Source organism: Pseudophryne corroboree, chromosome 9 (assembly GCF_028390025.1).
Source record: "Pseudophryne corroboree isolate aPseCor3 chromosome 9, aPseCor3.hap2, whole genome shotgun sequence".
NCBI lineage: Eukaryota > Metazoa > Chordata > Amphibia > Anura > Myobatrachidae > Pseudophryne > Pseudophryne corroboree.
Genome location: NC_086452.1, coordinates 91,536,125 through 91,608,213, shown reverse-complemented (window position 1 = coordinate 91,608,213; position 72,089 = coordinate 91,536,125). Strand labels below are relative to the sequence as shown.

General features: G+C 45.5%; 1 protein-coding gene across 1 annotated transcript; it reads right to left on the bottom strand.

Annotated features, from left to right (window-relative positions):
* Positions 1 to 36,823: 36,823 nt before the first annotated feature.
* LOC134957597 (protein kinase C delta type-like) lies at positions 36,824 to 56,178 on the bottom strand. Its single transcript, XM_063939610.1, has 10 exons — positions 55,652 to 56,178; positions 52,714 to 52,814; positions 51,376 to 51,546; positions 47,295 to 47,386; positions 46,028 to 46,090; positions 42,972 to 43,110; positions 40,894 to 41,016; positions 40,492 to 40,620; positions 39,724 to 39,938; positions 36,824 to 36,974 (listed from the first exon to the last, which is right to left on the bottom strand). The coding sequence occupies exons 1-9, from the start codon at positions 56,130 to 56,132 to the stop codon at positions 39,765 to 39,767; spliced, it is 1,473 nt and encodes a 490-aa protein (XP_063795680.1). The 5' UTR covers positions 56,133 to 56,178; the 3' UTR covers positions 36,824 to 36,974; positions 39,724 to 39,764.
* Between the last annotated feature and the right edge of the window lie 15,911 nt (positions 56,179 to 72,089).

The following is a 72,089-nucleotide window of genomic DNA, read 5'->3' as shown; positions in this document are numbered from 1 at the left end:
GAAGTAGTACAAGTGGGCTTACGACTTCCCCTCTGGGATGACCATCGACTCCCAGCAGCAACAACAGCAGCGCCAGCAGCAGTAGGCGTTACACGCAAGGATGCATCGGAGGAATCCCAGGCAGGAGAGGAATCGTCAGAATTGCCAGTGACATGGCCTGCAGGACTATTGGCATTCCTGGGGAAGGAGGAAATTGACACTGAGGGAGTTGGTGGGGTGGTTTGCGTGAGCTTGGTTACAAGAGGAAGGGATTTACTGGTCAGTGGACTGCTTCCGCTGTCACCCAAAGTTTTTGAACTTGTCACTGACTTATTATGAATGCGCTGCAGGTGACGTATAAGGGAGGATGTTCCGAGGTGGTTAACGTCCTTACCCCTACTTATTACAGCTTGACAAAGGCAACACACGGCTTGACACCTGTTGTCCGCATTTCTGTTGAAATACTTCCACACCGAAGAGCTGATTTTTTTGGTATTTTCACCAGGCATGTCAACGGCCATATTCCTCCCACGGACAACAGGTGTCTCCCCGGGTGCCTGACTTAAACAAACCACCTCACCATCAGAATCCTCCTGGTCAATTTCCTCCCCAGCGCCAGCAACACCCATATCCTCCTCATCCTGGTGTACTTCAACACTGACATCTTCAATCTGACTATCAGGAACTGGACTGCGGGTGCTCCTTCCAGCACTTGCAGGGGGCGTGCAAATGGTGGAAGGCGCATGCTCTTCACGTCCAGTGTTGGGAAGGTCAGGCATCGCAACCGACACAATTGGACTCTCCTTGTGGATTTGGGATTTCGCAGAACGCACAGTTCTTTGCGGTGCTACTGCTTTTGCCAGCTTGAGTCTTTCCATTTTTCTAGCGAGAGGCTGAGTGCTTCCATCCTCATGTGAAGCTGAACAACTAGCCATGAACATAGGCCAGGGCCTCAGCCGTTCCTTGCCACTCCGTGTGGTAAATGGCATATTGGCAAGTTTACGCTTCTCCTCCGACAATTTTATTTTAGATTTTGGAGTCCTTTTTTTACTGATATTTGGTGTTTTGGATTTTACATGCTCTGTACTATGACATTGGGCATCGGCCTTGGCAGACGACGTTGCTGGCATTTCATCGTCTCGGCCATGACTAGTGGCAGCAGCTTCAGCACGAGGTGGAAGTGGATCTTGATCTTTCCCTAATTTTGGAACCTCAACATTTTTGTTCTCCATATTTTAATAGGCACAACTAAAAGGCACCTCAGGTAAACAATGGAGATGGATGGATACTAGTATACTTATGGATGGACGAGCGACTGCCGACACAGAGGTAGCTACAGCCGTGGACTACCGTACTGTGTCTGCTGCTAATATAGACTGGATGATAATGAGATGAAATCAATATATATATATATAATATCACTAGTACTGCAGCCGGACAGGTATATATATTTATTATGTAATGACTGATGACGGACCTGCTGGACACTGTCAGCTCAGCAGCACCGCAGACTGCTACAGTAAGCTACTATAGTAGTATGTATAAAGAAGAAAGGAAAAAAAAAAACCACGGGTAGGTGGTATACAATTATGGATGGAGGAGCGACTGCCGACACAGAGGTAGCTACAGCCGTGGACTACCGTACTGTGTCTGCTGCTAATATAGACTGGATGATAATGAGATGAAATCAATATATATATTTATAATATCACTAGTACTGCAGCCGGACAGGTATATATATTTATTATGTAATGACTGATGACGGACCTGCTGGACACTGTCAGCTCAGCAGCACCGCAGACTGCTACAGTAAGCTACTATAGTAGTATGTATAAAGAAGAAAGGAAAAAAAAAAAACCACGGGTAGGTGGTATACAATTATGGATGGACGAGCGACTGCCGACACAGAGGTAGCTACAGCCGTGGACTACCGTACTGTGTCTGCTGCTAATATAGACTGGATGATAATGAGATGAAATCAATATATATATATTTAATATCACTAGTACTGCAGCCGGACAGGTATATATATTTATTATGTAATGACTGATGACGGACCTGCTGGACACTGTCAGCTCAGCAGCACCGCAGACTGCTACAGTAAGCTACTATAGTAGTATGTATAAAGAAGAAAGGAAAAAAAAAAAACACGGGTAGGTGGTATACAATTATGGATGGACGAGCGACTGCCGACACAGAGGTAGCTACAGCCATGGACTACCGTACTGTGTCTGCTGCTAATATAGACTGGATGATAATGAGATGAAATCAATATATATATATATATAATATCACTAGTACTGCAGCCGGACAGGTATATATATTTATTATGTAATGACTGATGACGGACCTGCTGGACACTGTCAGCTCAGCAGCACCGCAGACTGCTACAGTAAGCTACTATAGTAGTATGTATAAAGAAGAAAGGAAAAAAAAAACCACGGGTAGGTGGTATACAATTATGGATGGACGAGCGACTGCCGACACAGAGGTAGCTACAGCTGTGGACTACCGTACTGTGTCTGCTGCTAATATAGACTGGATGATAATGAGATGAAATCAATATATATATATATAATATCACTAGTACTGCAGCCGGACAGGTATATATATTTATTATGTAATGACTGATGACGGACCTGCTGGACACTGTCAGCTCAGCAGCACCGCAGACTGCTACAGTAAGCTACTATAGTAGTATGTATAAAGAAGAAAGGAAAAAAAAAAAAACACGGGTAGGTGGTATACAATTATGGATGGACGAGCGACTGCCGACACAGAGGTAGCTACAGCCGTGGACTACCGTACTGTGTCTGCTGCTAATATAGACTGGATGATAATGAGATGAAATCAATATATATATATATAATATCACTAGTACTGCAGCCGGACAGGTATATATATTTATTATGTAATGACTGATGACGGACCTGCTGGACACTGTCAGCTCAGCAGCACCGCAGACTGCTACAGTAAGCTACTATAGTAGTATGTATAAAGAAGAAAGGAAAAAAAAAAACCACGGGTAGGTGGTATACAATTATGGATGGACGAGCGACTGCCGACACAGAGGTAGCTACAGCCGTGGACTACCGTACTGTGTCTGCTGCTAATATAGACTGGATGATAATGAGATGAAATCAATATATATATATATATATATAATATCACTAGTACTGCAGCCGGACAGGTATATATATTTATTATGTAATGACTGATGATGGACCTGCTGGACACTGTCAGCTCAGCAGCACCGCAGACTGCTACAGTAAGCTACTATAGTAGTATGTATAAAGAAGAAAGGAAAAAAAAAAAACCACGGGCAGGTGGTATACAATTATGGATGGACGAGCGACTGCCGACACAGAGGTAGCTACAGCCGTGGACTACCGTACTGTGTCTGCTGCTAATATAGACTGGATGATAATGAGATGAAATCAATATATATATATATAATATCACTAGTACTGCAGCCGGACAGGTATATAAATTTATTATGTAATGACTGATGACGGACCTGCTGGACACTGTCAGCTCAGCAGCACCGCAGACTGCTACAGTAAGCTACTATAGTAGTATGTATAAAGAAGAAAGGAAAAAAAAAAAAAACACGGGTAGGTGGTATACAATTATGGATGGACGAGCGACTGCCGACACAGAGGTAGCTACAGCCGTGGACTACCGTACTGTGTCTGCTGCTAATATAGACTGGATGATAATGAGATGAAATCAATATATATATATATATATATATATAATATCACTAGTACTGCAGCCGGATAGGTATATATATTTATTATGTAATGACTGATGACGGACCTGCTGGACACTGTCAGCTCAGCAGCACCGCAGACTGCTACAGTAAGCTACTAAAGTAGTATGTATAAAGAAGAAAGGAAAAAAAAAAACCACGGGTAGGTGGTATACAATTATGGATGGACGAGCGACTGCCGACACAGAGGTAGCTACAGCCGTGGACTACCGTACTGTGTCTGCTGCTAATATAGACTGGATGATAATGAGATGAAATCAATATATATATATATAATATCACTAGTACTGCAGCCGGACAGGTATATATATTTATTATGTAATGACTGATGACGGACCTGCTGGACACTGTCAGCTCAGCAGAACCGCAGACTGCTACAGTAAGCTACTATAGTAGTATGTATAAAGAAGAATGAAAAAAAAAAAACCACGAGTAGGTGGTATACAATTATGGATGGACGAGCGACTGCCGACACAGAGGTAGCTACAGCCGTGGACTACCGTACTGTGTCTGCTGCTAATATAGACTGGATGATAATGAGATGAAATCAATATATATATTTATAATATCACTAGTACTGCAGCCGGACAGGTATATATATTTATTATGTAATGACTGATGACGGACCTGCTGGACACTGTCAGCTCAGCAGCACCGCAGACTGCTACAGTAAGCTACTATAGTAGTATGTATAAAGAAGAAAGAAAAGAAAAAAACCACGGGTAGGTGGTATACAATTATGGATGGACGAGCGACTGCCGACACAGAGGTAGCTACAGCCGTGGACTACCGTACTGTGTCTGCTGCTAATATAGACTGGATGATAATGAGATGAAATCAATATATATATATATAATATCACTAGTACTGCAGCCGGACAGGTATATATATTTATTATGTAATGACTGATGACGGACCTGCTGGACACTGTCAGCTCAGCAGCACCGCAGACTGCTACAGTAAGCTACTATAGTAGTATGTATAAAGAAGAAGAAAGAAAAAAAAAAAACGGGTAGGTGGTATACAATATTATATATATATTATATACAATTATATATATATATTATATATATATTAAACTGGTGGTGATTATTAAACTGGTGGTCAGGTCACTGGTCACACTATCAGCAACTTGCAAGTAGTACTCCTAAGCAGACAATCACAATATATATTATACTGGTGGTCAGTGTGGTCACAATGGCAGTGTGGCACTCTGGCAGCAAAAGTGTGCACTGTACGTTATATGTACTCCTGAGTCCTGCTCTCAGACTCTAACTGCTCCCCACTGTCAGTGTCTCCCCCACAAGTCAGATATACATTATACAGTCACACTATCTATCTATCACTTCAGCAAGTAGTAGTACTCCTCCTAATGCTCCCCAAAATTACTACTGTGTCTCTCTCTCTACTCTAGTCTCACTCTCTTCTCTATAAACGGAGAGGACGCCAGCCACGTCCTCTCACTATGAATCTCAATGCACGTGTGAAAATGGCGGCGACGCGCGGCTCCTTATATAGAATCCGAGTCTCGCGATAGAATCCGAGCCTCGCGAGAATCCGACAGCGGGATGATGACGTTCGGGCGCGCTCGGGTTAACCGAGCAAGGCGGGAAGATCCGAGTCGCTCGGACCCGTGTAAAAAAACATGAAGTTCGGGCGGGTTCGGATTCCGAGGAACCGAACCCGCTCATCTCTAATATTTATACTATCTCTGTATCTTAAAGTAGTTATTGTTCTATTCTTTGGAAAACGTCCACTCAACAGTTCAGTTTCTCATTTCCCCCAGCACAGATTTCTGTATATATGATTTATAACCTATTTTATTATGTTTTGGACTTTCTATTTTATGTGAGAACATTAAAACTGGACATATTGTAAATGACTTGGTTTTCATACCATACTGTATTTATTGCTCAGTTGCGTCTTCTTCTTTTATGGTGTTTCGTCATCATTTCAGTTTTACATACATTGCTGCTCTCCAAATAAGCACAGCAAGGTCAATAGCTACCGGAGGACAGAACTCCGTAAATGTAAGAACTGTCGATATTGGGGGAAGCAGTATCAGCACACGTTATGTGCGCTATACCTCTTCCCCCTCATGTATGATAGCCGCGCTATGCGCCTCTGTCCATATTGGCGCTGCTCTCTATAAGATAGCAGGCCAATATGCTTAGGCGTACGATTTCGACAGCTGCATAGTGTTGATGCCCATACACCACAGCAGGAACAGAGCTGTCCCTGGCTGTGGCTGGTGCTGGTTTCAGACTGTGATGGGAATCTTGTGTGAGTAGCGGTTTCCCGCACATGCGCTGCGGATCCGACCGGGCAGTGAGACACAGCGCATCAGCACTAAGTGCTGTGCGCTCAGGGGAGCATCGCCGGAGGGGGGAACTCCTGCTTCGGCAGGAAGTGTTATAGTGGCACAATGCGTGCTGCTATAATACATCTACCCCTTTATTCTTACACTATAGAATCACTAGATACCTGGCACATACGGTATGGGACAATCCTGTCACTTGGTTTGAGCTCTGCAACACATATTCATGTCCGTGTATAATTGCATAAATAAGCATGTAGCGCCATCTACTGGCAGGCCTGAAAATATGTGGGCCTGATTCAGAGATGGATAGAAAAGCAATGCTGCATGCAAGTAGCATTGTATTTCCATCAGATCTGAAGGCGGGACATGCAGGAGACATCTCAGTAGAAGAGACTCCTCCTGCATGCTGCTGCGATCCCAGCACTGCAACCAACGCCGCAAGCTGGGATCCTCCACGCAGATGACCAGCTGAGAAAGCTCCAGGTTACTCAGCTGGCCCATGGAAGCGGGGGCTGAGAGGTCAGGGAGTCTGCGTGGTAACATGCAGACAACTGTCTCTCCCCTCCCAAAAAACGGGGACAACATGCCCCATTTCTGGGAATACAGGCTTGTCCCTACCCCCTCAATGCCGCTGCCTGTCAATCAGTGCGGGCGAGATTGCAAGGCACATTCCGCACATACACAGTTAATTGGGAATCTGCGTGCGACAAATACCTGTGGTCAGGTCTGAATCAGGCCCTAAATTCATTGAAGCGGTGTGTGTGTGTGTGTGTGTGTGTGTGTGTGTGTGTGTGTGTGTGTGTGTGTGTGTGTGTGTGTAGAAATAGACATTTTGTATACAGCATACTAAGATAAGTGCTGATGAGAACATTCATATACCATCAAATTGTATGTTTCTATTGATGTTACCAAAAGGTTAAAAAAAAAAAAAAGGGGGGGGGGGAGACTACATGAGCCAAGAGCTTCTTATCTGCCATTAAATTCTATGTTTCTAACATAGAGGGTAAATGTACAACATTATGAACATCTTTAGGGATTAATTAAGTGCAGTGTAGTCTGCTATGGAGCATCTCCGTGATGCTAGGCTGCACACATACCAGCCATTTATGGTAGGCTGTCCATCGCAGGTTTTTATTAGAGATGAGCGGGTTCGGTTTCTCTGAAACCGAACCCGCACGAACTTCATGTTTTTTTCACGGGTCCGAGCAGACTCGGATCCTCCCGCCTTGCTCGGTTAACCCGAGCGCGCCCGAACGTCATCATGACGCTGTCGGATTCTCGCGAGACTCGGATTCTATATAAGGAGCCGCGCGTCGCCGCCATTTTCACACGTGCATTGAGATTGATAGGGAGAGGACGTGGCTGGCGTCCTCTCCATTAGAAATTAGATTAGAAGAGAGAGAGAGATTGTGCAGAGTCAGACAGAGTTTACCACAGTGACCAGTGCAGTTGTTGTTAGTTAACTTTTATTTATTTTAATTAATATAATATATCCGTTCTCTGCTATATCCGTTCTCTGCCTGAAAAAAAACGATACACAGCAGCAGCCAGTCACACAGTGTGACTCAGTCTGTGTGCACTCAGCTCAGCCCAGTGTGCTGCACATCAATGTATAAAAGGCAAAGCTTATAATAATTGTGGGGGAGACTGGGGAGCACTGCAGGTTGTTATAGCAGGAGCCCCCAGGAGTACATAATATTATATTAATTTAAAATTAAACAGTGCACACTTTTGCTGCAGGAGTGCCACTGCCAGTGTAACTAGTGGTGACCAGTGCCTGACCACCAGTATAGTAGTATATTGTTGTATGTATTGTATACTATCTCTTTATCAACCAGTCTATATTAGCAGCAGACACAGTACAGTGCGGTAGTTCACGGCTGTGGCTACCTCTGTGTCGGCAGTCGGAACTCGGCAGGCAGTCCGTCCATCCATAATTGTATTACAATATATACCACCTAACCGTGGTATTTTTTTTTCTTTCTTTATACCGTCGTCATAGTGTCATACTAGTTGTTACGAGTATACTACTATCTCTTTATCAACCAGTGTACAGTGCGGTAGTTCACGGCTGTGGCTACCTCTGTGTCGGCAGTCGGCAGGCAGTCCGTCCATCCATAATTGTATTATTATTATAATATATACCACCTAACCGTGTTTTTTTTTTCATTCTTTATACCGTCATAGTGTCATACTAGTTGTTACGAGTATACTACTATCTCTTTATCAACCAGTGTACAGTGCGGTAGTTCACGGCTGTGGCTACCTCTGTGTCGGCAGTCGGCAGGCAGTCCGTCCATCCATAATTGTATTATTATTATAATATATACCACCTAACTGTGGTATTTTTTTTTCTTTCTTTATACCGTCGTCATAGTGTCATACTAGTTGTTACGAGTATACTACTATCTCTTTATCAACCAGTGTACAGTGCGGTAGTTCACGGCTGTTGCTACCTCTGTGTCGGCAGTCGGCAGGCAGTCCGTCCATCCATAATTGTATTATTATTATAATATATACCACCTAACCGTGGTTTTTTTTTCATTCTTTATACCGTCGTCATAGTGTCATACTAGTTGTTACGAGTATACTACTATCTCTTTATCAACCAGTGTACAGTGCGGTAGTTCACGGCTGTGGCTACCTCTGTGTCGGCAGTCGGCAGGCAGTCCGTCCATCCATAATTGTATTATTATTATAATATATACCACCTAACCGTGGTTTTTTTTTCATTCTTTATACCGTCGTCATAGTGTCATACTAGTTGTTACGAGTATACTACTATCTCTTTATCAACCAGTGTACAGTGCGGTAGTTCACGGCTGTGGCTACCTCTGTGTCGGCAGTCGGCAGGCAGTCCGTCCATCCATAATTGTATTATTATTATAATATATACCACCTAACCGTGGTTTTTTTTTCATTCTTTATACCGTCGTCATAGTGTCATACTAGTTGTTACGAGTATACTACTATGTCTTTATCAACCAGTGTACAGTGCGGTAGTTCACGGCTGTGGCTACCTCTGTGTCGGCAGTCGGCAGGCAGTCCGTCCATCCATAATTGTATTATTATTATAATATATACCACCTAACCGTGGTTTTTTTTTCATTCTTTATACCGTCGTCATAGTGTCATACTAGTTGTTACGAGTATACTACTATCTCTTTATCAACCAGTGTACAGTGCGGTAGTTCACGGCTGTGGCTACCTCTGTGTCGGCAGTCGGCAGGCAGTCCGTCCATCCATAATTGTATTATTATTATAATATATACCACCTAACCGTGGTTTTTTTTTCATTCTTTATACCGTCGTCATAGTGTCATACTAGTTGTTACGAGTATACTACTATCTCTTTATCAACCAGTGTACAGTGCGGTAGTTCACGGCTGTGGCTACCTCTGTGTCAGCAGTCGGCAGGCAGTCCGTCCATCCATAATTGTATTATTATTATAATATATACCACCTAACCGTGGTTTTTTTTTCATTCTTTATACCGTCGTCATAGTGTCATACTAGTTGTTACGAGTATACTACTATCTCTTTATCAACCAGTGTACAGTGCGGTAGTTCACGGCTGTGGCTACCTCTGTGTCGGAACTCGGCAGGCAGTCCGTCCATCCATAATTGTATTATATACCACCTAACCGTGGTTTTTTTATACCACCTAACCGTGGCAGTCCGTCCATAATTGTATACTAGTATCCAATCCATCCATCTCCATTGTTTACCTGAGGTGCCTTTTAGTTCTGCCTATAAAATATGGAGAACAAAAAAGTTGAGGTTCCAAAATTAGGGAAAGATCAAGATCCACTTCCACCTCGTGCTGAAGCTGCTGCCACTAGTCATGGCCGAGACGATGAAATGCCAGCAACGTCGTCTGCCAAGGCCGATGCCCAATGTCATAGTACAGAGCATGTCAAATCCAAAACACCAAATATCAGAAAAAAAAGGACTCCAAAACCTAAAATAAAATTGTCGGAGGAGAAGCGTAAACTTGCCAATATGCCATTTACCACACGGAGTGGCAAGGAACGGCTGAGGCCCTGGCCTATGTTCATGGCTAGTGGTTCAGCTTCACATGAGGATGGAAGCACTCAGCCTCTCGCTAGAAAAATGAAAAGACTCAAGCTGGCAAAAGCAGCACAGCAAAGAACTGTGCATTCTTCGAAATCCCAAATCCGAATTCCGAGCCCACCCGCTGGCGGTGATGCAGGGCAGTCTGGAGCGACTGCTGATGCTGACATCTGGTCCGGACTGAAGGACCTGACAACCATTACGGACATGTCGTCTACTGTCACTGCATATGATTCTCTCACCATTGATAGAATGGTGGAGGATTATATGAGTGACCGCGTCCAAGTAGGCACGTCACACAGTCCGTACTTATACTGGCAGGAAAAAGAGGCAATTTGGAGGCCCTTGCACAAACTGGCTTTATTCTACCTAAGTTGCCCTCCCACAAGTGTGTACTCCGAAAGAGTGTTTAGTGCCGCCGCTCACCTTGTCAGCAATCGGCGTACGAGGTTACATCCAGAAAATGTGGAGAAGATGATGTTCATTAAAATGAATTATAATCAATTCCTCCGCGGAGACATTGACCAGCAGCAATTGCCTCCACAAAGTACACAGGGAGCTGACATGGTGGATTCCAGTGGGGACGAATTGATAACCTGTGAGGAGGGGGATGTACACGGTGATATATCGGAGGATGATGATGAGGTGGACATCTTGCCTCTGTAGAGCCAGTTTGTGCAAGGAGAGATTAATTGCTTCTTTTTTGGTGGGGGTCCAAACCAACCCGTCATTTCAGTCACAGTCGTGTGGCAGACCCTGTCACTGAAATGATGGGTTGGTTAAAGTGTGCATGTCCTGTTTTGTTTATACAACATAAGGGTGGGTGGGAAGGGCCCAAGGACAATTCCATCTTGCACCTCTTTTTTCTTTTATTTTTCTTTGCGTCATGTGCTGTTTGGGGAGGGTTTTTTGGAAGGGACATCCTGCGTGACACTGCAGTGCCACTCCTAGATGGGCCCGGTGTTTGTGTCGGCCACTAGGGTCGCTTATCTTTCTCACACAGTCAGCTACCTCATTGCGCCTCTTTTTTTCTTTGCGTCATGTGCTGTTTGGGGAGGGTTTTTTGGAAGGGACATCCTGCGTGACACTGCAGTGCCACTCCTAGATGGGCCCGGTGTTTGTGTCGGCCACTAGGGTCGCTTATCTTTCTCACACAGTCAGCTACCTCATTGCGCCTCTTTTTTTCTTTGCGTCATGTGCTGTTTGGGGAGGGTTTTTTGGAAGGGACATCCTGCGTGACACTGCAGTGCCACTCCTAGATGGGCCAGGTGTTTGTGTCGGCCACTAGGGTCGCTAATCTTACTCACACAGCTACCTCATTGCGCCTCTTTTTTTCTTTGCGTCATGTGCTGTTTGGGGAGGGTTTTTTGGAAGGGACATCCTGCGTGACACTGCAGTGCCACTCCTAGATGGGCCCGGTGTTTGTGTCGGCCACTAGGGTCGCTTATCTTTCTCACACAGTCAGCTACCTCATTGCGCCTCTTTTTTTCTTTGCGTCATGTGCTGTTTGGGGAGGGTTTTTTGGAAGGGACATCCTGCGTGACACTGCAGTGCCACTCCTAGATGGGCCCGGTGTTTGTGTCGGCCACTAGGGTCGCTAATCTTACTCACACAGCTACCTCATTGCACCTCTTTTTTTCTTTGCGTCATGTGCTGTTTGGGGAGGGTTTTTTGGAAGGGACATCCTGCGTGACACTGCAGTGCCACTCCTAGATGGGCCCGGTGTTTGTGTCGGCCACTAGGGTCGCTAATCTTACTCACACAGCTACCTCATTGCGCCTCTTTTTTTCTTTGCGTCATGTGCTGTTTGGGGAGGGTTTTTTGGAAGGGACATCCTGCGTGACACTGCAGTGCCACTCCTAGATGGGCCCGGTGTTTGTGTCGGCCACTAGGGTCGCTGAGCTTAGTCATCCAGCGACCTCGGTGCAAATTTTAGGACTAAAAATAATATTGTGAGGTGTAAGGTGTTCAGAATAGACTGAAAATGAGTGTTAATTATGGTTATTGAGGTTAATAATACTATGGGATCAAAATGACCCCCAAATTCAATGTTTTAAGATGTTTTTTAGGGTTTTTTGAAAAAACCACCCGAATCCAAAACACACCCGAATCCGACAAAAAAAATTCGGTGAGGTTTTGCCAAAACGCGGTCGAACCCAAAACACGGCCGCGGAACCGAACCCAAAACCAAAACACAAAACCCGAAAAATTTCAGGCGCTCATCTCTAGTTTTTATTAGAGATGAGCGGGTTCGGTTTCTCTGAATCCGAACCCGCCAGAACTTCATGTTTTTTTTCACGAGTCCGAGCGACTCGGATCTTCCCGCCTTGCTCGGTTAACCCGAGCGCGCCCGAACGTCATCATGACGCTGTCGGATTCTCGCGAGGCTCGGATTCTATCGCGAGACTCGGATTCTATATAAGGAGCCGCGCGTCGCCGCCATTTTCACACGTGCATTGAGATTGATAGGGAGAGGACGTGGCTGGCGTCCTCTCCGTTTAGACACTTGATTTACTAATTTTGGGGAGCATTAGGAGTACTCAGTAGTGTACAGTGCAGAGTTTTGCTGATAGTGACCAGTGACCACCACTTTTATTTATAATCCGTTCTCTGCCTGAAAAAAGCGATACACAGCACACAGTGACTCAGTCACATACATACCATATCTGTGTGCACTGCTCAGGCTCAGGCCAGTGTGCTGCATCTGCATCATCTATATATATTATATATCTGTCTGACTGCTCAGCTCACACAGCTTATAATTGTGGGGGAGACTGGGGAGCACTACTGCAGTGCCAGTTATAGGTTATAGCAGGAGCCAGGAGTACATAATATTATATTAAAATTAAACAGTGCACACTTTTGCTGCAGGAGTGCCACTGCCAGTGTGACTAGTGACCAGTGACCTGACCACCAGTATATAATATTAGTAGTATACTATCTCTTTATCAACCAGTCTATATTAGCAGCAGACACAGTACAGTGCGGTAGTTCACGGCTGTGGCTACCTCTGTGTCGGCACTCGGCAGCCCGTCCATAATTGTATATACCAGTGACCTAACCGTGGTTTTTTTTTCTTTCTTTATACATACATACTAGTTACGAGTATACTATCTCTTTATCAACCAGTCTATATATTAGCAGCAGACACAGTACAGTGCGGTAGTTCACGGCTGTGGCTACCTCTGTGTCGGCACTCGGCAGCCCGTCCATAATTGTATATACCAGTGACCTAACCGTGGTTTTTTTTTCTTTCTTTATACATACATACTAGTTACGAGTATACTATCTCTTTATCAACCAGTCTATATATTAGCAGCAGACACAGTACAGTGCGGTAGTTCACGGCTGTGGCTACCTCTGTGTCGGCACTCGGCAGCCCGTCCATAATTGTATATACCACCTAACCGTGGTTTTTTTTTCTTTCTTTATACATACATACTAGTTACGAGTATACTATCTCTTTATCAACCAGTCTATATATTAGCAGCAGACACAGTACAGTGCGGTAGTTCACGGCTGTGGCTACCTCTGTGTCGGCACTCGGCAGCCCGTCCATAATTGTATATACCAGTGACCTAACCGTGGTTTTTTTTTCTTTCTTTATACATACATACTAGTTACGAGTATACTATCTCTTTATCAACCAGTCTATATATTAGCAGCAGACACAGTACAGTGCGGTAGTTCACGGCTGTGGCTACCTCTGTGTCGGCACTCGGCAGCCCGTCCATAATTGTATATACCACCTAACCGTGGTTTTTTTTCCTTTCTTTATACATACATACTAGTTACGAGTATACTATCTCTTTATCAACCAGTCTATATATTAGCAGCAGACACAGTACAGTGCGGTAGTTCACGGCTGTGGCTACCTCTGTGTCGGCACTCGGCAGCCCGTCCATAATTGTATATACCAGTGACCTAACCGTGGTTTTTTTTTCTTTCTTTATACATACATACTAGTTACGAGTATACTATCTCTTTATCAACCAGTCTATATATTAGCAGCAGACACAGTACAGTGCGGTAGTTCACGGCTGTGGCTACCTCTGTGTCGGCACTCGGCAGCCCGTCCATAATTGTATATACCAGTGACCTAACCGTGGTTTTTTTTTCTTTCTTTATACATACATACTAGTTACGAGTATACTATCTCTTTATCAACCAGTCTATATATTAGCAGCAGACACAGTACAGTGCGGTAGTTCACGGCTGTGGCTACCTCTGTGTCGGCACTCGGCAGCCCGTCCATAATTGTATATACCAGTGACCTAACCGTGGTTTTTTTTTCTTTCTTTATACATACATACTAGTTACGAGTATACTATCTCTTTATCAACCAGTCTATATATTAGCAGCAGACACAGTACAGTGCGGTAGTTCACGGCTGTGGCTACCTCTGTGTCGGCACTCGGCAGCCCGTCCATAATTGTATATACCACCTAACCGTGGGTTTTTTTTCTTTCTTTATACATACATACTAGTTACGAGTATACTCTCTCTTTATCAACCAGTCTATATATTAGCAGCAGACACAGTACAGTGCGGTAGTTCACGGCTGTGGCTACCTCTGTGTCGGCACTCCGCAGCCCGTCCATAATTGTATATACCAGTGACCTAACCGTGGTTTTTTTTTCTTTCTTTATACATACATACTAGTTACGAGTATACTATCTCTTTATCAACCAGTCTATATATTAGCAGCAGACACAGTACAGTGCGGTAGTTCACGGCTGTGGCTACCTCTGTGTCGGCACTCGGCAGCCCGTCCATAATTGTATATACCACCTAACCGTGGTTTTTTTTTCTTTCTTTATACATACATACTAGTTACGAGTATACTATCTCTTTATCAACCAGTCTATATATTAGCAGCAGACACAGTACAGTGCGGTAGTTCACGGCTGTGGCTACCTCTGTGTCGGCACTCGGCAGCCCGTCCATAATTGTATACTAGTATCCAATCCATCCATCTCCTTTGTTTACCTGAGGTGCCTTTTAGTTGTGCCTATTAAAATATGGAGAACAAAAATGTTGAGGTTCCAAAATTAGGGAAAGATCAAGATCCACTTCCACCTCGTGCTGAAGCTGCTGCCACTAGTCATGGCCGAGACGATGAAATGCCAGCAACGTCGTCTGCCAAGGCCGATGCCCAATGGCATAGTACAGAGCATGTCAAAACCAAAACACCAAATATCAGTAAAAAAAGGACTCCAAAACCTAAAATAAAATTGTCGAAGGAGAAGCGTAAACTTGCCAATATGCCATTTACCACACGGAGTGGCAAGGAACGGCTGAGGCCCTGGCCTATGTTCATGGCTAGTGGTTCAGCTTCACATGAGGATGGAAGCACTCAGCCTCTCGCTAGAAAACTGAAAAGACTCAAGCTGGCAAAAGCACCGCAAAGAACTGTGCGTTCTTTGAAATCCCAAATCCACAAGGAGAGTCCAATTGTGTCGGTTGCGATGCCTGACCTTCCCAACACTGGACGTGAAGAGCATGCGCCTTCCACCATTTGCACGCCCCCTGCAAGTGCTGGAAGGAGCACCCGCAGTCCAGTTCCTGATAGTCAGATTGAAGATGTCAGTGTTGAAGTACACCAGGATGAGGAGGATATGGGTGTTGCTGGCGCTGGGGAGGAAATTGACCAGGAGGATTCTGATGGTGAGGTGGTTTGTTTAAGTCAGGCACCCGGGGAGACACCTGTTGTCCGTGGGAGGAATATGGCCGTTGACATGCCAGGTGAAAATACCAAAAAAATCAGCTCTTCGGTGTGGAGGTATTTCACCAGAAATGCGGACAACAGGTGTCAAGCCGTGTGTTCCCTTTGTCAAGCTGTAATAAGTAGGGGTAAGGACGTTAACCACCTCGGAACATCCTCCCTTATACGTCACCTGCAGCGCATTCATAATAAGTCAGTGACAAGTTCAAAAACTTTGGGTGACAGCGGAAGCAGTCCACTGACCAGTAAATCCCTTCCTCTTGTAACCAAGCTCACGCAAACCACCCCACCAACTCCCTCAGTGTCAATTTCCTCCTTCCCCAGGAATGCCAATAGTCCTGCAGGCCATGTCACTGGCATGTCTGACGAGTCCTCTCCTGCCTGGGATTCCTCCGATGCATCCTTGCGTGTAACGCCTACTGCTGCTGGCGCTGCTGTTGTTGCCGCTGGGAGTCGATGGTCATCCCAGAGGGGAAGTCGTAAGCCCACTTGTACTACTTCCAGTAAGCAATTGACTGTTCAACAGTCCTTTGCGAGGAAGATGAAATATCACAGCAGTCATCCTACTGCAAAGCGGATAACTGAGTCCTTGACAACTATGTTGGTGTTAGACGTGCGTCCGGTATCCGCCGTTAGTTCACAGGGAACTAGACAATTTATTGAGGCAGTGTGCCCCCGTTACCAAATACCATCTAGGTTCCACTTCTCTAGGCAGGCGATACCGAGAATGTACACGGACGTCAGAAAAAGACTCACCAGTCTCCTAAAAAATGCAGTTGTACCCAATGTCCACTTAACCACGGACATGTGGACAAGTGGAGCAGGGCAGGGTCAGGACTATATGACTGTGACAGCCCACTGGGTAGATGTATGGACTCCCGCCGCAAGAACAGCAGCGGCGGCACCAGTAGCAGCATCTCGCAAACGCCAACTCTTTCCTAGGCAGGCTACGCTTTGTATCACCGGTTTCCAGAATACGCACACAGCTGAAAACCTCTTACGGCAACTGAGGAAGATCATCGCGGAATGGCTTACCCCAATTGGACTCTCCTGTGGATTTGTGGCATCGGACAACGCCAGCAATATTGTGTGTGCATTAAATATGGGCAAATTCCAGCACGTCCCATGTTTTGCACATACCTTGAATTTGGTGGTGCAGAATTTTTTTAAAAACGACAGGGGCGTGCAAGAGATGCTGTCGGTGGCCAGAAAAATTGCGGGACACTTTCGGCGTACAGGCACCACGTACAGAAGACTGGAGCACCACCAAAAACTACTGAACCTGCCCTGCCATCATCTGAAGCAAGAAGTGGTAACGAGGTGGAATTCAACCCTCTATATGCTTCAGAGGTTGGAGGAGCAGCAAAAGGCCATTCAAGCCTATACAATTGAGCACGATATAGGAGATGGAATGCACCTGTCTCAAGTGCAGTGGAGAATGATTTCAACGTTGTGCAAGGTTCTGATGCCCTTTGAACTTGCCACACGTGAAGTCAGTTCAGACACTGCCAGCCTGAGTCAGGTCATTCCCCTCATCAGGCTTTTGCAGAAGAAGCTGGAGGCATTGAAGAAGGAGCTAAAAGGGAGCGATTCCGCTAGGCATGTGGGACTTGTGGATGCAGCCCTTAATTCGCTTAACAAGGATTCACGGGTGGTCAATCTGTTGAAATCAGAGCACTACATTTTGGCCACCGTGCTCGATCCTAGATTTAAAGCCTACCTTGGATCTCTCTTTCCGGCAGACACAGGTCTGCTGGGGTTGAAAGACCTGCTGGTGACAAAATTGTCAAGTCAAGCGGAACGCGACCTGTCAACATCTCCTCCTTCACATTCTCCCGCAACTGGGGGTGCGAGGAAAAGGCTCAGAATTCCGAGCCCACCCGCTGGCGGTGATGCAGGGCAGTCTGGAGCGACTGCTGATGCTGACATCTGGTCCGGACTGAAGGACCTGACAACGATTACGGACATGTCGTCTACTGTCACTGCATATGATTCTCTCAACATTGATAGAATGGTGGAGGATTATATGAGTGACCGCATCCAAGTAGGCACGTCACACAGTCCGTACTTATACTGGCAGGAAAAAGAGGCAATTTGGAGGCCCTTGCACAAACTGGCTTTATTCTACCTAAGTTGCCCTCCCACAAGTGTGTACTCCGAAAGAGTGTTTAGTGCCGCCGCTCACCTTGTCAGCAATCGGCGTACGAGGTTACATCCAGAAAATGTGGAGAAGATGATGTTCATTAAAATGAATTATAATCAATTCCTCCGCGGAGACATTGACCAGCAGCAATTGCCTCCACAAAGTACACAGGGAGCTGAGATGGTGGATTCCAGTGGGGACGAATTGATAATCTGTGAGGAGGGGGATGTACACGGTGATATATCGGAGGGTGAAGATGAGGTGGACATCTTGCCTCTGTAGAGCCAGTTTGTGCAAGGAGAGATTAATTGCTTCTTTTTTGGGGGGGGTCCAAACCAACCCGTCATATCAGTCACAGTCGTGTGGCAGACCCTGTCACTGAAATGATGGGTTGGTTAAAGTGTGCATGTCCTGTTTTGTTTATACAACATAAGGGTGGGTGGGAGGGCCCAAGGATAATTCCATCTTGCACCTCTTTTTTCTTTTCTTTTTCTTTGCATCATGTGCTGATTGGGGAGGGTTTTTTGGAAGGGACATCCTGCGTGACACTGCAGTGCCACTCCTAGATGGGCCCGGTGTTTGTGTCGGCCACTAGGGTCGCTAATCTTACTCACACAGCTACCTCATTGCGCCTCTTTTTTTCTTTGCGTCATGTGCTGTTTGGGGAGGGTTTTTTGGAAGGGACATCCTGCGTGACACTGCAGTGCCACTCCTAGATGTGCCCGGTGTTTGTGTCGGCCACTAGGGTCGCTAATCTTACTCACACAGCTACCTCATTGCGCCTCTTTTTTTCTTTGCGTCATGTGCTGTTTGGGGAGGGTTTTTTGGAAGGGACATCCTGCGTGACACTGCAGTGCCACTCCTAGATGGGCCCGGTGTTTGTGTCGGCCACTAGGGTCGCTAATCTTACTCACACAGTCAGCTACCTCATTGCGCCTCTTTTTTTCTTTGCGTCATGTGCTGTTTGGGGAGGGTTTTTTGGAAGGGCCATCCTGCGTGACACTGCAGTGCCACTCCTAGATGGGCCCGGTGTTTGTGTCGGCCACTAGGGTCGCTAATCTTACTCACACAGCTACCTCATTGCGCCTCTTTTTTTCTTTGCGTCATGTGCTGTTTGGGGAGGGTTTTTTGGAAGGGCCATCCTGCGTGACACTGCAGTGCCACTCCTAGATGGGCCCGGTGTTTGTGTCGGCCACTAGGGTCGCTAATCTTACTCACACAGCTACCTCATTGCGCCTCTTTTTTTCTTTGCGTCATGTGCTGTTTGGGGAGGGTTTTTTGGAAGAGACATCCTGCGTGACACTGCAGTGCCACTCCTAGATGGGCCCGGTGTTTGTGTCGGCCACTAGGGTCGCTTATCTTACTCACACAGCGACCTCGGTGCAAATTTTAGGACTAAAAATAATATTGTGAGGTGTGAGGTATTCAGAATAGACTGAAAATGAGTGTAAATTATGGTTTTTGAGGTTAATAATACTTTGGGATCAAAATGACCCCCAAATTCTATGATTTAAGCTGTTTTTTAGTGTTTTTGGAAAAAAACACCCGAATCCAAAACACACCCGAATCCGACAAAAATAATTCGGTGAGGTTTTGCCAAAACGCGTTCGAACCCAAAACACGGCCGCGGAACCGAACCCAAAACCAAAACACAAAACCCGAAAAATTTCAGGCGCTCATCTCTAGTTTTTATGCGCACATCGTGTTCATTCTGGCACCTGTCGCAATCCGTGCAGTTCCTCTTTCCTGCCTGGGGTGTTGCTCTCTGCTCTGGTGCTTCTAGCACACTCTGGTCTATCTCAACACCATAGCAGAGAGCGACACCCCAGGCAGGAAAGAGGAAGTGCATGGTTTATGACAGGTGCAGAGTGCTAGAATGAACACTACATACCTCTATGGAGTGTGATGGGAAATGTGCAATGTTCATGGCTGCTATGCACTATTCTGAATGACATATCACCGCCATCAGGCTGAACTGTCTTGTTCCCTTAAGGGTAGATTTAGTAAGATGCTGGTTCTCAAAACTGCTGATCAGCGGCAGCTTTGACTGACAGTTTTAAAACGGCAATATAAATATAAGCTAAGCAAGCCTGCTCTACCATTTATTTCTACCAGTCACATCTAATAACTCTACCCTATAGTCAGGGACGTTCGGTGAGCTAAATAGCTCAGGAGGCATTGCCTGGCATCAGAGACAGATTTACACGCAATGTATGACCCAAAGGTTACATCTGGTCATTATACACAGGTGCAGTAGTAAAAACTCCTGGAAATTTGGTGAGATTTGATCAGAGATGTACGGAAAAGTTAGCCAGGGGAGGCACTACCTCACCTGCCATAGACTTTTTACTCCAAAGTTTTGGCTATAAAAATGATTAGAATAATGAAAAGAAGATATTTCAAACATATTCTTTGTATTTTTCATATACTTTATACAGTCAAACCTTTGGCACAAACATTAGTATGACAGGAAAGGCTCTGCCTCCCCTGCCTCACCCCACCGTACGTCACTGCCTATAGTGTCTGAAAGATACGTCATTATTGGGTTGCTGCCATAGGTGTGCGCAGGGGGGGTGCCTGGTGCGCACAGGCACCCCCTAATGTCTGGCACCCCAATCTCACATGCCTGATGCAGGGATCACCGAGCAGGCTGATTACTGTCCCCTCTACACTGCACCCTGCAGGACTGCATTACTGACCGGATGCCTGAGTTAATCAAAGGTGCCACTGCCACCGACTTTCAAACTCCCGACTCCACCTCCATGTACAAAAACAGCATTACGTCATGCTGCTCACACACCCACCCATCACACCCGCCACATGCCCACCTCTCTCCTTCTATGCTATGCCAACGCCAGCCACTGATGAGGATCAGCATGCAGCCAGCGTTCCTCTTAGGAAGACAAATTCAATACTGGCAGGTGGTCGGCAGCAACACTGACACGTCACTCGTTTTTCCAGCAGCAGCAGTACTAGTCTGCGACTGTCAATGTCAGTGAGTGACTGACTTGTAAGTAAACTGCTGCAGTTTGCAGGGGAAAGAGAGGGGGAGCCAGACCAGGCTGAGGAGGAGCAGTGTAATTGCAGTGAGTGCCATCTGGGGTGTTTGTTTGGTGCACACCACAACATCTGACAATGTATCTGCTTTAATAGGATTGGTACAAGGGTGGATATTTTATATGCGTTGACCATCAGTAGGTGCTAGACATGCCCAAAAGGCGGTGCTAGACACACCCCAGGCTCCGACGGTGCACCCCCTAATAAAATGTGCTGCGCACGCCAGTGGTTGCTGCAGAGTTTCCCAAACCCGCAATTCCGGTCCAGATTTTAAGGATATCCGTGCTTGAGTCCAGTTGTTTAAATCAAATTGACTGCGCTACTAATTAAGTCACCTGTGCTCAAGCATGGATATCCTTAAAACCTGAAGTGTAATGGCAGAGTTTGGGAAACCGAGTTGCTGCATTAGTGCTCTTTATAAACATTCTGCAATCTTCCAAAATTGCCACTAGGGGGTAATGTTCTATCAATGGCAGTTGATAGGTTTACCACACTATCTATTTAAATTGGGACACTTATGAATTGCACAGGTTTTGTGGCTGGCTGACTTCAAGCTTGCATTTTACAGTGTAATTCAAGAATGTCCCGGTCTAAAGGGATAGTACGGTAAGCCTATTGATAGAACTTATTTTAACGTTGCACCCAAATTATAAGCAGGGGTTAAAGTGGGTCTGAACTGGGCGGAACTGCTTTCCATTAGTTGTGTTTGGAGGGGAAAACGAGTTTCACCTCCGCTGCGGCTCTGCACACAGTTCCTGGTGACCAGTACCTGCCAATCAAGTGATTCCTCCCCTAAGAGGAGTCGCAGAGTGCTCACTCAGCTTATTCGCCGCATAGTTCAATTAATGTTGCCGGCGGTGGCGGTGCTACAGTCAGTTGGCAGGCCCATCTCCCCCTCCTATGGCATGCCAGGAATGAGATGTGACTACATCATGTGGCGATGTCTGTCATTTCCACAGCAGCACAAAGAGCAACAGAGGAGGACTGACCGGTACGGATGCAATAGCCGACTGACTGTGAGTTATGTGATGCTGCTTTTTTATTCCTTTGTATAAATACATTACAAGCACTTAAGGGAAAGATATAGATTCTATTTTCACTACATTAAATTAATCATCCTCTCTGCTTCCAAACTATATATATATATATATATATATATATATATATATATTTGTTTTTTCTTAAAGCCACCCGCTACTATAAAAGGTGGTAGTCAGTGGGGATTGTGTTGTTGTCCCTAACCCAGCCCTTAAACTAACCCTAAATTGTAGACTGGATGGACCATGTAATTCGTATCTGCTGTAGAATTTTATGTTTCTATGTATATGGTGTATAGCAAGAAAATATCTGTGAATTCAACGGTACGGTAACTGTGACATATACTTGTACTTGTGGGGCAATAACATCTCCTCTAATTGAATTCAGCCCTATGAATAGAGGTTATGTCAGGCATGTCCAAACTGCGGCCCTCCAGCTGTTGAGAAACAACATATCCCAGCATGCCCTGACACAGCTTTAACATTCTCTGACAGCAAAACTGTGCCAGGGCATGCTGGGATATGTAGTTTCACAACAGCTGGAGGGCAGGGCCGGTGGAAAGTTTCTCTGCACCCTAGGCAAAAGTTAAGCCTACCCCCCACCCCCTCTCCTTATTGACGTTACGTTACAGTAGTGCCTCTTATTCACGTTACACCACTGTTGAGCCCATTTACATTAAACCACACAGTAGAGTCCTTTCACGTCCTGCCACACAGTAGTACTCCTTATACAAATTATGCCACTCAGTAATAGTGCCCCTTATAACACTATATGCCATAAAGTAATGCCCCCTATACATTATGCCACACAGTAATGCCCCCTATACATTATGCCACACAGTAATGCCACTTACACATTATGACACACACAGTAACGGCCCTTACACATTATGCCACATTATGATTGGTTTGCGGTCCATGAGCTCCAATTGGCTTGTGGATGGCTCCAGATTCAAAATGATGGTGTCGTTGTCTCTCACATGGTTGTGTGCACTGGCCAGTGCACCACCTATAAACAGTTGGTGCGTAAAACAAAAATGTGTGCTTGTACTGGAGCAATAATGCTAACATTATATATATATATATATATATATATATATATACACACACACACACAACCTTTTTATAATAGTGTATACATTTCATGAAAAGTGAGTGCATATTATGTTTCTTTCTTTACTTATAGTTGTACATGCTTGTTACACGTGTGTGTGTGTGTGTGTGTGTGTGTGTGTGTATATATATATATATATATATATATATATTCTTTTTTTCAGTGTCCCGTATTCCCTTTCCTGTTTGTAAAAAAAAAAAAAATTATATGTATGTATATATATATATATATATTATATATATGTATAATAGTGGTCGAAGTGGAAATTTTGAAGTGGGGGTATGGAAAAGTGATGATTGCAATTATGCGCGCACCTCTGGAAAAGGGTGTGTGGCCACTGAAAAGGGGGCGTGTCCTTCAGTGTAGTTTACAACACCATATACCCCTTATACACATTATGCACCACGCCACAATAGTAGGACCCCTTATACTATCTAGTACTCGTGCCCCTTTCATATTATACTACACAGTATGAGCCGAAATTCACATTATATTACAGTATCAGCTGAAATTCACATTATACCACATGGTATGAGCTGAAATTCACATTATAGCACACAGAATGAGCCGAAATTCACATTATAGCACACAGAATGAGCTGAAATTCATATTATAGTAGTACACGGTATGAGCCGAAATTCACATTATAGCACACGGTATGAGCTGAAATTCACATTATAGCACACAGAATGAGCTGAAATTCACATTATAGCACACAGAATGAGCCGAAATTCACATTATAGCACACAGAATGAGCTGAAATTCACATTATGGCACAATGAATGAGCCAAAATTCACATTAAAGCACACAGTATGAGCCGTAATTTACGTTATAGCACCCAGAATGATCCAAAATTCACATTATGCCACATGGAATGAAACAAAATTCAGGGAGAGTGACAGCTGGGACATAAGGAGAGTGACAGAGAAAGTGACAGAGGAATAGGGAAAGTGACAGCAGGGACATAGAGACAGGGAGAGTGACAGAGGAAAAGGGAAAGTGACAGCAGGGACATAGGGACAGTGAGAGTGACAGGGAAAGTGACAGCAGGGACATAGGGACAGGAAGAGTGACATGGAAAGTGACAGCAGGGACGTAGGGGCAGGGAGAGTGACAGGGAAAGTGACAGCTGGGACACAGGGACAGGGAGAGTGACAAAGAGAAGGAAAGCATTGGCATACAGTAGGGAATAGGGAGAGAGAAAGGCAGCAGGGTAAGCAGTGGCGTAACTTCAGCTCAATTGCCCAGAGGCCAGAAAAATGTTGTCCTCCCCCCCTTGCAAAAAATTATTTGTATTTTACTGCTGACTCCTTGCCCTGTGTGAGTGATAACCCCCCTTCCCCTGTGTGAGCCATGCACCCCCTCCCCCCCCCCAACACACACACTCTTCCTCCTTTTCTGAGCCATGTCCCCCTTCCTACTGTGTGAGAGAGGGAGACAGGGAGAGGGAGAGCGCGAGAGAGACTGGGAAAGAGAGAAAGATGAGAGAGACATGGAGAGAGAGACAGAGATAAGGAGAGAGAGAAGAGAGGGAGAGAGATGGAGAGGGGAAGAGAGACGAGGGGGAGAGAGAGAGGCGAGGGAGGGAGAGAGAGGTGAGGGAGAGAGGCGAGGGAGAGAGAGAGAGAGATATGAGGGGGAGAGAGAGGCGAGGGAGAGTGAGTGGCGAGGGAGAGAGAGAGGCGAGGAAGAGACTAGAGAGACAAGAGGCGAGGAAGAGAGAGAGGCGAGGGGGAGAGAGAGGCGAGGGAGAGAGAGACGAGAGAGACGAGGAGAGATGGACGAGGGGGAGAGAGAGAGAGAAGAGGGAGAGAGAGAGACAAGGGAGAGAGAGAGGCAAGGGAGAGAGATGACGGAGACGAGAGAGAGATGGATGCGGAAGAGAGAGAAAGACGAGGGAGAGTGAGAAGAGAAAGATGAGAGAGAGACAAGGGAGAGACAGAAATCGGGAGAGAGGGATATGGGAGGGGAGAGAGACAGAGATAGATGCAGAGACAGGGAGAGGGAGATAGGGACACAGGGAGGGGGTGAGAGACAGGAGAGAGAGACAGCGAGAGACATGCAGAGACAGGGAGAGAGAGAAGCGAGGGAGAGGCGCAAAGACGGAGAGATACAGGGAGAAGGCGAGAGACAGGGACACAGACAGGGAAAGGGAGAAAGAGACAGGGAGAGAGAGACGAGGGAGAGAGACAGATGGAGAGAAAGAGAGGGGGAAAGAGACGTGGGAGAGAGACAGGGAGACAGATGGGGAAAGGAAAAGAGAGACAGGGAGAGAGAGACGGGGAAAGAGACGCAGGAGAGAGACGGAGAGGGAGACAGAGATGGGGAGAGAGAGAAGCGAGGGAGAGAGACAGGGACACAGACAGGGAAAGGGAAATAGAGACAGGGAGAGAGGGAGATGAGGGAGACAGACAGGGAGAGAGAGGGGAGGGAGACAGAGAGAGAGAGAGAGATGCGGGAGGGAGACAGGGAGAGGGAGAGACAGATGGGGAGAGAGAGAAGCGAGGGAAAGGGGGAGAGACAGTGAGAGGGAAAGAGACGCAGAGAGACAGGGAGAGAGACGCAGAGACAAGGAGACAGAGCTGGGGAGAAAGAGAGAGACAGGGAAAAAGAGGGAACAGCACAGGGTGAGGTGCATGGAACCTTTGCCGCTCTGCGGGATGCTGGGTGATGAAGAAGGGCACCAAGGGTGCCACACACTGACGCTCCTCCTTATGTGGCCGGGCGGCTGTGGTCTCACCTCTAGAGTTTCCTGCACAAGAGCCGCAAACTTTCTGCAGAGTCCACACTTACCCTCCCTCCTTGTCCGTTATGGCGCTCGCTGGTAGCTGCGGTGCGGCGCTTCTTCCGGCCTCGCTGTCCGGACCGTGTAGCCCTCTCTGTCAGGACGGCTGGTTGTGGGGGCAGCTCCTCCTCGTGTCCCCAGTCTCCACTCTGCTCCTTGGCCTCCTCCCACTAATGTTCCCTGCCTCCCCGTGTCTCGCTTATTCTGCAGCCACTGAATGGCAGTGAGTGGGTCCTTTTATGTGTCCCTGCCATAGAGGGGTTCTTTTAGTGACCCCTTCGCCCTACTGTGGTCGGTGGCACAGCGGCTCCTAAGAATGCGGCGCTACTATTTCAAATCTGCCGCGGACCGGCAGCCAATCAGGAGCGGTCCACGGCAGATTTGAAATAGTAGCGCTGCGGACAGGAGCGAGAGCTCAATGCAGTGGCGGCGGGGGGTCTTCAGAGCACTGTATATATATAGGCAGGAAGGCGGCCAACAGCTGGTTGGAAACTGCGATGGCTAAAGGAGCATGGAAGGCTTGGGACAGCGATCGGACCTCCCTGCCTACAACTGCAGGGGGAGGAGGGAGTGGTGGATGATGCTGCTGCCTGCCAGGAATTAGGACACAGTAGCATTGCGCTACTGCTCCTGCTTGTTGCCGGGGTCCGTCAGCAGAGGGGGCGCGGCAGGGCAGACGCAGTTCACCCTGGCCGCGGGTGACTGATAGTGGTGGCTGCGGCTGGCTAGACCGGTGCTGCGGCCACCGCTAACCAGCCCTGCACAACATGATTTTTAGGTAAAACTAATTCAGGAGGGGCGTGCCGCCCTCCAGCGCCCGGCGCTCATAGGCAGCTGCCTAAAGCTGCCTAATGGTAGCGCCGGCCCTGCTGGAGGGCCACAGTTTGGACTTGCCTGGGGTATGTGATCCCTGTACAACAGTCACAGAAAAGGTTAATCTCTGCAGCTTGTCACTCAAATTACATTGTTGCTCTTTTATTTTTAGAGAGCTGGGAGCTGTAACTCACAGAGCAGCTGCAAAAATGAGTCTTATACATAACACAGCCAACACTTCTGTATTTCTGGGGTGTGGTATGTTAGATAGACTAGACTTAGGTCGACAGTATCTAGGTCGACCACTGTTGGTTGACAGCAAGTAGGTCGACATGTACTAGGTTGACATGAAAAAAGGTTGACATAACTTAAAAAAAAAATTGGTGTCGTTTTCTTTGTAGCATGACCAGGAACCCCAATAAGTGCACCGTGTCCCCTGATATGGCTTGTCATACTTTGGGCAAGGTGGTTGCTCCACTACCGCTGCGCTCGGCACAGGTTACCGTTCCCAATTGTAGTCCACGTGGATCGTAAAATATGAAAAAGTAAAAAAAATGAAAAAAAGTGAAAAATTCATATTGACCTTTTCTCCTGTCGAATTAGTACATGTCCAGCTATAGTCCCTGTCGACCTAGAAACCATGTTGACCTACTTACTGTCGACCAATAGTGGTTGACCTAGACATTGTCGACCTAAGTCTTGTCGACCTAGAGACCGGATCCCATATTCCTGTATAGTGGATTTAATTCTCAGTATATGTCACTGACAGCTGCGCCACACCAATTATTTATTACTGTATAGTGGATTTAAGTCTCAGTATTTGTAACTGACAGCTGCACAGTACCACTTGTCATAGGCGAATCCAGGGGGGTGGGCACTCGGGCCCGTGCCCCCCTGTCGTTTCTCACTTCTTCTTCTTTTCAAAAGGAGAACAGCAGCAGCAGCACTACTGCACTAGGACCCGCCGCTGCCCTAACAGCAAGTCCGTGTGGTAACCAATGGGGATGAAACCTACCTCCCCCACTGCCAGCCAGCCAGAGTCCAGCCCAGGCACGGGGTTCAAATGACAGCATCGAGTAAGGCTGTTACATGTGATGGTGCAGAAGGCTTCATTAGCCCTCACTGCACCGCACAGTTTCCTCCTCCACTTCCTTTACCACCATGCTAGGTGCAGTCAAACTCAGCTCAGCGTTGAGAAGGCGGCCCGTGTGATTGTAACAGGGCTGTCCTACAGACGTCTTGTGCTGCTTGTTGGAGATCCAGCTGGCTGCTTCTGCTAATTAAAGATGGCCAGTTCGTGTCCTGCAGTCTGTCTCACAGCAGTACCCAAAACAAGGTATGCTGCACCTGCCACCACCAACTAAAAACTATAATAATGATATTGTGCTGGGGTGCCATCCAGGCTCCTATAACTAATGGAACAGGTGACCAACATTTCAAGGCCCAATCAGCCTTTTCATCAGGGTGAGACATTGGCAATAAACCAGGATGCGCTCCTGTAGCCAATCATTACCGGATGGCGTATTCTGTGAGGCCATGCCCCCTGTGATACCACTCCGTTATCTGGGAGCATGTGTGCCTTAGATGCATGTAAACTTAACATGTCTAAGACCGAGCTGATCATCTTCCCTCCCTCCCGCATAACCTCACCTCCTACAATCTCATTATCTATTGATGGCACTACTATCTCCTCTAGCCCCCAAGTGCGCTGTCTTGGAGTAATCCTTGACTCCTCCCTCTCCTTCAAACCACACATTCAGCACCTCTCACAAACCTGCCATTTTCATCTAAAAAATATTTCCAGGATCAGACCCTTTCTGACCCAGGATGCTACTAAGACTCTTATCCACTCACTGGTCATCTCCAGACTGGACTACTGTAATCTGCTCCTGACTGGCATTCCTGACAAATACCTCTCTCCACTCCAATCTATCCTCAAAGCTGCTGCCCGGCTCATCTTCCTCACCAAATGCACTACGTCCACCTCTCCTCTCTTATTAGACCTTCACTGGCTCCCCTTCCCTTTCAGAATCCATTTCAAGCTTCTCACACTCGCTTACAAAGCCCTCACCCACTCCTCTCCCATCTACATCTCTGACCTTATCTCCCTTTACACTCCCACCCGTCCTCTTCGCTCTGCTAATGCACGCCGACTCTCCTGCCTACGGATTACTTCCTCCCACTCCTACCTCCAAGATTTTTCACATGCTGCACCACTTCTTTGGAATTCCCTACCTCTCCCCCTCAGACTCCCCACCTCTCTCAAGACCCACTTCTTCACCAAACCCAGCCAAATCTCATCCTAACCCTCTGTTCTACGCTCTCTATGTACCCCAACTGTGTCACCCTTGTCTGTCTACCCCTCCCCTTTAGAATGTAAGCTTTCACGAGCAGGGCCCTTTTCCCTCATGTGCTTATCCTTTCTTACTTTAATAATCTTCAACTGCACCAATTCCATCAGTCTTCTGCCACCTGATACTTATTCCAGTGTCATCTGCTGATGTAACTATGTTTATTTACCCTGTACTTGTCCTATACTGTCATCAACTGTAAGTTGCTGTTTTCCTGTTTGATTATTTGTTTATGTACTCTGTAATTGGGCGCTGCGGAACCCTTGCGGCGCCATATAAATAAAGGATAATAATAATAATAATAATAATAATAAATGTAAATATAACTATCACCATTCCCTTATCATGGTGCCCCCCCTTTCATTTTCTTCTGGATCCGCCCCTGCCACTTGTGTAATCCTTTGTACAGCATGTAATTTTCAGTATATGACAGCTGCTACACAGCATCTCTATAATACTGTATACTGTGTGTGCTCCCTATATTATATTGTATTTACTGCAATGCTGTCTTATCTTTTATGGTCATAATGGCAATGCTCTCTGCAATTTATAGTGGCCACTACAATGCCCTCTGTATTATCTGGCCATAATTGGATGATGTCTGTATTATCTGCCTGTTACTACAATGCTCTCTGTAGTATATAGAGGTCACCAAGATGTTCCCTGTTTTATATGGAGATCACTGATGCTATCTGGTTTATATGTTGATCAATATAATATTCTCTGCATTATATGGTAGTCACTACAATATTTTCTAGCAGTCACTGTGATACTCTCCACAGGCCCAGCGATGGAGAGAAGGGGTAGAGGGGGGGGGGGGGGGGGGGGAATGGGGACAAAGGTGACACACATACAGGGCCCCAAGGATAAAGGGCACAAAAAAAATCATACACAATCAGGTGGCGCTAAGACTTCAAACAAAATAGCTAAACTGCCTATTATAATAGTAATACTCTACCACTCTGCAAAAATAGTACTTTTAATTCACCATAAAATCAGTAGTATATTCACAGCATAGCACTGATTTCAATCCACTTTTTTAAAGTTGTGTCATTCTGCAGATAGATGATGTCAGTTTGTGAGGTGGATGTTACATTTCCAACCCAACACGTTTCATCACAGTGGACTTCATCAGGGTTAAATCATCAGAAGGGTGAGTGTACACATACAAGTGTTTTTTAGAATGTTCACAATGTCATTTTACACGGTGATGAAAAATTAAATGGTTGAGAAATCAATAAGGACTGTTCACAAAGTGAGAATCAAGTAGCGAAAGGTAGATAAAAATCCAATAGCAATTGTGGAGAATTATTAAAATTCAGGGACGCAGAGCACCTGGTCACATGTAATTCATCCACAAACAGGGATATGTATACTCATTTTATAAAGCCACCCTCTGCTTTTAAAGGGGGACCAAGGAGGAGGATTGTGGGGGCCCCAGAGATATCAGTATACCGGTTCCCAAGATTTCTGTTGCTGGCCCTGATTTTGGAAATATCAGGGATTATACCAATTTTTAGGGTGCCCGTCTTTTAACAGCCATGTGAGACTACAACCCTTCTGCAAGACCATGCCTCCTTGTTCATATTGTGTGCCAATACTCCCACAGGGGGGGGGGACACCAGACAAATTATTTCTTAGTTCACCAAATTGGTCAGGAACGGCTCTGTATAAAGGAACTTGTATTTTGCTTTAGGGTAAATGTGCTGATAGATGGTAGGATATGATTGGATGAGAGCAGTTTATATTCCTCTTCTGCAGCTTCGAATACACCCCTCTCCTGCTGCTACCTGGAGACAGTGAGATAGATTATGCCTCCCAGAACCATACATGCTGTGATAGAGACAGTACCATATCTAGGCAAAGTGAATGGTTGGTGGTCCAGGACCAATTCAAATTATTTATGGTCAGTGTAATAGGCAAAACCAGTCATAAAATATGTGGACAAACAGAAGCGATTCCTGTCCCTTCCCACATAATTGACCCTAAAGATGACATATAAACACAATTTAGTTAATTTAATATGGTTTTTTTTTTCCATAATTTCTCAATCAGAAACTTTTAGCCTAGGGGTGCTGTAAATAAAATGATGATGCTCTAGGGTGCCGTGATTCAAAAAAGTTTGGGAACCACTGACTTATCCAACTGAAACTTCACTCATCTGCGTCATGATATCATCTGACCTGTAATTCTGAACCACAGCACTATGGAGGCTAGCCTAGAACCAGAAGCCCAGATCCACAGAGCAAATGGTAAAGCTTGAGCAAGTTGTGGAGAGCCTTCCCTGCCATCAGGTAGATGTGGGCACCCAGGGGTTACAATTTGTAGGTAGACGATCCGGGCGGCACCCTCCTCCACCCTGATAGCCGCCCCTGGCAAGAGCATACTTGCCTACTTTTGAAAACTAAAATCAGGGAGATTACAGTAGCATGTGCCGTGCAAAGCGCGGCGTGCCGCCATGGGGGCGTGTCAAACTCTACCCAAAGGGCATGTCTAGTTCCACAAATAGTGCCTATGCTTAAATGCTTGTTGTTGCAAGATATTTCTATGTGACATTAGTAACAATATATTTTGGGAAGTTTTGCAAGTATTGATACTAACATTACTGCCTGAAATACAGGGTTTCTTATTTGCAATATGTTTTCGCTGTGATATTTCTTTTCTTCTCACTCAGCACAATATGCATGGTAAATGTGATGCCTACTGTATGCAATAAATTCCAAATGCAAGTTGACCGTGTGTGAATTCATCCCTAAACATATAAGTAAATGATTATTTTGGTGTTGTAGATGTTATTTTTATTGGGAACACTGGATTGTCTGCATCTTGTAGGCACTACCTATATTTATTGGATGTGCTATTTTCCATTCCATTGCAGCATTAACTAAATCATTACAGATACCAGCTACTCTAATTAAACAAATGTGTTTAACTACAGAAAGATTATACTAACAACAATTCTTACACCAGCAGCAGCAGCAGAGGCATGCTATGGGCCAGTGCACACAAGCACAGATAAGAGGAGTGTGCATATCAGGTACTGCTATCTCTCTGTCTCTCTCTCTCTCTCTCTCTCTCAGGGGATACACAAGGGGGGTAATGAGAGCCGTCAGCAGTGATTTCTGAGCAACTACAGCAACTCACTGTTCTTGCAAAGAAACTCCTTAGTGTCACCCCTGACAGAATCTGAAGAATCCGGGAGAATTGACCTATAAAGCAGGGGATCAGGAGATTTATGGCTGAAACGGGAGGCTCCCGCAGGATGCGGGAGGGTAGGCAACTATGGGCAAGAGTGATCCCGTCCAACCTATACTTCCAGCCCTGGGTGAGCTGGCAGAATCAGTCACTCATACAGACATGTTTAGCAGCACTTTATTGTGAGGTTGTTGACTCAGTTATAAGACACATTCTGGATAGATAGATAGATAGATAGATAGATAGATAGATAGATAGATAGATAGATAGATAGGATAGATATTGCCAAATCCAAAGTCAGGAGTCCTGTGTGAAAACCAGGGAACGTGCTCTTTGCTTCTTCATCCTCTGTTCCTGACAGAAGAAAATGAAGGAAAATTCAAGTATTTTCAAACCTCCTTGAGCCATGTGAAGCCCCCAGCCGCCACTGTTGGAGGTGATCAGTGATGTAGTTTCCATTACAGAGCTGCAGATCAGGTGTAGGGATGTGAGAGGGGATGCGGTCAGATGGTAGACACTCATTATGTAGACAGTGAGTATGGAGATGGGATGTAGCTAATATACCGGCTGTCAGGATCCCGGCATTCAGGATCCTGACGCTTGAATCCAGCCAGCTGCTAAAATACCTACGGCCGGGATTCCCACTCGGGTGGTGGGTCCACGCCACCACCCAAGGGAGAACAGAACCCGTGCACAGGAACCGAAGCGCGGTGAGCCTGTGAGGAGATTCGCTGCCGGTATTGCGGCTGGCGGGATGCCTCTGTCAGGATCCTGACAGCCGACATCCCATTAGCCGGCATATCACACTGAATCCTTACATAACATTGCCAGGTGACAGGATCCTGACACAGGTGTAATGCACCTCAGAGCACTGCAACTGTGAAAAGCAGCAGAAGATAGCAAGCAGCAAAGTTGTAAAAACCGGCAAGCCAATCAGAACAGTACTTAAAAAATGTCTAAGCCACACTGGTTTTGTTTGTAGCTTCCCTGATCTCCTTCCTCGCCTTGCTGTGAGCGCAAAGACATCAATATAAAGGAATGCACAATTCTGGGGTGTAAACTGCATAATACAGCTGCATTGTCACAGTGAGCCACCCCAGGACACAATTTGGTGCGTTAATAGGATGCAGTTTGCAACTTCCTACTACACTGGCTAGAACACCTATGGTGCCTGACTGCCCATGCTGCGCAAACCTTGCAGCTGTCTTCCTAGCCCTGCCACTGCTATCTGAAAATGACTCAGAGAAAGTCCTAGGGCGATCACCCACCGACATCCTAGCAGACGCCACATCCACCAGAGCATCCAGATCATCTGACAGCTCTTCCTCAGACCCTGCAAATAAAGGAAAAGACCCATCACAGGCCGACAAAGAGGACGGCCCTGCAACAGTATTAGCAGTAGAGATAGGAGAGAGAGGAGAAACCAAAGGCACAGCAGAAGGCAAACCAGCTGTTGCTAAAGCCTGGTACATCTGGGCAACTATCGGGGTTAATTGATCAATGGATCTTATCTGCCGTCAAATTCTATGTTTCTAAGATCAGCGGAAAGGGGTAAAGGAGACAAAGATGTATTCTCGGCCGCAACAGGTGACATAACAACTGACTGGGACAGTAAGGGGTTACCAGCCGACAGACATTAGAATCCCTGTCTCTATGCCTGTCTGGGGTAGGTAAGGGGCATCCTGCCTGCTGAGAAGTAGCCAGGGAGGATACAGCCTGGTTGCCAGCAGCCATAGTGTCTAAAACAGGCAGTGATACAGCAACTGCAGTCAGGAGGGAAGGCACAGCAGTAGCTGGCACTTGGCTGTCATCAACCTCAGTGGAAAATGGCCTCCGATGCCCTTTCCCCCTCGACGTCCTGCAGCAAGCATAATGGCAGCCATGATGGGACACCCTACTGACTGCATTGTGGGTGGCCGGCAACCTGTTTAAACTTTATGCCCCACCTACAACAGGAGAAACCCAAGTGGCAGGTCCCACAACCACCTCTGAGCTTCGCTCCCGGTTAGTGGCTGCTGTGGGCACACGCCTTCCGCGTATCAAGCAAGGAGTGCTGACTAGAAGAACCCGGCTAAAATAGCCAGACCCCCCTGGGAGCAACAGTGCTGGCCGCATCCAGCAAGCCACAGCATGTTGCAGTCCCATGTCAGGTGACAGAGGAGTCAGTCAGACGGGCAGTGGCTGCAATCTGGCGGTGGGGGCGCTGCATGCTGGTTCCACCAAAAGAAGGAGGACAGGGAGAATAGGAAGAACAGATAAGGAGTACAGGGAGCAGCATAAAGAACAAAAGCTAGAGAGGGAGAAATAAAGGCCTGGAGCAACTAAGTAAAGAAAGAAAGACAAATGACAGCAAAAACATTTAAACACCAAATTTATTCAAATAATAAAAATATTTATTATAAATTATTCTTTTATAATAAAAAGAAATGAGCAATGTGACTACACAGACAGTGTCACCTCTGGTACAGCAAAGCCTAGAACCCCATCCCTAAAAAAAACTAACTGGATAAAAATAAACTGTGTATCTCACACAGATATATATAGTAGGACACTAAAAATTAAAATGTAAATGTAAAAAAAAAAAAAAAAAAAAAAAAAGCCGGCCTCCAAACCGCCCCCTCTAGCCGGGCCAATCACACACCTTATTTTGTGTTGTTATGGTTTGATGGAAAAATACATTTTAACTCACTTAGGGGCCCATTTATCAAGGGTTGCATATAATGCGATCTGGACTGGATCTTAACACCCAGAATCGCATTGCAATATGTGTGAATGTATCACGTGGCACCCGCAGGGACAGGGATCCTGGGCCTAATTCAGATCTGTTCGCTCGCTAGCGTTTTTTGCTGCCCAGCGATCAGGTAACTACTGCGCATGTGTATGCACCGCAATGTGCAGGCGCGCCGTATGGTTACAAAGCGGATTGTTGTTGTGCACTGGTTCTAGCAAAGAAACCATTCGCACAGCCGTTCACAAGGAGATTGACAGGAAGAGGGTGTTTGTGGGCGGCAACTGACTGTTTTCTGGGAGTGGTTGGAAAAACACAGGTGTGTCGAGGTGTTTGCAGGGCGGGTGTCAGACATCAATTCCGGGCTCGAATAGTCTGAAGTGATCGCAGCGGCTGAGTAAGGTCAGAGCTACTCAGAAACTGCACAAGCTTGTTTTTATACAGGGCGGCTGCACACGCGTTCGCACACTTGCAAAGCTTAAATACACTCCCCTATAGGTGGTGTCTATCTGTTCGCAGCGCTACAAAAAATAGCGAGCGAACAGATCTGAATTAGGCCCCCTGTGCATGCGTGCACAGAGGCATTTCAGATGGAGGGTTCCCAGGGAACCCAGATGGATTTACTTTTCGCGATCCGTAGCCCATAGGCTATAATAGGCTATCGCAATCAAAAGATTGCGGTAGCTGTGGGGGTGACCGCAATGCACAGGGCATTTCCGGCGGAGAGTTCCCAGGGAACCCAGCCGGATCTTCTTTTCGCGATCCATAGCCCATAGGCTACAATGGGCTACAGCAATACTGGAGGGACAATGGGGGTAATTCAGACTGCATTGCTGCATCGGCAGGGATTGCTGTCTGAATTACTATGCGCAGTACGCTCGCGCGGTGGTGTACTGTGCATGTGCAGCCAGTGAGATGAGAAAGCATCTCACTGGTGCGATCGCCTGATTGACAGGCAGAGGCAGTTGCGGGGCGGGAGGGGCACACCAACAGCCTTAGAACGCCGTTGGTGGGGCACGGTCCGAACAATGGAGGCTTGTCTGGACTGTTGGGTGGGTGGGCCGCAGTGGCTGCGTGATGTCACACGCAGCCACTGCGACCCGGGACATGGCAGTTAGCCCTCTGCCAGCTAGCAGGAGCTGCGCTGGCAGGGAGCTACATGTCAGGTACAAAAGCATCACCGCTGTGCGATGCTTCTGTACCTGTGTAGGGGGGAGCAGGGCCTGACATGCGGGGCGGACTAGCCCTGTGCTTGGCGTCCCCCCCGCATGTCAAAGTAAAGGGTCGTAGATGTGCTAAATTTAGCACATCTACGATCAACTTTGAATTACCCCCAATATTGGGAATGCTTTGCGTTCCCGATATTGATACATTGGCCAGCATCGCATCCCCCATAGAAACCAATGGGGAATGTTGCTGCGGGCAGAAATGGAGGGATTGCAGCAGGTATAGCACAAATATTATTTGATAAATGGGCCCCTAACTATTAAAATGTTAATGTTAAAAAAAATAAAAAAATAAAAATACCGGCCTCCAACCATCCCCTATAGCCGGCCCATCACACACCTGATGTTATGCTTGTATTAAAAAAAATTTAAAATTGAAAAATATAAAAAAAATTAACTTTTAAATAAAATTTACATAATACTTATAAAATCTAATAATTAAAATGTAAATGTAAAATTGTAAATACAAAAATGTAAAAATAGTAAAATTTAAAATTGTTTCATTATAAAATACCCTCCCACTAAATTTGAAAATGTAAATTTAAAAAATGTTAATATTCAAATTTAAAAAAAGTTAAATTTAAAAACTTATAAAAAATAAGAAAATAATAAACAATCTTCCAAGTTGTAATCAATCTTCTTATCACAGATGTTCTATATAATTACAAAAAAAAAAAATATCAGTACATTGGTAACATCTTCGTACAAGATACAATATAACATAATATACATCTTTAATTCCATGCAGAAAAAATATAGGCCCTCATTCCGAGTTGTTCGCTCGGTAAATTTCTTCGCATCGCAGCGATTTTCCGCTTAGTGCGCATGCGCAATGTCCGCACTGCGACAAGTAAATTTGCTATACAGTTAGGTATTTTACTCACAGCTTTTTCTTCGTGCAGGCGATCGGAGTGTGATTGACAGGAAGTGGGTGTTTCTGGGCGGAAACAGGCCGTTTTATGGGCGTGTGGGAAAAACGCTACCGTTTCTGGGAAAAACGCGGGAGTGGCTGGAGAAACGGAGGAGTGTCTGAGCGAACGCTGGGTGTGTTTATGACGTCAAACCAGGAACGACAAGCACTGAACTGATCGCAGTTGCCGAGTAAGTCTGGAGCTACTCTGAAACTGCTAAAAGGTGTGTAACCGCAATTTTGAGAATCTTTCGTTCGCAATTTTAAGAAGCTAAGATTCACTCCCAGTAGGCGGCGGCTTAGCGTGTGCAATGCTGCTAAAAGCAGCTTGCGAGCGAACAACTCGGAATGAGGGCCATAGACTTTTTTAAACAATACTTAGTACAGTGCAACATGACGGCTCCGCAGAACATAAGATGCTTTGTGATGCTTCTTTTTGCACTAATGCGCTCATTTATAAAGTAAGTACCTGGACCTGCACATCAAGGGGGGCCTATTTCTGTGGTGTGGAGCAACATCGTAAAAGCTGGATGGGACAGAGTGTTTGTAACTAAGGGGGTAATTCTAAGTTGATCGCAGCAGCAAGTTTGTTAGCAATTGGGTAAAACCATGGTGGTCATTCCGAGTTGTTCGCTCTGTAAATTTTTTCGCATCGCAGAGATTTTCCGCTTAGTGCGCATGCGCAATGTTCGCACTGCGACTGCGCCAAGTAAATTTGCTATGCAGTTAGGTATTTTACTCACGGCTTTTTCTTCGTTCAGGCGATCGGAGTGTAATTGACAGGAAGTGGGTGTTTCTGGGAGGAAACAGGCCGTTTTATGGGTGTGTGTGAAAAAACGCTACCGTTTCTGGGAAAAACGCGGGAGTGGCTGAAGAAACGGAGGAGTGTCTGGGCGAACGCTGGGTGTGTTTATGACGTCAAACCAGGAACGACAAGCACTGAACTGATCGCAGATGCCGAGTAAGTCTGGAGCTACTCTGAAACTGCTAAGAGGTGTGTAATCGCAAATTTGAGAATCTTTCGTTCGCAATTTTAAGAAGCTAAGATTCACTCCCAGTAGGTGGCGGCTTAGCGTGTGCAAAGCTGCTAAAAGCAGCTTGCGAACGAACAACTCGGAATGAGGGCCCATGTGCACTGCGGGGGGGCAGATATAACATTTGTAGAGAGAGTTAGATTTGGGTGGGTTATTTTGTTTCTGTGCAGGGTAAATACTGGCTGCTTTATTCTTACACTGCAATCTAGATTCCAGTTTGAACACCCCACACCCAAATCTAACTCTCTCCGCACGTTATATCTGCCCCTCCTGCAGTGCACATGGTTTTGCCCAACTGCTAACAAAATTGCTGCTGCGATCAACTCGAAATGACCACCTAAATGTTGGGTGGCTGCATTTACTGGACACAATATATCAATGAGACTGAAGGGGCGGAGACTGAGAATCTACAGAGGCATTATTTGGCTAGCAAGAGGTCACAGAGTCTCTTCCCTGCTTAAGGATCTTTCTTTTACAGGTTCTCACAAGATGCTGGAAAGTCAGAGATGTTCTTTCAGTAGGACGGCTTTTGTATCAACCAGGCACTTTTGATATAAGTGTCTTACTAGGTGCACAAATACTCATTGTAATAAAATCATTGATATGTAAAAGGGAACCATACAGTAAGGACGGTCCACATCCCCTACAGTCCCCTCACTCATGATTAATGTCACGTGATGCTAGTTTTAAAAGAAAGTGCAATATGGGAAAATAACGGCAATTAATAGTAGGCAGGAAAATAAATTAGTGATACACAAGTGACAAGTTGGGCAAATCAATGTATTGGCCTATTGGAAGTGCTTGCAAGGGAGGGGCTGATCCAGACACAAACACAGAATTCCCCCCTCCTATATGATAGTAGTAATGCAGAGAAGTCAGGTTATATACTGTACAGTATGTAACTGAGTTCTCTACATTACTACTACCATACATGTTTTCCAATGCACTGATCACACTATTGCTGTATATACCATCTATGTATATTACAGCATACTTCATGAGCGCTGGAATACATTTACCAGCATCTCTTCCCGTTGGATCACACACCAGGAGGACCATGAAACAACGGATTATGTAGGGTTACATTGCTTCTTCTGAGCATGCAGCAGGTGCACCTTACTCTTCCTCCTCCTCCCTTTGTTCTCCCTCTAGTAACACCCCTGACATGCCCCTTTTCCTCACCCACTGTCCTCCATTCCCCTCTACCATTGTTATATCTCTTACGCTATATCTCTGTTTATGTAATAATCTGCAGACGGTTATTGTTTCTGCATTGCTTTGTGTGAGGAGCTTTTTGTATAACTTTCCATTAGGAAAATGTATTAATGCTTCTTACAATACTGCTATACCCAGCTCTATCTACCTTTCTCCTTCTTTATTCTTCCTCCGTTTAATATTGAAAACTTCAACTAATCATGTTTAAAAAATCAGAAGAAAACTAAATCCATAATGTACATACCTGCAGAAACTCCAACTCCTGCATCCAGCAGTGCTGCTGCCTCAGCTAGACGGTCGTAGGCCCGGTGCCTTTGGGGGGGTTCTCCAGGTGGAGGTGGTAAATGAGAACCCTGCAAACCGGTCCTGCTGGGGGGCTGTTACAGGTGGATTATTGGCCTCTTCTGCCTCCATTATTGCTAGCTGGTTATTTATGGAGGCAGAGGGTGGAAAGGTCGGCTACAGAGATAAGAAGTAAAAGTGTATCAGTGATTATTACATCTTTCATATGACTTGTAAGAGAGAAAAAGAGGCAATTACCAAACTTCCTATTGTAGAGGTTATTTACAGTAGTTACATATTAGACCCTGACACCATGTCTATATAAAGCTAAAGAAAGAGGCATTACAGGTGCACAAATATAACGCACTGTCGCTCAGCCCATATATAACCACAGTATTGCAGTAGATGTAGGTTGCTCTGGTGCAAGTAAAGGTGTCCGTCTACTCAGTGCTCTCAGGAGAAGGCTACGTAACTACAAGTGCAGAGAGGAGAAGGACTTTCTAGAGCATTGACCACCCCACCCCCACCCCCACCCCGCGACTGTCTCTGCCTGATTGACAGGCAGAGGTGATCGCATTTTCTGCGGCCTTCCTGCAGTACGAGCACTGTACATGTGCTGCATCTTTGTCTCAGAATGTGCGGTTGGATCGCTTACTGTGATCCAACCTGAATTAGGTCCTATATGCTGACCGGCATTCAGAAGCTCATGGAAGTTCTGTTTTATACTTACTGGTGCAGGAATGTATGGTGGCTCCATCTCAAGGGCTTCCAAGGCGACCCAGTTGATGTGCCGGAAGAAGCGATGGAGGCGGATGTTATCATTCACTCCTGGGCGTCTGGCTGGCATGATACTGAAGAGCTGAAAAAGATATTTGTATTTAATGATTTGTACAGTACAGATGCTCAATACAATCATGTTACAAACATTTCTGCTGCCTGGCACAGAGGAATATAAAGTGATTGTTCCATGGCCGCAGTCCGGTATTACTGAGTTCTATCTGCTCGCAGTGCCACAAAAGCTGCAGCATGACTGACATGCTGCTGGCGGACAGTGTTCCAGAAAACGGGGGCATGACGGCCCTGTTTCCTGGGTATTCTGAAGCCAGAGGCTGCGCCCTGCGTCCTCATTTACCTCGTCAATGATGTTCCTGACTTCAGTGCCTGGTCCAAAAGATCTTCCATTGACCATTTTGCTGAGAATGATGCCAAAGCAAAACCAATCATGACCGATAGCTCTCTCTTCGCGAAAACGTACCTACCGGAAAGAAGAGAGACAGACAGTCATTACCAGGCTTTTACTAATAACTTTTTCCATTTTTACTTTTCTAATTACGGGGACAAACACAAGATTTCTATTTTCTGGGTGGAGGATACATACATACATATATATATATATATATATATATATATATCCAGAAAGTCCACACTCACTGCTCCAATTTGCAACCTGGGCCGTGCTCCATAAGAGATTCACAAGAAATCCAAAAATATATCCGAAAAAAGATACAGGCACTCACCACTTCCTTGATGATGAAAACTTTATTGGTGTGTCTCACATAGAGACAGTTAACAGCATGTCAGCAAAAGGTGTCAACGTTTCGGCTCCATCTGAGCCTTTTTCAACACTAACAAGATTACAGCAGGTTCTCACCCAGCAGCCCATGACACACAATGAACCCTGGAGCACTTTTATAGCAGAGGCATATCACAAACCCCGCCCATCAATCATCCAACAGGAAATAACAAAAAACACTGGTATTCAAGTGTTTAACATGTGTAATCAAGGATACATGTGCAGCCAATCGAATGTCCTATAACATCAACTAATTACACAACGTGAACACAATCACAACCATTTAAAACCAAAAGAACAACCGATAGCGGCTGATAGTCGCGTTACCGGAAGTGTTGTGCGTTCCATTGCCAGTGGAACGCACACGTCTATCCGGCGGAAGTGGATTTAGCAGACGTGAGGCAGTTACGACAACGAGAGGCTAAATGGATATATGAGCTGGACACTCTGACACCACGGGGCCTAAATGAGGCAAATCCATTCAATATTTTTCTTGGATAGGGCTATGACTAGACTTTTTTAATATCCGTACTTTTCATAATGTATGTTCACAATTATGTGTGTTGTCTTGTTTGTGATTTTCTTGTCTTTTGTGTTGGTGATCACTCTGGTTCACCTAGTGGCAGAGGCAATATCACACACCCAATACGGTCCCCATTAAGTCCTGGGTTCCATTTATATCCATATTATGTGTTTTAAACTTCTATTACACATTTCTCAGCTAAGCTGTATAAGTTATTATGAATTATTCTATATATATGTATAAAGGCGAGAATGTGTGGTTCTGGAGCCGTAACGTCGACACCTTTTGCTGACATGCTGTTAACTGTCTCTATGTGAGACACACCAATAAAGTTTTCATCATCAAGGAAGTGGTGAGTGCCTGTATCTTTTTTCGTATATATATATATATATATATATATATATACAGGTTGAGCATCCCATATCCAAATATTCCGAAATACGGATTCTTTTTGAGTGAAAGTGAGATAGTGGAATCTTTGTTTTCTGATGGCTCAATGTAAACAGACTTTGTTTTATACACAAAGTTATTGTGTATATACACAAAGTTATTAAAAATATTGTATTAAATGACCTTCAGGCTGTGTGTTTAAGATGTATGTAAAACTTAAATGCATTCTGTGCTTAGACTTGGGTCCCATTGCCATGATATCTCATTATGGTATGCACTTATTCCAAAATATGGAAAAATCCGATATTCAAAATACACACACACACACACACACACACACACACACACACACACACACATATATTTATTTATACGTATGCAACAATAATCAGAATTGTCACCTTGACAAAGGGGTGGGACGTCCCTGAAACATTGGTATCATGCTGTGAACCTATTGAATATATCACTTTTGGATTAAGACTCGGAGTGCCGCTATCTTTTGTTCTACATTATATGTATACGTACATATATAATTTGACTGATCGGCCATAACATTAAACCCACATGTCTAATATTGGGCAGGTTCCCCTCATGGCACCACAACAGCTCTGACCCACCACGGAAGGAACTCCACAAGACCTCTGAAGGTGTTCTGTGTACCTGAGAATCAGGCCCAGTGTATATAATTACATGAGTACACAGTAGAATACCCTTTGCACCTCACCTCAGGAGTGATGTCGCCACATCTTCCAGCACAGCCAGTGGCACTCCAGTCTCTAGGTGTGATGTTACTTGCGAGACCGAAGTCGGCGATCTTGAGGTGGCCTGTTGCAGCCACTAAGATGTTATCTGGCTTGAGGTCGCTGTGAAGAAAATAACATCTTTGTATACAGTGTGCTTTCATACAAACATGATTTATTGATACATACATCAGCACTTTATATGTGTAAATAATAGTGGTTTTGAATGTATGTTTAGGAACAAGGACTAGAGTGTCAGTACCTACTGTAATCATTTGTAGGTCAGTGTCCATGGGGGTTATTCAGAGATAGATGCAGATCACTGCATACGCAAGATCTGCATCCATCTCCTCACATGCTGCGGGCGGCCCAGCACAGGGCAAGGCAACCTGTGGTTCCGAATCATGATCCAATCTAATTGTGGACGCATTGATTTAAGGTTGACTCCTGCCAGCTCAATCTGGCTATGTGTGACATCATGCAGCCTCCCTGAAAACACTCCCGGCATGCCACGTTTGGCCCACCACACCCACAAAATGCTATGTCGCCACCCACCCAACACATGCCACTGTTAATCATCCTTTGGGGATGCGCCTGCAATGTGAATGACCACGCAGGTGCAATACAGACGCTGCAGGTGTACAGTGCAAACTGCGATGCGGCTGCTTTCACGGCCAAGTCTGGAGGAGATCCCATGTGATTCCACTATGTCATGTACAGTTGTGTGTGCTCAGCAGAATTCTGTTATGTAGTAGTGTAGGCTCAATCAGCCCATTAACCCTTTTCATGCTAATATGTGTGGTTACTGCATAATAATTAGTGATATTGGTCACAGGGAGCGACACCTGGGGGCTGATGCTGATCCTTCCCAGCTGGTGAAGGGGAGAACCTTATAAATGGGGTAAGTTTATTCTTGTATGTAACCCTAAAGAGATTGTAAAAGTCCATTGACACGTGGGTCAGACAGTATATTGTGCTTACTGAGCTTTTTATTCCCCAAGTGCCGCTGCTGCAATTTATCATTGGGACTTGGTAACTTTCAGAGGGCAGTGGGGTGAATTATTTACTTGTGCAGTGAGTGCCAGATACCTGCAGGATTATATATATAGTGGTTGGAGAAGGAAATAAGAAGTTGGGGTATGGGAATAAAATGGCCGGGGTCTGGGGTACACCTAGAGCCACAGAAGCCTTAGAGGTGTTGCTAGTATAAAAACAATCCTTGATCCTTTTTAAAACTATATAGCAGTGTTGGACTGGGGCATGAAGGGCCATCGGGGGAATGCAATGGTAGGGGCCCATGTTTAGGTGCAGGACCAGTCCCAAGAGAGGGTGTGGTCAGCCACCATATTGGTTTGCCAATTAGAGGCTGGGCCCCTTGATAAATATATATAGTAAATACTGCTAGTGCATATAGAATAATGAACCAGATTAATAACCAGAATGTACAGTAGAAGATACATCATAGTCCTGTGCAGTATAACATAACATATAGTATGTACAATGTATAATTCCAGTGCTCAGTCTGGGATCTGATCCCTAGAGGAAGAAGTGGTGCCTCAGGCAGTGGGGCCCCCCGGGGGGTTTCCCCTGTTCCCCTGTGGGACAGTCCAACCCTGCTATATATTATTAGGTAACCCATATTATGTGATATAAAGTTATACAACCTGTGTTCTCCACCATCCCGGTGTCCATCCACCTCTTCTCCATATGTTTTATTGCACATTCCCTTAATGTCTCACATGTGACCCCTGCTCCTCTTACTTCCTCCTTCCCTTACTTACCACCTGCACCACTCATACCCTCAGTGGCGGAAGTTCGTCCCAGTTGCCCGGAGGCAAGATAAATATTGGTGCCCCCCTATTTCCTATATCAAGATAAGTGTGTGTGTGTGTGTGTGTGTGTGTGTGTGTGTGTGTGTGTGTGTGTGTGTGTGTCTAACAGCAGACACTTTACTGATGGAGCTATTTGCTCCTATAGAGGAAGCATGAGAATGCTAACTACATGAAGTTACGTGTAATTGTCAGAGAAATATCTTCATATAGTTAAAATTCTCATATTTCCTATACAGGCACAAACAGCTTCATCAGTAAGGTGTCTGCTTCCAGTGTAATAGGTTGTGGTTTCTAATCCTGGGTGTGACACTTGTAAAATGTGTATATTCAGGATAATAAAGAGGGTGTGATTTGTAAGGTGCAGGGACCAGTGAGGAAGTCGGCCACTGAAAAGACAGCGGCAGCTATCAATTAACTTAATTCACTGGTGTCACAGAATGGGAGGAGAGGTGCCCCCCTTCAGAGCAGGAGCCCGGCGGCAGATGACTCCGTTGCCTCCCAGAGTTCTGCCTCTGCATACCCTCTATCCCTCTTTAACCCTGCACCTCTCACTCCCTCCTTCCACCTCCTTCCACTGCACTTCTCACTCCCTCCTTCCCTCTATCATCCCTACACCTCTCCTTCCCTCTCTCACCCTGCACGTGAGACACAGATTGGATGTCAGGGAAGGCACATTCTGGGTGTACATGATCTGGGGTCGCAGTGCAGCCCCCCATGACCTGCTAGGTGTATATAGTTACAGAGCTGGGTGGCAGGTGTGTGGTGATGTAATAAAAAAGTATGTAAAAGTTTCTAAAATTAATGTTTCCCTTCTCTTCCTCAGGGGTCCTCTCTGACAGCATTAGACAAGTGCAGGAAGAGTATGACGCCACTATATTACAGGAGAAAGGGACTTCCCTGAGCAGAGAGCAGATGTGATGGTGCACAACCAATAGGGCCCCATGTGATGCCACTGAAAAGCTTCTGGAATGAATGTTAGTACACTATTTTCAAAACTCTGAAATGACATGAAAAGAATAGAACACTTGTGCAGAGAGATCCCCTGTGTCCCCCGAGAGCTGGTCATATAGATTGTACTTTGGGAGAGAGGCAGGTGTAACATGTAAGTGGAAGATATGGGCCAATGACTGTATAACATGTACAGTATTAGAATCCATAGTATAATATCACATTATTATACTATTGTTATAGTGTAACTCTATACTTACCCATGGGCGATGCCCTTGGAATGCAGGAATTGGAGCCCACATACAATCTCCGCACTGTAGAATCTGTTAGATAGAAAATAAGTTAATGTTACAATGTTAGGATGTGTACATAATGGCTGAGGGATTTCCAGACAATACTCCCCACATTTTCTGACAATGGGCCTAATTCAGACCTGATTGCTCGCTAGGCTTTTTTTGCAGTCCTGCGTTCGCATAGTCTCCTCCCATAGGGAGTGTATTTTAGCTGTGCAAGTGTGCGAACGCATGTGTAGCAGAGCTGTGCAAACAGATTGTGTGCAGTCTCTGCACAGCTCAGGACTTACTCAGCCGCTGCAAACACCTCAGCCTGTCCAGGACCAGAATTGACATCAGGAACCCTCCCTGCGAACGCTTAGGCACGCCTGTGTTTTTCCAACCACTCCCTGAAAACGGTCAGTTACCACCCACAAACGCCCTCTTCCTGTCAAATGGATTTTTTGCACAAACCCATCGAAGAGCAATGAACTGCTTTGTACCCGTGCGATGCGCCTGCACATTGCGGTGCATACGCATGCACAGTTCTAACCTGATTACAGAGGTGCAAAAACCACTAGCGAGCGACCAGGTCTGAATTAGGCCCAATGTCCCCATTTATTTTGTTTTGAATTTACATAACCATCAGTGCTTCTCTATCCAATTACATATTCTCTGTACAATACACATAACATCACATATCTTGTCTTTACTCTCACACCCTCCTGACACTTGGCCAACATTGCGGGGTGATCATATCATACAACCCATTAAGAACCTAGCAATCTGGTGGACCATTATGCAATAGGTAGCATCTATCCTTGTGTATCAATGCCTATTTCCCTATAGATTGTAAGCTTGCTAGCAGGGCCTTCCTACCTCTATGTCTGTCTGTTTTTACCCAGTTTTGTTCTATTACTGCTGTTCTAATTGTAAAGCGCAATGGAATATGCTGCGCTATATAAGAAACTGTTAATAATAATAATAATAATAAATTTACCAACTGCCTAATAAGATATTTCTAGTGTTGTGCATTGGTGAAAGTCACTATATATTGTATATGGCTTATTAGAGTTTATGTAAAGGAGTATTGGAATGCCTTCAAGATGACACTCACAAAGTATCCTTATATAATAACAGCTGATTTATTTGTCAGGATGGAAGACAACTTACAGAAACAATTATAATAAATCAGAAGGATAAAGTGCTGTTTCTAAGGCACACACAATACTAACAAGATATTTTATGTTCTCACCTTGCATTAGAGATGGTAAGAGGCCCATTCCTCATCAGAAGATGTTCTAAGTCACCACCACTTGCATACTCCATACCAAGGAGCACGTGCTCCTGTTTATGGGAGAAGCAATAGTGTTACTATACATGTCAGGAGGGAAAGAGTTGGGACGTGGGGAATATCATCTTCTGACCAAAATAAATTAAGATAAATGATATACATTATTCATTTGTAAAAGTGTCCTTCACTTCTTTTCTCCTCATGGGAATATAATGGACAGTCATGGGGAGGACAAGGAGAACAGAGAGAGGGCATGGGAGAAAAGAGGAAGAATCTTACTATACCACAGCAGGGGCGGATTGGGAACAAAAAGCGGCCCTGGAAAAATTTGTGCTAGTGGCCCCACATGGGCAGCACCAGAGGTGTAAGGTCTAGCCATGGGCCACGGCAGCAGGACCCTCCCCCCAAGACTTTCCAGATAGTGGGCATGTCCAGCATCAAGGGAGAAGTTAAAAAGAAATAAAATTAAATATTATGAGCACATTATATGATACACCTTCAGAATTTAGGAAACTATATCATTCTTTAGAAAGATATATTTTCTTGCTTATTACACCAACCGTATCCCAATCACTATTCACTCAATCTTATATGTCAGCCAAGCAGGCAGACAGAGCATACACTAGATCATCTGCAATCACAGGCTAAGTGGCAAAGTCATTTTCATATATGCAAATTATTTTGCATCTTATTCATTATGTCTATAAAAACGACCACATGTCCTCACACAAAACAGGCCCCACTGGTGTGCCGGCCCACCGGGAATCTTCCCTGTGAACCCTATGGCCAATCCGCCTCTGTACCACAGTCTATGGAACATGTTCTATAATCGTTTAACAGTGAGTTAGTAACACATAACACCAATAAAATGATTCTTTTTACACCAAAATAACAGGTAGTAAATTGTCCTACATGCCAACATTAATAGTAATTGCTGCATCTAAAATAATAAAACAATGAATAATTGCAGAAGAGCTACAGGTGTATTAGTTGTAGCAGCTGTTATTAATAGCATTGATCCTCAGACCATGGAGCACATGACACAAGGCCATTCTCACCTCCCTGCAGGAAGCATGTGTACCTGATACAGAAATACCACTGTCTCTCTGTACCTGTCCTGTCTCACATGGTCCAGGGTCTCAGTGTGGCTGTCACCCCCACAGCCACAATGAGGCTACGTGTTAGTTATGTCAGCCAAGCAGCCAGTATCCGCTACACCAGGCCAGGCCAACCTGTGGCTCTCCAGCTGCTGTGAAACCACAAATCCCAGCATGCCTGACGACAGTTTTGTTATTAGAGGATATTAAAACTGTGGTAGGGCCTGCTGGGATTTGTAGTTACACAACAGCTGGAGAGCCACAGGTTGGCCAGGCCTGATTTACACTGTGATCTGCCACCAGACCATCGGTGACTACAGGGGAGCATGGTCTCACAAGAGTTTTATTGCCTGGGGGGGCAGGTTAGTAATACATAGGGGAACATGTAACTGTAGAGGTGGGAGGGATGGAGAAGAAATACTGTACAGTATATCACTACAGGGGAGAGAGGAAATCTGTCACTACAGAGGTTAGTGGGGAAAGTTTTACAGCCATGATTGTGTTATACTAATATATCCATTATGATAAAATAAACTGTGGATTGCTGGCTCTTATCAGTATTTCCATGTGAGAATTCTCATTATCTGCTCTGCCCTCCTATGTACTAGCAGTGGTGCCAGAGCCGGCCTTAGGCATAGGCAAACTAGGCAATTGCCTAGGGCATCTGGTATGCCTAGGGGCACAAGCAGCTTCTGCTGATTAAAATGATATGCGGCATGCCTATATTCTGTGTGTAGCATTTTGTATACAGATACAGCCACAGTCGCACACAGTATACAGGCATGCTGCATATCATTTTAATCAGCAGAAGCTGCTTGTGCATCCTAGCCACATAGCAATGTATATGACATTAGCAGAGCTGCCAGTTGACTCATGCCAGGAACTATATGTGTCATTATTTGTATAAGGGCATTAATAATGTGTAACATATGTGTAAGGGGCACTATGTGTATAAGGGCACTAATAATGTGCGGCATATGTGTAAGGGACATAATGTGTGTCATTATGTGTATAAGGGCATTAACAATGTGCGGCATATGTGTAAGGGAAATTATGTGTATAAGGGCATTAATAAGGGTTGGCATAATGTTTAAGGCGCATTATGTTTATAAGGACATTAATAATGTGTGTCTTATGTGTAAGGGGCAATACTGTGTGGTATTATGTGTATAAATGCATTACCAATGTGTGGCATTATGTGTATAAGGTGCTCTACTGTGTGGCATAACATATAGAAAGGGCACTACTGTGTGGTCTAATGTGAATAAAGAGCAATATGGTATAGTGCAATGTGAATAAGGAGCAATATGGTGTGGTGTAATGAGAATAAAGAGCAATATGGTGTGGTGTAATGTGAATAAGGAGCAATTCAGTACGATGTTATGTGAATAAGGGGCACTACTGTGAGAAGTAACGTATATAAGGTAAATTGGTACTACTGTGTGATGTAATGTGAATAAGGTACACTATTGTATGATAAATTGTGAATAAAGTTGCACTACTGTGAGGCATAATTTGAATTGGGGGTACTAATGTGTGGCCGTGCCCTGTTGCCAGCAAAAACTCATACCTTTTTGGGCTGTGCGCCAAATGTGCACACTGTTCTTATTTAAATTACAGGGGGTAGGAAAACAAAAAAAGGACTGCTATGGGTGGGGGGTGATGGTGCTGGGAAAAGGGCGCAGGGTCAGAGGCGGAACTAGCGGTGGTGCTAGGGGGCACCATCCAAAATCTTGCCTAGGGCATCATATTGGTTAGGGCCGGCTCTGAGTGGTGCCAAGAGAGGGGGGAGAGGGTACAAATTACCCAGGCCCAGATCTGATGGAGGGGCCTAGTGGAGGCCCCAGACTTTCTCCCCCTTAAGCTGCAGCTCTTCTCCTCAGTCCAGCACACGCTGCTTTGTGCTGGGCTGTAGTGTGGCCATGGTTGCACTTAAAATAAAATAAAAAATCAGATTTTTTTCAAAGGGTACAGGACCACGCCTCTTGTGATTAGGCCACGCCCCCTGAAAAGTACCTGGACCCAGCCAGGCTCTCTACTGCCCTGTGTACTAGTCCAGTAGATGCCACCAATAAGATAGCCCCACTTATTAAATTACCACTGACTTAGGTCTGTGGCATATTTACACCAAGTATCCAGCCCATTTCCAGCAGTGGAGGAGGAGACGTGGCAGGAGACATATGGACAGGAATGTAAAACAGAAGGCAGCACTGGGAGAGAAGCTACGGACATATACTCAGATACAACATTCAGTTCCGTCTTCAATAATTACTTATCATCAAGTGCTTGATATTCCCTTTATCACCAAGTGTTCAATAATCCCTTTATCACTAAGGGGCCCATTTACCATTGATCGCATATACAATGCAATCCGGGGCATTAATATTGCCCCAGATTGCATTGCATAATGCGATCATATTAGGTGGCTGTATCACACAGCACAGACAGGGACAGGAGCTGCCCGGACCACTGCACATGAGCAGTCATCATGACCATCGTGCACAGCAGCCATTTCTGCCAGAGGTTCCTCTGGAACTTCCAAAGTGTAGCTCATCGGTCACCATAATCAGAAGATTGCGGTAGCACGAAAGCCAATATCCCGATATTGATACATCGGGCAGTATTGCATCCCCCAAAGAAACCTATGATGGATGTGGCTGCTGGTGGAAATAGAGTGATCGCAGGAGGTATGAGATACCTCCTTCTTACATTGGGGATACATAATATTTGCAGCTAGTATTGTGTGATAAATGGACCCCTAAGTGCTATGGATACAGTATACATGCAGTTCTGGAGAAGTATTAACATTTATATAATGCCAGTATATTGTGCTTTCCATTTAGATGAGAGTTACTTTATAGGAAATAAAAGTCACAGCAGAAGATAACAAACATATAGGATGTATGTCTGGATATTTAGCAATAAAGAGGCATTTACAGCCGTACCTTGGTCTGGTGGGCGAAGTGGCCGTGAATGAGGAAGGCGCTTTCTGATGCAAGTTCTAGCACTTTCCTTTCCACAAAGGCAACTTTTTCGCCCACACTTAGCAGATGTCGTTTGCTCATGATCTTTACAGCTAACAACTCGTTGGTATGTGAGTCGGCTGCCAGCAGGACCTAGAAGAAATATTACAGTGTCAGCCTCATAACAACACAGAGATATAAAGGCAAATGCATTGCTGTCCGACAAGGATTATTTCTTTATTAACAGTTTTATGACCACAAAAGAAAAAGAAACAAAAATGCAGATCCATATCCATGGTCCCAAGCATTGCTAATCAGAATAATTACAACGACCTCTGCAATCTAACAGAACAAAATCAAGGTGCCTGGCATACTTTTTGGCCAAAAAATACCGGCCCACAAACCAGCGTCCAGGTGACCTTGTCTCTGGTGGGTTCCTAACACTAAGATTCAAGTCTGGAGCGTGGCTATAGTGTTAGGAAGTGGTAATAAGAAAAACATGAGCTATTTGATAAGCAGTATTACTGTACATAAGTTAAAGTGTTAAGACCAGTACTCACTGGCAGATGTGGGGAGAGATGTGGGCTGAGCGTACCGCTCAGCACACATCTCTTCCCCCTTCCCCCGCTCAGCACAGTGCGATGTGTGCTGAGCGTCCGGGGAGAGCGGGGTGGGGGGCGCTCATTTCACCCAGCGGGTGAAGTGAGAGACCCTCTAGAATGGCCTGAATGCAGGCCAATCTAGCACCAGCGATAGCGATGCGCGGGACTGCGCATCACTATCGCTGTAAGGGGAACACATGGAGAGATCACTGCTTAAAATCTAAGCAATCTATTCAGATTGCTTAGATTTTAAGCCGCGATCGCTCCGTGAGTACCCCCCTTTACATTGGTAAAAAAAAAATTAAAGTGCTAAATTGAGTGTTACAATGCGATTCCCCAAGCAGCCAGGTCACACCAATTCAGGGGGCACCGTTCCCCTAACCCACATCCAAAACTGACAAACTGTATAAATGTAATCAGGCCTTACTATAATAGTGCCTTTCCCAATCTGTAGTCTGTGTGTGCTAAAGATACATGCTAATTAGAAACACCTTTGGGTAGGTGGAAAGGTGCTAATTCTAGCTAAAGGAGTATCCACCTTCAAATATACATAAAATGGAGTCTAATGGGGAAGGGGGGCTGCACTACCTAACTACAAATGTCTGTTCTTTCTTTTTACCATTAAATAAAGTTGCACCACAGCCTTGTTCATCTCTAATAACATCCATATTGAGACATATAGTAAATCCCCTGTGACAACTGAAACCTCATTGCTTACCTTCCCAAAGGCACCTTGGCCTAACTGATGGTAAAACTCCAGTCTCTGGATGGTGCTAGAGACTGCATCTCTGAGGCAGGGGGTTGAAGCACTGCTGGTTTCTAATGGAGTGAAAAGTGATATGAGAACATTACAACAACAACCCCCATATATTATACTGTAGGACATTAATTAAGCTCACATCTTTATTATAGAAGAAAACCATGGTTATTTATTTTCCATTCAATTATCCTAATTCCTGTCATACATAGTAATTATTTAATACTAATCACATACGTCCTGACTGTCCTGGTTACAGCAGGACAGTCCCGCTATTCAGACACTGTCCTGCTGTCCCACCCACCGGCAGCAGTGTCCTGTGAGCCAGAGGGGTTGGCAGTTGGGGAAGGCTTTGATCACCAATTTCTCTGCTCTACAAAGCAGCAAGTGATCTTTGAATAGGTGCCGTGCATACGTACACAGCATGCAGTCAGCACTGGGAGGGGAGCGGGGCCTGCCCAGCCGCTCGGAGAGCACTGGGTATGCCCCTAAAATGATGGAAAATGGGTTCATTCATGATGCGCGGCCATGCCCACTCGGCCGAGGCCACATTCACACCCCTTTTTTGGGTTGCTCGTGGCACAGCCGCACACAAGTGTGTACACAAGTGTGATTTTGGAATCCATTGGGGCATATGTGATTTGGGGGCATACTGGGGCACATTACAGTCTGTAATTTGGGGGCAAACTGGGGCACATTATATGATATGGGGCACATTGGGGCATATTATGTGATTTCAGGGCACACTGGGGCACATAATGTGATATGGGGCATATTGTGGTATAAATGGGCAAACAATGAGGTATTATATGTGATTTGGTGACATTGGTGTATTTGATGTGATTTGGGGCACAGTGTGGAGTATAATGCAAATTAATGGCACATTGTGCAATATGTTAATTGGGGTCAGCGTGCATAGTATATGCATTGAGAGCACTCTTTTGCATAGTGGTGGTGGTGGTTGGGAGGGCCCAATGCATATTTTTACACCTGGGCCCACCATTCGCTAGTTCCGCCTCTGGGGAGAAGTCGTTATCAAACTCCACAAAATGTATCTTGGCCTCTTGGGTAATGCCATCTTCATATAGGGAGCGTGTAACAAATAATTACTGGCTTAGTGCGTTACATGCTCAGAGGATTTATATTAGAGATGAGCGGATTCGGTTTTACTCGGTTTTACTCGGTTCTCAAAACCGAATCTTATTGGCTATCCAAAACACGTGACATCCGTGAGCCAATAAGATGTCGTTTTGAGAACCGAGTAAAACCGAGTAAAACCGAATCCGCTCATCTCTAGATTTATTATATGGTTTAGTGGAGACTTCATCTGGGGGACACTTTGGTCCCTCCCTTATTGGATGAGTATATGAGAAGGATGCTAGAAGCTGTTTATTCAACATATCCTTAACGCCTTTTCAGTTTAGGGGCTGGAGGGGAGGAGCTTATTTACAGCTAGAAAAAGTTATCTCATTAATTGCTGACACTTCTATCCCTCATGATAAGAAGTGACCCCCTGATGAAGGAAAGAGATAATCATGCTTCCATCCTCCTGACCGCAGGCCAATATTGCTGTGTGACCCCATCATACAGCCCACCAAGAACCTTTGCAATCTCGTGGACCATTACACAATATATAACACCTATCCTTGTGTATATATACCCATTTCCCTATAGATTATACGCTTGTGAGCAGGGCCTTCCACCCCTGTGTCTGTCTGTTATTACCCAGTTTTGTTTTATCACTGTTTGTTTCCAATTATAAAGTGCAATAGAATTTGCTGCGCTATATAAGAAACTGATCATCAATAAATATGTCTGATTAAAGGTTAAAAACATTAACGATTAAAGTGGCGATTCTGTATCCTGTATTGTATAATGCAATATTATGCTGACAAATATGAATGTAAGTTAGTGTACGGGTTTCTCTCACAGACACAGTATCATCGCTGCGCCTCACACAGATACAGTAACTATAATGACTACTATATAACTGACACTAAACTTAATATTAAATGTGATTCACAGAAATCATCTATAAAAGTTTTGATTAATTGATAGAATAATTGGTCTATTAAATCAATACAAATAAACATAAGTTGAAAATAGCAGAAATACCTCCTTTACTTTCAATAAGAAATGAAACACATCTAGCTGTAAATGTAATACCCTGCAAGTTGCCGGCAGCTGCAAGATTTCAGCCATTTAGCTTCTAGATATAAGACTTATACTGGCAAACTTGGTTTTGCTTTTTGTACTATTGCTGCTTTACATCGAAAGGTTATGTCGCCAAAATCTCCCGGCTGCCTGCAACCCACAGACTTTACATTTAGCCCATAATCTTTACTACTAATTCACAATAATCAGTATAGCGAATTACTACCCACACTGCAAGTGACTGATGCTTCCTTGTCACTGGCAGCTCCACATTACCCTCTACACATACACTTACATCACCCACATCCTTACCCTGAGTATCATTACTCCAAACCAGAGCTCTTATTTGTCTCTGATTCCAAAGAGCAGAACTATGGCAGAAACTGATTGCACAGTAATACATGTGGTGTAAATGGGGCTTTACTGACACTTGTGGAGAAGATACAATACATAAAAGTTGGGTTGTTCCATGAGGCACAGTATTTTACCCTGGATATAATTCACACCTTATTATTAATAAATACAAATAATATAATTTATGAGCATTATTTACAAACAAGACAAATGCCAGTAAATTAGATGATGATGCAAGTAGGTTAGCATGCTGTAAATAAATTCATAGAAATGTATTTTCACATATTAGTAGTAGAAATAGAGGCCTCAGCACTTGTCTACTATAGTACATCCTACCAAAATACATTTAGTGTCTGTATAAAAACAGTTTGTATGTATGGGTTTCACTTACTCCCTCCTTCTGCATCTCCCTGAGGGCCTCTACTTTGCGTCCTCTCATCACTGGTCTCATCTGAGCTTGATGACAACTTTCTAGCAACCTTTCTCTTGATGGAGACCTTCTCATCATCAGAGGAGTCAGATAGTATTCTCCTCTTCCAGCCACATCTGGGCTTGATGTTTAAATCTGCCGCCTCAAAGGTGTTGGAATAAATTGTCTTCTTCATCGCTCTCTTTTTAATTGTTGGCTTCGGCATCTCTGACTTTGGTCTCTCTGTCTTCTTCATCTCTGGCTTTGGCATCTCTGGCTTTGGCATCTCTGGCTTCGGCATCTCTGGCTTCGGCATCTCTGACTTCTTCAACATGGCCGCCGGCTTTATCTCTGGTCCAACTGTCACCAGTGCCTTGACAGTAAACGGCTGGGTTGCCATGACGACAGCTGCCCATATACCTATACTACAGACATGCTGTATGCTGTCGGTGTCTGTGTGCATGTAACATCAATGGGGGGGCATGTGTGAAATTAGCACTAGATTAAATGGGGGTTTCCTAAATTATGGGGTGGAAGTAATTTTATCAATGCATACTGATTAGAATAAAATGTATCTATAATAAGGTACATATTGAATTGGGTTTCTCACTTCATAAAAAAATGTTATTAAAAACATTAATGGATTGTTTATTTATTTATTTATTTCTTTCTACGTTACTACGTTATTTATGTATCACACACATATTGGACAGTGCTCCACCGGTAACATTTCAGTTACTGACATCAGTCCCTGTCCCAGTGGAGCTTACAATCTGTATTCCCTATGATACTGGTACCAGGACACCACACAGGTCACATGTCCCAGTCCCCCGGCAGGTGCCCTGTGTATCACCAACTGTCACATGTGACATATCTACAGGTGACCTGGAAACAGGAACTGTGTGGGGTCCTGAGGGCGAGTGTGAGAACCTGCGCCCTATCATATGGACAGTTATAGCAATACCAAATAGTTATTGAAAGGATAAAACACAGGACAAACGGATGTAAAATAAATCACATTATTTGCACTGAGAGGTGAACACAGATGTGTCTTACAGGTTACACTGAAAATGGTGCTCAGCCATGGACCTGTCCCCGCCGGCCGCACAGAGTTGTCAAAAACAAAATAATAAACTAATAAAACTAAGCAGCAGGAGCAGCTAAAGCAGTGTCCAGCTCCTTAGGGCAGGTCAGAGGGCGGGGTATAGGGGAGGAGGAGCCTGTGCTTCTGACCTTTAACTATTAGTGACCCAGCCTCCTCCAGCATCATCTACAGATGCGTCCTTAAACATCGTTGCGGTGTTGCAAGCAAATTGTGGTATATCGGGTAACGTACTGCACTGCAGACTCAATATTTCTGTGAATGACGTAGTTCAGACATATCGTTGGCCTACACCTGCCTACCCGCTAGCGATATATTGGCTGTTCGCTCAGACGTATAAGTACCCAGCATAAGATGTATTTGTTATTTCAGTACAGGTGAGTCATGTGTACTCCAGGCCCATGTAAATTGGTCTGTTTGTCCATAAGAGATACAGCCAGTCACATGATCTGCATACACTAAGAAAGGAAGCGTAATGAAATTGCTCATAGTTCAGGGATTTACTATTAGATGTTTTACACTCGGACCACAAGGAGCAATGTGACAGAGTATTAGCCACATGATATTTCTGAGCAGTCTAAAATATTTTTGTAACTTAGAGGGGTTATCTTTTTAGAAGGGTTATCCAATAGCGTTGCCTCAATCCCCCCTAATTAGTATATTGGTGATGCCAATCCCACTAGCCACCCTCGCCCCCACCCCCAGACACCTGTCATTCTTGATTGCAGCTAATGTCACAAGTAGTGAAGCTGGGAACATACTACAAGATATACTGACCAATCTGTTGTGTATTCACATTACACCACAGTAGTGTCCGTTATTATAATTACACCAATCAGTAGTACCCCTTATATACAGTAGAGCCCCGTATATACACATTACACAACACAGTAGAGCCGCTTACACATGTTATGCTGCAGTAGAGCCGCTTATACATGTTACTCTGCAGCTGTTAATGCAGAGAGAGGTGCTGCTGCAGCAGCTGGGATAGAGAGATGTGCTGCTGCAGCATCTGGGACAGAGAGGTGCTGCAGCAGCTAGGGCAGATAGAGGTGCTGCAGCCAAGGGAACAAAGAGTGATGTAGCAGGACAGAAGTAACCCAGCTGCACAGCTACAAGCAGACAGTGAGACATATAAAGAGGGTGGGCAGAGTTCCAGCATGTGCCGGCTGTCAGTGTTTCCTGCTGTCGCCTCTGGCCTGTCCTGTTCCCTACCTAGTCTCAGAGACCGAGTCAGTGTGTGCCTCTCTACTTTTCCTTCTCCTGCTATGCGGCTGCCTCTACAGCAACCTGCGGTATATTGGGCAGAGTGAGGGGGGGGCAGGTGGTGGCGCGCCCTTTAACTTTTCCGGCGCCCAGAGCTTGAGCTCCACTGGAGCCACCCTCGCTACACCCCTGGCTGTAATGATATAGTGTCGTATTCCGGATCTGGCAGTGTGCACTCGGGCACCATAAATCATTACATCATATAGGCCCATAGCAAGATCACTGAATCGTTCAGGTGTGTACTCGGGGTAAGAGGAAAGCTGCATCCAAGTCTTGGGTTTTTATTTAAACCAGGTCAGACTTGAGGTGTGTAATAAATGCGGCACCTGATTGGACAGGAACTGTAGCCAATCCTGTCTAATGCTGCAGTATTAGTGTACCTCCCATTAAATACTAATATGGCCACGTGGCGCCATCGCTGGGTTATGACCCTCAGGGGATTGCAGCACAGACTTTCAAATTGACTGACGAGATCTGTGTGTGGACAGCCTCCCTTTTATCAGTGGAGAGGATTTGTTTCATATATAATATATTTGTGATTTTTTATTGTTATGCACTGCCCTGTTGTGATGCTTCAGTGACTCTTGTAGTGGAATATATCCTCTGCACAGGGCCGGTTCTAGACCTTGTGGTGCCTGGGCAAAAGTTTCCTTTGGTGCCCCCCCCCCCCCCCCTGCCCTCCTGACAGGCAAAATAGGGTTGGTGCAAAAATAGGGGTGTGGCTTCATAGTACCGATTCACTTTACACCGCACAGTAGTGTCCGTCAGTCACATTACATCACACAGTAGTGTCCATCAGTCACATTACATCACACAGTAGTGTCCATTAAATTAAAGTGACGTCACCGCTGAGCAGAAAGTTCCCATCATTGGTTACAATGTAGCGCATAGGCGCTACATTGTAACACTGCCGTGTGCTGCCTGTCAGTGAGGACAGGAGCACACAGCTGATCAGGAGAGTGCTACAACGTGGCGCTCCCTGATTGGCTGAAGAAACCCACTTAGACAGAAGTCAAAGTGGGTTTCTGGCATTCGTAGAAAGGTGACCCATGTGCAAACATGGGTCCCCTTTCAGTTCGTGGTCGGGACACCGTTTTGTTATTTTTTTCAAGTACGTGGATTACCCCTGGATTTCCCGAGGAGCCTGGACCCCTGGATCTCGTGAGTATAATTTCTTCAACAGGTACCCCTTGGATTCTACTGGAGAAGAGGACCGACCTGCGTGGGAACTTAAGGTAAGTATGTGTGTATGTATGTAATAAAATTATACTTTCACGGTGTGTGTGTCTTGTCTTTTTTTGGGTATTTTTTTAGTAGTAGTACTACAGGTACCAGCGGGCCCGTTTTTCCGTCGCATGCTGGTACTTGTGGTTCTCCAAGTACCAGCATGCGGGGGAGGCTTGCTGGGCCTTGTAGTACTGCTACTAAAAACAATGGGGGTAATTCCAAGTTGATCGCAGCAGGAAATTTTTTAGCAGTTGGGCAAAACCATGTGCACTGCAGGGGGGGGGCAGATATAACATGTGCAGAGAGAGTTAGATTTGGGTGTGGTGAGTTCAATCTGCAATCTAATTTGCAGTGTAAAAATAAAGCAGCCAGTATTTACCCTGCACAGAAACAAAATAACCCACCCAAATCTAACTCTTTCCGCACATGTTATATCTGCCTCCCCTGCAGTACACATGGTTTTGCCCAATTGCTATCAAAATTCCTGCTGCGATCAACTTGGAATTACCCCCAATATCTTTTCTTTTACAACAAAGGCTATCAGCCTCCCCATCCGCAGCCCATTGGATGGGGGGGGACAGCCTCGGGCTTCACCCCTGGCCCTTGGGTGGCTGGGGGGGGGGGACCCCTTGATTGAAGGGGTCCCCACTCCCCCAGGGTACCCCGGCCAGGAGTGACTAGTTGGATTTTTGATGCCACGGCCGCAGGGCACTATATAAAAGTGACCCCCGGCTGTGGCATTATCTGTCCAGCTAGTGGAGCCCGGTGCTGGTTTTAAAAATACGGGGGACCCCTACTCTTTTTGTCCCCCGTATTTTTGGGACCAGGACCAGGCGCAGAGCCCGATGCTGGTTGCTTAAATATGGGGGAACCCCTGTCATTTTTTTCCCCATATTTTTGCAACCAGGATCGGCTCAAAGAGCCCGAGGCTGGTTATGCTTAGGAGGGGGGACCCCACGCAATTTTTTTTGAAAAAATAAGCACTTTCCCACCCCTTCCCACTGATATACATGCACGGATCTCATGGATCCGTGCATGCCTATCCAATCACGAATAAAAAAAAAAGGTCTGGTTTTTTTTAGCACTTTTTTACGAGTTGTAATTTTTCACGGCAGTGTTTGTTTGTTTTTTGCTTTGCACTTCTTAGTAAATGACCGAGATTCATACTTAAACAGCCGCGTTTTGACCGATGGTGTATTCATTCGTAATTTTTTACTTGGACTTGCAAAAAATTACGAATGCCCTCATCTCTGCCGTGATTAGTGTTTAGTAAATTACCGAGATGACACTTTGATGAAAAAACGGCATCTCGGTCAAAATCGGGAGCTTAGTAAATTTCCCCCATAATATGTAATACTAAAGGGCCCTACACACTCAGTGATCCGCCGCCGAGCTGCCCACAGCTGATATGGGTGACACGGCGGCAGGGGGGAGGTGACGGGGGGAGTGACTTCACTTCACTCCCCCCATCACCCGGCTCCATAGCAATTCATGCTAATATGGATGAGATTGTCCATATTGGCCTGCATGTATAAGCGACCCGGCACCAACAATGAACGAGCGCGGGGCCACGTGCCTACACACTGAACGATATGAACGAGTTCTCATTCAATAATGAACGAGAACGTTATATCGTTTAGTGAAATCTATAAGTGTGTAGGGCACTTAAATATTACAATGGTAAAATAACTTGTAATGTTTGTAAATAAAAGAAACACCAAGTTCTGGTCTTGTGCTAAGCCTGATCAGATAATATGTATTTGTGTCTTGTTTACTTATAGGAAAAGAGTAAATGTTTGTGCTATTCTGTAAATGCTATATAATAACTGTAAATTACTATTATATTAATAATTGAATCTGCCTCTTACTGAATTATCTTTAACTAAACCTTTACATTCAGCATTCTGCAATTTAATTCATATAGAAAAAACACCCCCCTGCCAACTAACAACATGCTGCTTCACTGACATGGCCATCTATTACCGTACTGTGTGCGTGTTACAGTATAGGGTTAGCGAAGCAGCTGTCAGTGACATATACTGAGGATTACATGCTTTACAAAAGATTACACAAGTGGTACTGTGCAGCTGTCAGTGACATATACTGAGACTTACATGCTTTACAAAGGATTACACAAGTGGTACTGTGCAGCTGTCAGTGGTATATACTGAGATTTACATGCTTTACGAAAGATTATACAAGTGGTACTGTGCAGCTGTCAGTGACATATACTGAGACTTACATGCTCTACAAAGGATTACACAAGTGGTACTGTGCAGCTGTCAGTGGTATATACTGAGATTTACATGCTTTACAAAGGATTACACAAGTGGTACTGTGCAGCTGTCAGGAACATATACTGAGATTTACATGCTTTACAAAGTATAACAGAAGTGTTACTGTGCAGCTGTCAGGGAAATATACTTAGACTTACATGCTTTACAAAGGATTACACAAGTGGTACTGTGCAGCTGTCAGGGACATATACTGAGAATTACATCCACTATACCAGTGGTTCCCAAACTTTTTGGAATCACGGCGCCCTCGAGCATCAGAATTTTTTTCACGGCACCTCAAGGACAAAAGCTTCTTATTGTGAAATTTAGAAATAAATATTAAATTAAGTAAATTGTGTTTATATGTCATCCATAAGTTAAATTGTGTGGTGAGGGACAAGATTTGCTTCTGTTTGGCCACATATTATATGATTGGCAGCCACCAGCACCGGTTTTTCCTATTACATTGACCATAAATGATTTTAATTTGTCCTGGACCACCAATCCAAGGCACCCCTGCAAGTGTCCCGAGGCACCCCAGGGTGCCACGGCACACAGTTTGGGAACCACTGCACTATACAGTAATACATAAGCGGCACAGCTGTCAGTGACATATACTGAGAATTAGTGACATATACTGAGAATTACATTCACTATACAGGAATATAGACATGTTGGGCTGTGTTATGTGTAAGGTGCGTACACATGGTGAGATATTGACTATCTCCGATTTCGACTATGTGATTTCCTTTGAATTCCCCCAGAGCAGAGAAGCACCGACTTTGACTGTTTCTTTGATTTTGACTAAGTGCTCATTTTGATTATACTTTGTACCAGATAGTACACACTATATAGTCAAGATTGCCTGTACAGTCTGTCTTTCCTAGCGATACCGACCCCGCGGGACCACTCATCGGTATCGCATTGGTATTGCAAGCTGCCTAACACAGTGCGATTTGCACTAACTTTCCTTGTGATTTTGACTATATAGACAAAATCGAAAGGATAAATCTCAGTGTGTGTACACACCTGGTCTGTGGGTTACAACTCCCAGCGCTGCAAAAATAAAAGAGCAACAATGTAAGCTGAGTGACAAGCTGCAGAGATTAACCCTTTCTGTGACTGCTGTACGGGGATCTCTCTATTCATAGGGCTGAATTCAATTAGTTCAATTGCAAGTACAGTTTATACCGCAGTTACCATACCATTGGATTTGCAGATATTTTCTTGCAGTGCACCATATACACAGAAACACAGCATTTTATTACGACAGATAAGAATGACATGGCCCATCCAGTCTGGCCTTTTAGGTTAAGGCATTAGGGTTAGTTTAGAGGTCTGGGTTAGGGTCAGGGCCGGCAACAGAAATCTTGAGACCCTATATCTCTGGGGCCTCCCGCAACCCACCTAGACCACCCCTATTTAAAAAAATAGTAGATGATAGATCGGGCCTGATTGTGCTGACAGCCACCATTCCTCTCCCCCAGTCCTGCCACTTTACCTACATGCCCTGGAAGACAAGAATTCCTGTGATTTAGTTTTCTACACCCTGGGGTATATTTACTAAGATCCCGATTTTGACCGAGATGCCGTTTTTTCTTCAAAGTGTCATCTCGGTCATTTACTAAACTCAAATCACGGCAGTGATGAGGGCATTCGTATTTTTTTGGAAGTCCAAGAAAAAAAATACGAATGAATACACCATCGGTCAAAAACGCCAGCAAATTAGCAGAACTCGGTCATTTACTAAAAAGTGCAAATTTCAAAAGAGCCAAACACTGCCGTGAAAAATTACAAATCGTAAAAAAGTGCTAAAAAAAACCAGACCTGCTTTTTTGAGCCGTGATTGGATAGGCATGCACGGATCCATGAGATCCGTGCATGTATATCAGTGGGAAGGGGTGGGAAAGTGTTATTTTTACCAAAAAAAAATGCGTGGGGTCCCCCCTTCTAAGCATAACCAGCCTCGGGCTCTTTGAGCCGATCCTGGTTGCAGAAATATGGGAAAAAAATGGACAGGGGTTCCCCCATATTTAAGCAACCAGCATCGGGCTCTGCGCCTGGTCCTGGTTCCAAAAATACGGGGGCCAAAAAGCGAAGGGGTCCCCCGTATTTTTGAAACCAGCACCGGGCTCCACTAGCTGGACAGATAATGCCACAGCCGGGGGTCACTTTTATACAGTGCCCTGCGGCCGTGGCATCAAATATCCAACTAGTCACCCCTGGCCGGGGTACCCTGGGGGAGTTGGGACCCCTTCAATCAAGAGAACCCCCCCCCCCAGCCACCCAAGGGCCAGGGGTGAAGCCCGAGGCTGTCCCCCCCATCCAATGGGCTGCGGATGGGGGGCTGATAGCCTTTTTGGATAGTTATGAATATTGTTTTTAGTAGCAGTACTACAAGTCCCAGCAAGCCACCCCCGCAAGCTGGTACTTGGAGAACCACAAGTACCAGCATGCGGCGGAAAAACTGGGCCGCTGGTACCTGTAGAACTACTACTAAAAAAATACCCCAAAAATGACAACACACACACACCTTGAAAGTAAAGTTTTAATACATCCATCCACACAAACATATACACATACTTACCTTATGTTCACACGCAGGTCGGTCCTCTTCTCCAGTAGAATCCATGGGGTACCTGTTGAAAAAATTATACTCACCAAATCCTGTGTAGAAGGCTCCTCGGATAATCCAGTTGTAATCCACGTACTTGGAAAAAAAAAAAACGCAGACCCGACCTCGCACTGAAAGGGGCCCCATGTTTTCACATGGGACCCCTTTCCCCGAATGCCAGAAACCCACTTTGACTTCTGTCTAAGTGGGTTTCTTCAGCCAATCAGGGAGCGCCACGTTGTGGCACCCTCCTGATCAGCTGTGTGCTCCTGTACTGACTGACAGGCGGCACACGGCAGTGTTACAATGTAGCGCCTATGCGCTCCATTGTAACCAATGGTGGGAACTTTCTGCTCAGCGGTGAGGTCACTTTCGGTCAACCGCTGAGCAGAAAGTCCCCACCATTGGTTACAATGGAGCGCATAGGCGCTACATTGTAACACTGCCGTGTGCCGCCTGTCAGTCAGTACAGGAGCACACAGCCGATCAGGAGGGTGCTACAACGTGGCGCTCCGTGATTGGCTCCACCCAGTTCTGGAAACCCCAATGCAAATCCTGCTTTTGCCACTGTTACATATTGCGTCTCTGCAGGTTAAATATTGTTCTTACCCCCAAAAAGTCTTGTATTAATACTAGAGTTGTATTTCTTCAGGAGCTTTTTGCAGCTTTGCAGCTAGTGGTCTGTGCATAGAATATGATGGAGATTTCACTCGACAGCCTCAAGAATGTGGTGCCGCCACCCAAATTTGTAAGAAGCATTTTATTCCAGATATTGACAGCTCTCCTTTTTTCTGACAGTTTGATGTCTGATATATTTGACACACAAAGTCTCGAATATTGGGGGTCATTCCGACCCGATCGCTCGCTGCAGTTTATCGCAGCGATCGGGTCGGAATTGCGCATGCGCCGGCACCGCTACGATCAACTCAGAATGACCTCCATAATATCAATTCATTTAACCAACATCTAAGGTTTCCAAAGTTGGACTGGGCTGTGACTATTTTTCGGGATCCGGTCTGAAGATCGACACTGTCTAGGTCGACAATGTTTAGGTCAACCACTATAGGTTGACAGGGTTGGAAGGTCGACAGGGTTGGAAGGTCGACAGGTCAAAAGGTCGACATGAGTTTTTCAATTTTTTTTCTTTTTTTGAACTTTTTAATACTTAACGATCAACGTGGACTACGATTGGAATGGTAATCTGTGCCAAGCGAAGTGGCAGCGGAGCGAGGCACCTTGCCCGAAGCATGGCGAGCCATGCAAGGGGATACGGTACACTAATTGGGGTTCCCGGTCACTCTACGAAGAAAACAACAACAAAAAAACAAAACTCATGTCGACCTGTTGACCTAGCACATGTCAACCAATAAATCATGTCGACCTTCTAACCCTGTCTACCTAGTGACTGTCGGCCTATAGTGGTCTACCTAAACATTGTCGATCTAATGATCCACACCCCTATTTCTCTTACGTCCTAGAGGATGCTGGGGACTCCGTAAGGACCATGGGGAATAGACGGGCTCCGCAGGAGACAAGGGCACTAAAAAGAACTTTAGATATGGATGTGCACTGGCTCCTCCCTCTATGCCCCTCCTCCAGACCTCAGTTAGATCCTGTGCCCAGAGGAGACTGGGTGCACTACAGGGAGCTCTCCTGAGTTTCTCTGAAAGAAAGAATTTTGTTAGGTTTTTTATTTTCAGGGAGCCCTGCTGGCAACAGGCTCCCTGCATTGCGGGACTGAGGAGAGAGAAGCAGACCTACTTAAATGCTAGGCTCTGCTTCTTACGGTACTGGAAACCATTAGCTCCAGAGGGAGTCGGAACGCAGGTCTCCCCTCGCTGTAAGTCCCGGAGCTGCGCCGCCGTCCTCCTCACAGAGCCAGAAGATAGAAGCCGGGTGAGTATAAGAAGATAGAAGACTTCAGAGGCGGCAGAAGACTTCAGATCTTCTCAGAGGTAACGCGTAGCGCCATTGCTCCCACACACACAACACACACGGCAGGCACTGATGGGTGCAGGGCACAGGGGGGGCGCCCTGGGCAGCAATAATAAACATCTAGGACTGGCCATAGATCTGCGGGCTGTATATTTAAAACCCCCGCCAGTATTGAAGAAATCGAGCGGGACCGAAGCCCGCCGCTGAGGGGGTGGAGCTTGATCCCTCAGCACTAACCAGCGCCATTTTCTCCACAGCACACCGCTGAGAAGCTGTCTCCCCGGACTCTCCTCTGCTGAACACGGTGACAGAGGGTTTTAAAGAAGGGGGGGGGGGCACATAATTTGGCGCAGTTATTATATAAAGAAAAGGGCTATATATATCTGGGATATTTCCAAGGTCATTGGCGCTGGGTGTGTGCTGGCATACTCTCTCTCTGTCTCTCCAAAGGGCCTTGTTGGAAATTGTCTCCAGATTAGAGATTTCCCTGAGTGTGTGGGGTGTCGGTACGCGTGTGTCGGCATGTTTGAAGTGGAAGGCTCTTCTAAGGAGGAGGTGGAGCAAATGAGTGTGGTGTCTCCGTCGGCAACGCCGACACCTGACTGGTTGGATATGTGGAATGTTTTAAATGCAAATGTGAATTTATTACACAAGAGGTTGGACCAAGCGGAGTCCAGGTAATGTACAGGGAGTCAAGCCCTGCCTTTCACTATGACGCAGGGACCTTCTGGGTCTCAGAAGCAACCACTATCCCAAGTAGTTGACACTGATACCGACACGGATTCTGACTCCAGTGTCGACTATGATGATGCAAAGTTGCAGCCTAAATTGGCTAAAAGTATTCATTATATGATTATTTCAATAAAGGATGTGTTGCATGTAACAGATGACCCCTCGGTACCTGACACGAGGGTCCACATGTTTAAAGAAAAGAAGCCTGAGGTTACTTTTCCCCCTTCACATTAGATAAATGAGTTGTTGAAAGGGCTTGGGAAACTCCAGACAAGAAACTGCAGATTCCCAAAAGGATTCTTATGGCGTATCCTTTCCCGGCTAAGGACAGGATATGGTGGGAATCCTCCCCAAGGGTGGACAAAGCTTGATACGCTTATCCAAAAAGGTAGCGCTGCCATCTCAAGATACCGCAGCCCTCAAGGATCCTGCTGATCGCAGGCAGGAGACTACTTTGAAGTCAATTTACACACATACTGGTACATTACTCAGATCGGCGATAGCGTCGGCTTGGGTTTGTAGCGCTTTAGCAGCGCGGACAGATACCTTATCTGCTGATATTGATGCGCTGGATAAGGAAACCATTTTATTGACCTTGTGTCATATTAAGGATGCTGTCCTATATATCAGAGATGCTCAGAGAGACGTTGGCCTACTGGGTTCCAGGGCCAACGCTATCGCGATTTCTGCTAGGCGAGCCCTATGGACCCGACATTGGACGGGTGATACCGACTCGAAGAGGCATATGGAGGTTTTGCCTTACAAGGGTGAGGACTTACTTGGGGAAGCTCTCACGGACCTGGTTTCCACCGCTACTGCAGGTAAATCAACGTTTTTGCCTTATGTTTCCTCACAGCCTAAGAAAACGCCACATTATCAGATGCAGTCCTTTTGGTCGCATAAATCCAAGAGAGTACGGGGATCTTCCTTTCTTGCCAGAGGTAAGGGCAAGGGGAAAAAGCTGCCAACTGCAGCTAGTTCCCAGGAGCAGAAGTCCTCCCCGGATTCTACAAAATCCACTGCATGACGCTGGGGTTCCGCTGAGGGAGTCCGCCCCAGTGGGGGCACGTCTTCGACTTTTCAGCCACGTCTGAGTTCAATCACAGGTGGATCCCTGGGCTTCTCCTCGCCGGTTTTTCAAATCGGCCCTACCGGCTTCTTCCCCAGAGAGGGAGGTAGTTTTAGCAGCAATTCAAAAATTGTGTCTTCAACAAGTGGTGGTCAAGGTTCCCCTGCTACAGCAGGGGATGGGGTTTTTTCAACCCTGTTTGTGGTCCCGAAACCGGACGGTTCGGTCAGACCCATTCTGAATTTAAAATCCTTAAACCTATACTTAAAAGGTTCAAGTTCAAGATGGAATCGCTCAGAGCGGTCATCGCCAGCCTGGAAGGGGGGATTATATGGTGTCCCTGGACATAAAGGATGCATACCCTCATGTCCCCATATATCCGCCTCATCAGGCGTTTCTGAGATTTGCTGTACAGGATTGTCATTACCAATTTCAGACGTTGCCGTTTGGGCTTTCCACAGCCCCGACGATTTTCACCAAGGTAATAACGGAAATTATGGTGCTCCTGCGCGAGCAGGGTGTCACAATTATCCCGTACTTGGACGATCTCCTAATAAAAGCGAGATCAAGAAAGCAGTTGCTGAACAGCGTATCACTCTCCCTGAGGGTGTTGCAGCAGCATGGCTGGATTCTCAATCTCCCGAAGTCACAGTTGGTTCCAATGACCCGTTTACCTTTCTTAGGCATGATTCTGGATACAGACCAGAAAAGGGTTTTTCTCCCGATGGAAAAGGCCCAAGAACTCCTGAACTTGGTCAGGGACCTCTTGAAGCCACAAAGGGTGTCGGTGCATCACTGCACTCGAGTTCTGGGAAAGATGGTGGAGTCTTACGAGGCCATTCCATTCGGCAGGTTCCATGCGAGGACTTTTCAGTGGGACCTTCTGGACAAGTGGTCCGGGTCGCATCTACAGATTCATCAGATGATCAGCCTGTCCCCCAGGGCCAGTGTATCTCTACTGTGGTGGCTGCAGAGTGCTCACCTACTAGAGGATCACAGGTTCGGCATTCAGGACTGGGTTCTGGTAACCACAGACGCGAGCCTCCGAGGATGGGGAGCAGTCACACAGGTAAGAAACTTCCAAGGTCTATGGTCAAGCCAGGAGGCTTGTCTACACATCAACGTACTGGAATTAAGGGCCATATACAACGCCCTTTGTCAAGCAGAGAATTTGCTTCGCGACCTACCGGTTCTGATTCAGTCAGACAACATCACCGCAGTGGCTCATGTAAACCGTCAAGGCGGAACAAAGAGCAGAGTGGCAATGGCAGAAGCCACCAGGATTCTTCGCTGGGCGGAAAATCATGTAAGCGCTCTGACAGCAGTCTTCATTCCGGGAGTGGACAACTGGGAAGCGGACTTCCTCAGCAGACACGATCTACATACAGGAGAGTGGGGACTTCATCAGGAAGTCTTTGCAGATATTGCAAGTCAGTGGGGACTGCCTCAAATAGACATGATGGCGTCACGCCTCAACAAGAAACTTCCGAGGTATTGCGCCAGGTCAAGGGACCCTCAGGCGGTAGCAGTGGATGCCCTGGTGACACCGTGGGTGTTCCAGTCGGTCTATGTGTTCCCTCCTCTTCCTCTCATTTCCAAGATATTGAGAATCATAAAACGAAGAGGAGTACAGACAATTCTCATTGTTCCTGATTGGCCTCGAAGGGCCTGGTATCCGGATCTGCAGGAAATGCTCACAGAAGATCAGTGGCCTCTTCTTCTCAGAGAGGACCTGTTGCAACAGGGGCCCTGTCTGTTCCAAGACTTACCGCGGCTGCGTTTGACGGCATGGCAGTTGGGGCATTCCGGATGAGGTCATTTTCTTTCAGAAGGAATTGGCTTCTCTCCCAGAAGTCCAGACTTTTGAGAAGGATGTGCTGCATATCCAGCCTCCTTTTGAGCCTCCAGTGGCACCATGGGACCGTAACGTGGTGTTACGGTTCCTTACGTCTCAATGGTTTGAGCCTCTTCAAACGGTGGAATTAAAGTATCTCACTTGGAAAGTGGTCATGTTGTTGGCCTTGGCATCGGCAAGGCGAGTGTCTGAGTTGGCGGCTTTATCTCACAAAAGCCCCTATCTGATTTTCCATGTGGATAGAGAGCGGAGTTGCGGACTCTTTTCATATGAACCAACCTATTGTGGTGCCTGTGGCTACGCGGGACTTGGAGGATTCCGAGTCCCTTGATTTGGTCAGGGCATTGAAAATGTATGTAGCCAGAACGGTTAGGAAAACAGAGGCACTGTTTGTCCTGTATGCAGCCAACAAGGTTGGTGCTCCTGCTTCTAAGCAGACTATTGCTCGCTGGATCTGTAACACGATTCAGCAGGCTCATTCTATGGCTGTATTGCCGTTACCAAATTCAGTAAAGGCCCATTCCACTAGGAAGGTGGGCTCTTCTTGGGCGGCTGCCCGAGGTGGCTCGGCATTACAGCTTTGCCGAGTGGTGACTTGGTCGGGTTCAAACACCTTTGCAAAGTTCTACAAGTTTGATACCCTGACCTCATGTTTGCTCAATCGGTGCTGCAGAGTCACCCGCACTCTCCCGCCCGTTTTGGAGCTTTGGTATAAACCATGTGGTTCTTGAAATGTCCCCAGCATCCTCTAGGACGTAGGAGAAAATAGGATTTTAATACCTACCGGTAAATCCTTTTCTCTTAGTCTGTAGAGGATGCTGGGTGCCCGTCCCAGTGCGGACTCTATCTGCAGTTGTTAGTTATGTTTTCACACGGGTTGTGTTACGTTATGGTCAGCCTGTTACTGACGTTGTTCATGCCGTTGACTGAAGTTTTCTGTTAAATGCCATGTTGTGTACGGCGTGTTTGAGGTGTTTAAAGCGCCCATGTCTCCTGCGGATCCCGTCTATATCCCATGATTCTTGAAGTGTCCCAGCATCCTCTACTGACTAAGAGAAAAGGATTTACCGGTAGGTATTAAAATCCTATTTTTTCTTACGGTATTGTATACTTTCTGTTGTCTTCACATTTTAATGACTAAACCATGATGTCTGTTTCCTTATCCAGTATGACACTGCGAGTCCCTCCTTGGTAGCTGCTCCAGCCTCTGTGGACATGCCGTGGGCTGTCAGGTGAGTTACAGTATATTGGCCTGGTCCTTATATTGTGATAGGAGACTTCTTATGGGACTATGTCATCTAGGATCAAAGATAGATAGATAGATAGATAGATAGATAGATAGATAGATAGATAGATAGATAGATAGATATGTTCCTACACCCAATCACAACCGAATGTTATAATCAACCTTCAGTACCTGTTTTATCTACTGAATATGACCGTCTGTTACTGACAGGAAGGGTAAAGATGGTCACGTACACATCGATAGTGATAATGGGCAAGTGGCTCACTATGATAGTGTGTAATTCCTTCATTATTGGGCATGTGCCCCGGTAGATCTGTAGCATATACAACTGGTTGTGATGCCTGAAAACAGGCTATATAATGTGGGCTGCCTACGGGACTGATTTATTGCCCCACTGCTTCAGTTAGCCCATGGTCCAGAACCAATTCAAATTATTTACGGTCAATGTAATAAATAAGACAAGCACTTGTGGCTTCATGTCATAAAATATGTGTACAAACTAGAGATGAGCGCCGGAAATTTTTCGGGTTTTGTGTTTTGGTTTTGGGTTCGGTTCCGCGGCCGTGTTTTGGGTTCGACCGCGTTTTGGCAAAACCTCACCGAATTTTTTTTGTTGGATTCGGGTGTGTTTTGGATTCGGGTGTTTTTTTCAAAAAACCCTAAAAAACAGCTTAAATCATAGAATTTGGGGGTCATTTTGATCCCAAAGTATTATTAACCTCAAAAGCCATAATTTACACTCATTTTCAGTCTATTCTGAATACCTCACACCTCACAATATTATTTTTAGTCCTAAAATTTGCACCAAGGTCGCTGTGTGAGTAAGATAAGCGACCCTAGTGGCCGACACAAACACCGGGCCCATCTAGGAGTGGCACTGCAGTGTCACGCAGGATGTCCCTTCCAAAAAACCCTCCCCAAACAGCACATGACGCAAAGAAAAAAAGAGGCGCAATGAGGTAGCTGACTGTGTGAGTAAGATAAGCGACCCTAGTGGCCGACACAAACACCGGGCCCATCTAGGAGTGGCACTGCAGTGTCACGCAGGATGGCCCTTCCAAAAAACCCTCCCCAAACAGCACATGACGCAAAGAAAAA

Coding starts and splice junctions, on each gene's coding strand:
- LOC134957597 (XM_063939610.1), bottom strand. CDS start 56,132: ATGCACACAGACACCGACAGCATACAGCATGTCTGTAGTATAGGTATA. Junction 43,111..46,027: donor TCCAAGGGCATCGCCCATGG/GTAAGTATAGAG, acceptor TTTTCTTCACAG/CGACCTCAAGCCAGATAACA. Junction 39,939..40,491: donor CACCATACATTCCTGCACCA/GTAAGTATAAAA, acceptor TTATCTCTGTAG/CCGACCTTTCCACCCTCTGC.